The following is a 72,089-nucleotide window of genomic DNA, read 5'->3' as shown; positions in this document are numbered from 1 at the left end:
ATTTTACTTATGAGTTTTCTTCCATTTATTCAATTATTGAGCTTTCTTGTTTTGCAGGTGCAACAAAAGAGTAAAGATTTGGTATCACCTCTTTATACTTTTCTTTGGAGAACTCTAGATCTAATACATTATGTATTTAAGCTTTATCGTTTTTTTCTTCTTTAGATCTCAAATGGAGACATTTTTTCTTTTTTTCTTCTTTAGATGTCGAACTATAGTTTTGATCTTTGAAAAATCTATGACTTGTGAAAAGTTGTTGGTTGTAAGTTTGGACTAATTCAAACTCTCCAAAGTAGACAACCAACTCCCTCGAACTTTAGACTTTCGAGCTTTATGTATCAATATCAATGTAACTTGCTAATAGGTTACTTAGTTAAACAATTTATCATTTTCTTTATTGTGAATTATTTAACTTTTGTTTATTGAAAGCTAAGTTGTATACATACAAGCAATTAAGATTTTATTTTATGCATGTATAAGTAAAAGAGAAATACTATTGATTTGCACGTGCGCAAGCAAATATACATACATACATACATACATACATACATACATATATATATATTCTTAATGACAAAACAATGACTGACATTTAATTTCGGACAATTACTGACAAAAAGTAGGTAAAAACCAACATTGAAGATAATGTTCAATGTCGGTTGAAAATCGATGTCGGTTTAAAACTGACATTAAAGACAACCGACGTTAAAGACCTTTTATAACACGATCTTTGATGTCTAAAGAAAATTTTGCCCTAGAATATCAATCGCATCGATATTATTGAATTAACTTTAAAATTTACATCGCTCTCACTTTTTATTTCTCTCTCTCTAAGAGGTGTGTGTATGTGGATGGTTGTAGTGAAATGACAAAGACGGTTCTCTTGTATGGTTCCTCACTCACGTCTCTTCCTTTGCTACTTTGGATGCATTAAAGTTTTCTATGAAAGTGAAAGCCACTTATCACTCACACATTTTCATTTTCTTTTTTCCTTTTCATGGCCTTGTTTCGATTTTGTACTTCCACAAATTAAATTCTACTTTCCCTTTTGTTACTTGTTAAAGTTGCTTTTAATATCACCTTCATTATTATTTTTAATTATATATCTTAATTCATCTAGTATATTAAATTTTAGTTGATATATGTTGTATTTTCACATGTGTCTATAGATTTGATATCGACACAAAATAATGAATTGAAACTTTCATTATATCTTAAGAAAAGTCAATGAAACATAGAAGAAATAAAAAGAAGAAACAAAATGTCACTAAAATGAGTATAATATAAGTAATAAGTATTTGAACTTATTTAGAAAGTATAAAATATTTATTTGTTAATTTAAATAATTTATTTATTTATTTTCTTTTACTAAAATCTCTTGATAGTCATCGATATTTTTATAAAATTGAAACATGTGTCATTGATTCAGTGGTCAGAAGATCAAATTCACTATGATAAACTCAAAAACTATTAACTTCCTTTATTCTAAATAAAAATCACTTTACTTTTTTTTTTTTCATTTAATTTTTTTTCTAAAAAACATCCCTTAATAGGTTGGTTTTGATGGTTGAGCTATGAAGTGTATGTGTTTAAATATCAAATTTAAATTTAAATTTTATTTTTAAGGTCATCTCACGATTTATTTATTTATTTAATTTAATTTAGGCTTATTTCTTCCTATTTTATACTTTGATTTTTACCTTCTTAGATTAAATACTTAGTCAAATTTTTTTTTAAAAAAAATCTTTAAAATTACATTGTGCAAAACTTAACCTAAATTTTAATTTCTTTTAGTAAATAGATAATAAGACAAATAGAATCATAAAAGTCCTATTTGATAAGTATTTTGTTTGCATATCAACACGTGTATTTGAAGTTGTGAATATGTGTTATGGAAAATTACCTCAAGAATCTAAAATAGTTACTTTTTCAAGTTTTATAAACTAAAATAGACAGATAAAAACTTAGATCTGAAACATAGGACCAAAATTAATTATAAACCTTTGGTTTAAATCCTCAATTTTGTCTCTTATTAAGTTTTATTTATTTTATTTTTATCTTTAAATTTTATATTTTATATTTAGTCTCTGCTAATTCAAACCTCTTAAAACTTTGTACAACAAATTATTCCAGTATTTACAATAATTTTTAATCAATTATTTAACATAATCCCGATATCCTCCTGCATTTTTTACAATCTATCTGTGATGTGATAGAAAATGTTGTCATGACATATAATAAATGTTAATAAATATTTATTATTAAATGTATTTGAAAGTCATGAAACAACCAATGATGTGTTAGATTTTTTTTAAGATTTAAGATTATCATTATAAATATGGCGCATCCGTATTTCGATGAGAAAAAAGAAGGTTTATGTTTCATTCAACCAACTATCTTTTTGAAGCAAATGGTTCACCGTGCTCATTCTATAGATACTGTGTAAAAAAGCCAACTCATGTTAAGATCCAATAAGAAGCCATTGAATCTGCTACATTGAATGTCGGGTTCTTTAATTTGAATCTCCTGTTAGGCGCGCTAGCCCTGTTTTCAAGAAGTGAATAAGATAATAAGAAAGCCAGTCTCTTTCGTTCACTCGATCCATTGCCCGAAGAGGTCCAATCTTCCACTCCACCCCATATAGTATTTTATCTTTTAGGCCAACTATTTTATTGGGGCCAAAAGACAATTCTTAAATTACGTAAGAGATAATTAAAAGATAATTCCCTAATTAAGTTCTAAAGAAAAGTTAAGAGAGAGAAATGCAATCCCTTAGAAGACCATTATCATGGATCAATGTACGTTATTCTAACTAATGTTATTGTAGAAATCATATAATTCAAAGATCTTGAAGTTTATTATTTTATATACAACATTAGGATTTTATTGTATAATCATGAAGTTAAAATTTAATTAAGTTTTTTTTTTCATGTACCATCGATACACTTTCTTTGATGGTTGATTCAAAGACTAAAAAAGAGAGTCAAGAAATGTGCTCAACACCGTTTTTTAGAATCATTAAAACATGTTTTTGTTGTAGACCTACATGTCTCTTGAATGTCATTTGAGAGTGAACACTATCTCCTACAGATCAACAAAAGGTCTTTTAGACATGTAATTTTATTCTCACTCACATGCTTTTAAGAATCAACTTAAGATTGCTCTAGTCGATGTATAACTTTAGAATTCCTATAAATGAACTATTAAAAAGAAATGTGCACTTTATTAGTATATAGATAGTAATGTAACGACAAATCCAATCTTTTCAGCTTTTCTTAACCATAACTATATATCCTCAAAATTCAATCTCGCTCATTACGTGACCTAGATTCTTTCTCAATGCAGACGCCACAATATTTGTACATATTTAATTTCTTTACCGATCATTTAACTCAAGAATTAAGATTATTTTATTTGAAATTCGAATATATCTATTCTACCCCACGTTACTTTCCAAACATTTATATATGAACACAAACATTTACATGATATTTTAGAAAACTAAAACAAAATATTTTAATGAATAAAACCAAAATGAAATTAATTAGAACAAAATTTTAATTCAAGGAAGAATAAAATGAATATAAATCAAAGGGAAAATCAATACTAAACAAAGATGGAAAGAAACTATAAAGAAGTATCACGAGAGCAAAGGGATCACGGGGTGATTATTAATTAATACAATAAATAAAAAAAAAATTAATGACATAAAAAATAGACCAAAAATTCACATAACTCTTATGACATGTTCCAAAGATGCCAAACATAATTTTCAAAGGTTTGTGAAAAGCAATGTCCTTTTCACTATAAAAACCAAAAATGTTTTATTTATTTATTTATTTATTTATTTTTGTCTTTTTTTGGATTTTTTTTTTCTGTTTTAATTAATTTGTTAGCCTCCAAAAATATCATCTCTATACTGTGAACAAACCTTATCACCTTTTTCCCAATATCACACTCTTACACATGTCAAGAAATTTCCTTTTGAGATATTTGATTGGGTTCATTGAACTCAACTTTTTTTAATTTAAATACATTAATTTAATTAATAGTTTTTATAAGTTTTTTTTTTCCATTCATATTTTAAGGTTAATTATTAGCATTTTCGTGGTTACCAAGGGTGTTTTTTTTTAGGTTATTAGTTATTTTAGTTATGTTGGATTCTTTTTAAGCTAAGTTTTTGGGTGAAAATGTAGAAGTTTAAATGTGATTTATTATTATTTTACCTAATATATAATACTATAAATACAAGAGAAAAGAAAGTTGAAACTTTTGAGTAATATTTCTAAGGGTTGTTTTTAAATATAGAAAAATAAATTAAATTATTTACAAAATATAGTAAAATTTTAGAACTATCAATGATAGATGCTAACAGATACGGATAGAAGTCTATCAGTGTCTATCCGCGTTTATCATTGATAGTTATAAAATTTTGCTATATCTTGTAAATATTTTCAACAGTGAAATAATTTTCTCATTTTTAACTAATAATATTTAAGTTGAGATAGATTGATTTAGAATATTAGTAATCAATTTCATAAAAACTAACATAGAACATTTTTATTGATTATAATTATAATAACAATTGTCGATAATTTACCATAAGTAGTAATTGATTATTAATTAGAGATTTTAATACTATCTCAAACGTCGATATCCGATTTATCACTCCATCGTTGAATTAAAAAAAAAAATGTAATTATTGGTTAATAACCCTCTCCCGTTTTTTATTATTATTCACAATTATCTTTTAGCTACTATTTTTATACTATTTTATCTCAATTATGTTAGATCAACAACAATCCCAAACGGTTTTATACAACACATTTGATTTTTATGTCGACAACATGTCATGTAATTAAAAAGTATTATGGGTCTATAAAATAAAATAATGGACTACTTAATATGACGTGGCTTTGGAGGGTTTTTTTTTTTTTTTTTTTTAATTTTAATCACAACGATAGATATTATGAGAGTAATACATTTTTAAAAATAAAGAATAGTGTGAGATCTATACAATAAGTAAAAAAAAAAAAAAAAATATAATGCATTTTATCTTTTAGGAATATTGTTCCAAATTTTCATTTATTCATTTTATAGTACAATTTCTTTAATGATAGGGAAAAGTTAGGTGAGAAAAATTATTCAAAAAAAGATGCTACAATGTTGACTATAAAAGTATTGTAAACTTATAATCAATGGTTAATTTAGAGGAACATGCAAAGTTTTTATTTCATATTTAGTATTTAAATATATATAGCGGAGACCTCGTTGAATAATTTTTCTAAGTAAAAATATGTGGACTCGTGGAGAGTTGCCTAGTGCAAGGAAAGATACTCATGGGATGAAATCTTTCATATAGATATTTTACTAACTTGCACATGTATTCATTTAAAAAGGAATTTTTTTTTTTAAAGTATAATTATGGGATGAGGGATCGGAACTCCGACAATTAGGAAGAAAGGTCATACTAATTACCGTTAAACTAAGTTTTTTTTTTTTTTGAAAAAAAAACAATCCAAATTTTATATAACTTTTAATTTATTGATGTAATAGTTAAAAGAAAAATGATGAATGAGTCAATTTTTCTTAAAATTCTAATTCCATCCAATAACCTAAATGCTAAATAAATTCCATCATATATTAATTAATTTGTTTTTTTTTTTCTCCAAACGTGTGGTTGGAGAATTTTCTCATAGCAAGATATGACCATTTCAGTCGATAATTATAGCCTAAATTTGTTATTAAAAAAAATGCTACTCCAACTCAGCCAACTAAGAGAAATATCTTTTTTTCATTTTTTTTTTTTAGTTGAACTTTAGCACTTTTTTTTTTAATTACTTAAAAATTTATTATAGTGTTAGAACCTAATCTAATGTAGGCTGTTTATTTTAAAAATAAAAAATGGGTTTTAAAGGGAGGTTTATATGGTTGGTAGATGAATAGAATCCTTACTTAATTTGCTAATTAAAATTGAAATCTTACCATTTAAATATTAACATTAAATTAAGTTAAGGTAGCCCATGAAGTTTTGTCTCTTTTGAGAACAAAAACACTTTGAATTTATTCAGGTTTATGGAATCTTTGTAGTGCATGTCTTCAATTATTGATTACTTGAGCACTGCAAACCATATATATTCTATAATATTCTTATATATATAAAGCTATCTAATGCTTGAAACTAACTAGATTGATTGAAATATCTACCAAACAAACAAATAAAATATAATAGAGGTATAATATTCAATTTTATTTTGGTAGCTAAATTTTGAATTATTTTTTGGACATTCCAAAATTTTTACTTTAATATACATACTTATAATTTTAAAATTATATTTAGTAGAAAAACGGTATTCTTACATTTTAGTTCAACAATGGTAGGGTAAATGATCAGGGTAAATGATCGAACTATCGATCTTTTAAATTATAATTAGTATTTCATATCCACTAATACAAATACCTTTCACTATGTTTATTTTGACGATATATATGTACCCTTTTCATTTACTTGATTGATGATATAAGTGGACTTGTATTTAAATTCGGTGCAGTAGAGATTAGGTATATGAAGTTTTAAAATGGCTTCATAATTTTTGTTAAATGATATTAATAAAATATCAAACATTTATACAACATTTTAATATTAAAATAGTTATATGAAAAAAAAAATGAGAAATTTCAAGTTTTAAATAGAATTTACCAAAATGTAAGAAAAAATTTAGCCTTAAAAAATGAACTTAATAAAAGTGCTTATGAGTTCCTCGTCGAAATACATATATAAAGGAAAGAAAAAAAGAAAGGTAGACATAATGGAAGATATATTAAATTACTATATAAGAACCTCCTCAGAGACAACTATTTTCTAAAGTTGGTGAGCTAAAAAAAATAATAATATAAGAAGAAGAATAATAAAGTTATGGAAGTCAAAGTTCGGATAAAATTAAGAAAGTTGCCTTATCTCAAACGAATACAAGAATGATAGAAAAGAGACATAGAAAAAGCACAACTGAGGAGTGGATGAGATGATTGGACTATCTACCCTAAAGACCCTCCTCAACTTCTGAGGTCGAGGGCAACCAAATTTCCTAGGTTGATCATTTGGCCCAAAAGGTTTGCCTTGGCCTCACGGAGGCCAGCCAACCCTCGTCAGTTCCGGCTATGTAAGCTAGATCTAGCTAATCCCATTCGTAAAAGGATCGAGGAACCCTAGATTTAACTCCACTATGTATAGATGTGATAACTTCATATTAGGTAAGTTCATCTTTTTCCTTAAAAACTTGTTTTTACTCTTGGACTGAAAATTAATTTAAGCATCAGAGTATCTGTGGCAAGTATCTCACCGGTGTGTTTATCTAATTGTCTTGTAGGTGACCTCTTCTTCAAAATATAAATTTTCATCGATGGGTACATAAAGGTCATGTGAGTTTTTTTTTTGCTAAGTTTAATACATAGATAATTGCAGTGTTTGGCAACGTTTTACCGTGTTGATCACAGTTTTATCCACTAATTTGCTAGAAATTTATTGAAGATATTTTAATTTCTAACTTTGTATTTCATTTATAAATCTGAAGTATATATAATTGGATGAAATTGAAGTTTTATAGTAAAAATTGACTTAGTTTGTCACTAAGAACCTTTTCTCTCTCACTTTTTTCAATTTTCATAATTTTAATAGTTTTATTTAAGCTATTTTTCAGTTCTAATAATTATGAGATGAACATTATTTTAATTAAAAATAGTTGGAGCCAAAGTACTTCTAAAATAATAGAAACAAACTACTAAACTAGGAGAAGGTATCTAAGTGATTCCTATGATTTTCTTTTAGGTTGAGAAAAATATCATGTCGCTTCTGTATTTTGAATTGTAATTTGTTTTAGTTTCCGTATATTCAAATATTAAATTTAAATTCATATATTTTTAACAATTTATCGTTTATTTCTTTTTTTCTTTAAGTTTCTATTAACATATATTCTCTTTACAAATTGTGGAGATATATTCACATAGTATTTTCTTTTCTTACATGAAAATTATTATTACTATTTAAGCAATTTTGAAAGAAAAAACTTTAAACGATTCGATTTTAAGAATTATTAAAAATAATAAAATTGGATAATTGAAAGTATTTAGACTAAAACATAACTAAATCTAAAGTACAAAGACCAAAATGATTTTTAAACCTTTGTTTTATTAAATAAAATCACTAATATTATGAGCTTTATTCTCAAAAAAATAAGTTCATCTATCAAATATAAGTAAATTTAAATAATTGAGACGTATATTTTAGTTAGATGTTTTAATTATTTACGTAGCTAATTTTTTTTTTTTAAAAAAAAAAAACCCACTTAATATAGGAGATTGTCAAAAAAACACTCCGAAAAACATAACATACGCAATAATACAAAGGGGAGAAGTTGTTGCAAGTTGTGCAATAAATGGTATTTGGAAATTAATAATAATAATAATAATAATAATGTTCCTAAGTTTTGGACCCCAAATGAAAAATGTAGATAAGCTCCCACACCTTCAAAATTGGTGCAGGACAAGACAACCATATCTCTACCTTTGACTCAATCAACATATTTTTTTATTTATTTATTTTGGTCTTTGAAGATGTCTGCCTTGGACCACTTTGGTCACCCAAATTTCTTATTCCAAATGAATATAATTAAGTCTTTAAACCCTAATTGAACCATGTTGATTACGATAGTTGCTTTTAAGGTAGTCGAATTGAATAGAGTAGATAAAATATCTCCTTCATCAAATTTGTCAATGCTTGAAATAGTTGACAGTGCACTTCGTGAGTTATTTTGATCACTTAATTATTGTTAACCTTGAGTACAATTTCTCTTTGTTTTATTGAAATCGAGCAAATAAAGTAAAATAGAGGTTTCAAAAGATTCATGGAGGACTAAGTCAATTTTGCAAAGAAATGTACAAATCAAGAGAATTCAAGAGAGAGTTAGGGCTCAAGATTCAAGGAGATATCATTGAGTGAGGTACCGTTAGTACCATTAAAAAATGTAACCAACCAAGAAATCAAGTGCATTGCAAGGATATCATTAAGACGTTTATACACTATAATTAAAAGGAGGTTCAATATCTAAGATATCTCGATGTCGTTTACGAATTTTCTTTTGTAGCCTCTTGAAGCTTTCAAATAGAAAAATATGACTGCTAAACATTGATGTTGAGCTATTAAATACATTCTATTTGCACACCAAAAGGGAAGAAACTTTTTGGAATTAGACTAGCTAAAGAGCAGAGTTATGAAATTAGAGTGCAATGAAACAACAATGGAGTTAGGTAAAGAAATTTTGGAGGCTCGAGATCGTGGATGTCACGTTGAGATAGAGGATAACTTTTATTTATTTTTCTCTCTTGACTTTTTACAAATTTTCTCATGGGATTATTACGAACACGAGTATCTAAATTTCTAATTATTTAGGATTAATGTAGCCAACAATCATGCTTTAATTTGTTTATTTTATTCCACTTATTTATTTACATGCACTTAATTGTTGTGAAAAATTCACAATGGAACCAAAAAACCAATAAACTACTAAAAATTGAACCAAAAAAACCACTCAACTCATTGAAATGCCTAAGCTCATTCATATAAAAAAGTATATGAACACAACAACAAAATGGAATGAGTAATATTGCTTTTGGTTTTAAAAAGTCTAATCACAAGAATACCAATAGATCGTAATACAAATTTTGGTTTTAAAAAATTGGAAATTCAACTAATGGGTATACCCTTTCAACTTAAATGAGATTGAAGTGAGAGGTTTTTCTTTTTTTTAAAAAAAAGGATTAGAAAAAAAAAAAAAAAAAAAAAAAAAAAAAAAAAAACTCTCACTCCAACTGCAGAAAAAGCTAGAAAAATAACTGAAAAATTAAAAGAAAGTTATAAAACTAAAGATACAAGAATTTACATAAAAAACTCTAAAGTTGGAGAAAAACTGCAACCCACCAAACAGAAATCCACTCGATGAAAATTTGTTACAATCACATAGAATAATTCTCTTTTAGATCCAAATTATAAGAGCACTCTCTCCAAAATTTTAAACTACACACCCATTTTAATCTCACTTTTGACCTAGAAAATATAAAAGAGAATTTAACTAAAGTTAGTATACTCAAATTTAAAGTGTTTTTAACGAGGATAATTTAAAATCAAAAGCATTGGCTCTTTTTATAGTACTTGGAGTTGGGATACATCATTTCTTTAAACTTCTTTGATGTGAGACAACCCCAATTCTAATATTTTGTCAAAAGCATTGGCTCGTTTTCAAAGTTTTTATTGTTTCTTTTAAATATTAAAGATGTTAGTAACTCTCATATTATATAAAAATGTCTCATTGTATCTAAGTTTAGCCCATTTTATTGTTATATAAAAATGTCTCATTGTATCTAAGTTTAGCCCATTTTATTGAACCCAAACATTAATGAAATGAATAACAACTTTTGAGATTAAGTTTGAGTAATTTAAGAGTAAGAGTTGAAATAATTTTGTTGAGTGAGAGAACCAAACACACAAAATGGGCCTTTGTAACTTGGCCTTAATTGTTGTTCATAAAATGGAAGACAAAATTGAATGGAACTTCATATGATTATGCACACAAAGGGAGCATTGCTTGTGGGATAAATGATGGAGAGATACTTTGCACCTTCATATTTTTGTCTATTATACCCCATTCCATTTTGCTTTTGCTCTTTTAAGTTAACAATAATGTGTGAGGTGAGAGATTCGAACTTTTGACCTTTTGGTTCATAGTATATATCTTAACCAATTGAACTATACTTATATTGACTATATACAGTTTATTTCTATTGTTATATGAATGAATTATTTGTATTATATATTACTCGAACGATCTTCTTCACTATGACCGAATATGAGAGAATAGGTACCTTTCTTGGCCAATATAAGCAAAGTTTAACTGGCCTAAAGTATATATTTTCGATTAAGAGGTTTGCGAGGTTTTAATCCTTCTCTAAATATTGATTCAAAAAATATTTTTGGAATAAATTTGAACAATATCATATTCCCCAAACCTCTTTAAATAATAATAATGAGTCCGGTCTAATGACAACAATCTAGCCAAATAATAATTATTATTATTTGAGTATGATAGCACTAATGTACTATTATTTTCTAAATAAATAACACCAAATTTCATCCGGTATCAAAGGACCACTATGTAATACTTCTTTTATTTATTGTTATAGTGAGTGTTTTGCCAAAACAAGCATATTCCAACTGATATATAATATATATTAGCGACCAATAGGTATGTAGTTCGAATCTTCTTATCTCATTGTATTGACAAAAAGAAAAGTAGAGTTTTTATACTCCCTATTTGTTTTTACAAAGGTAATATATTTTAAGAAAATTACAAAAAGAAAAAAAAAATCCCCACAAAATGAGAACCTAGGAAGGGACGATATAGAAAGAAAGACAATGTAAAGCAACAATCATGTAAAAAATTCAAGAAATATATCGAAAACAGAATGAATGTTGATTTTATTTAGTCCAATATTTGCATTGGTGAAAATCAAACCATCGACTTTTGAGATAGTAATTTGTACCTTATAGTTGTAGTTGAATTGGTTTTTTTTCTACTCAACATAAAATCAATGATATTATACCACCCAAAAAAATGTTCTCATAAATTCATTAGGCTATTTCTATCACATGCTCAATTAGGGTTGTATTCTCCTAGACTTGGGTATTATTATGATATTCATTGTCAATATACCAAAGAAAAAACAAACAAACAAACATTTGTGAGTATCACATTCATACCATATGGATAAATTCAAATCTAGGTTTCACTTTTACCTAAAGAGAATTTTCCAAATATAGATCTCTCTAATTGAGTCCTAAATTTATAGATAACACATTGTGTTCCACCATCTTACAAGTTTCTAGAATTGAGAACTATATGCCAATTTTAAATTTATAATGAAAGTTATGTTCTCCATATGCAATAACAGAAGCATAGTTGAGCACAACTTCCATTGCAAGATTTTTCCTTTTTCTTTTTGACACCACTGTTTCATATCAAAGTATGTGTGATTGAATAGTTAGATACACACCTATGTATAACTCTCCTCTCATCATTAAAATAACATCCCAAAAATCATTTATAACCATTTTCTAAAACAAAAAATGAAAGCCTTTGATAACCACTTTTTAAAATTATATTTGTTTCTTCACAATTGATAATTGTACAGTGACTTCAAATTTGGATCCAAAATAGAATGTTTCTTTGTTGTTTCTTGCTCTGCTTCCTTTTTCTCCTGATTAAATGTCAACAATCTTTCCTCGCTCCTCCCTCTTCCTACTATTAAGGAAAAACCCAAATAAACATTGAATATTCATCCAAATTCTAAAATCAAAATCAAATTTTAAGGATTTTTTTTTTAATTGTTTTCAAACAAAGAAACTCAAGGGATAGAATCATGGAAGCATTCAAATGCTCACTGTTTTTTTTTTTTTTTTTTTTTAAAAAAAAAAAAAAAAAAAAAAACTAAACTAAACTAAACTAAACTAAACTGTGAACAAGGCCTTAACTTATCACAATTAGCAACTTAAAGAACTTAAGAATATATCATCCTAAGATTTGAAAGGCCAAAAGAACTTGCCAAAAAAAGAAATATCTACATTTCATTATATCTTCCCAATAACCATTGATAGATTGCAATATGACCATGATGGTAAACTGTGAGTTCTTCATTGTAATTCCCCACCCCCAGCCTCACAAGATAAAAGAAGATCCAGTTACAAGGGTTGCAACACAATCTCAACATCCTGTATAATGCAACCAAATCTCTTATTCGTACCATTTAAATCTCTCTCACAGGTTGTCTCATTAGCCGGTACATCTGCAAACGATATAGGCTAAATCGAAGCTTCGATCCATCTATCTTTCCAAACTTGACTCTATCATCCTTGTATGTTGAAAACAATTTCGAATAGCCTTTCGAAGTGATGTTCACAGAGTTATGAATACAATAAATATATAAACATGAAGGAAGTTGTCTTTATATATGAGAAAAAGAATGCTGAAGAACCAAACTCCAAATGCCATCGTTTCACAGAAATGGTTTCCCATTGCAAAAACATGTTACAGTGAAACGACAAATAAAGCCCGGTCACTTTTATTAGAAGCACTAGAGGGCGTTCCAGATATTTGGTCTAAGAAGAGAAGCCTTGCACAGACTTTAATTAAGAAAGAAAAAAAAATCCCAAAAAAACATGGGTTGAAGAGGCAAAAGAGTAAATCTTACAACATTAAATAATGAAGAAAATCTCACTTTTTAGACAGCAAAGCGCTGCATTGTGCCATGATCTTTGATGCCCTTGTAATGGAATCAGTCATGTAGAAGTTTTCTATGGGACTGCCAAAATCAGCCATGTCCATCTTCTGGGTGCTTTCAGGCTTAATTGAAGCTGAAAATGTAGCTGGCTCTCTCTCATCCACCTGCAAGAGGTTTGGAGCCACAGTACTTATCCGGGACCTTATCGCCCCGAGGGAATCATATGGCAACCGCAGACCAGCTACCTCAGAAAGAGCACGAATGATCTTCCAATCGTCTCGTGCGTCACCAACTGTTGGTACTGCTGGTAATGTTTGTTGGGCACAACCTTCCGTGTTTTCATAGGTTCCTTCCTTCTCGCTAAATGCTGCTGAAGGGAGGATGACATTTGCTCGATAGACACCTCGGTCCCCATGGTGTCCTTGATAAACCACAAAAGCATCCTTTGGGACCTTCTCCAAGTCCACATCATCGGCTCCCATCAAATACAAAAACTTTGCAGACTCAATGCTATTTACCGATTCTGGCACGAGTCCAAGGTCGAGGGCTGCAGCCTGGGAAGCATTCAAAAGCAATACGTTGTAACCATTCCAGTCAGGCCTGACCACATTATTTTGTTTGGCAATGTTTTCAACTACAGAAAAGATTGCATCCTTGTCCTTTCTTTCGAAAAGTCCAGCACCAACAATGATAGCTGGATTTTTGGCCTTTTTGAGGATCGAGCAGAATGGATGGCGACCCTCAACTATGTCAACAAGTGCTTGAGGTCCTGTTCCAAGGTGTTGATGATCATAGTTGAATTCAGTAGGCGGGCCAACATAACCAACTTTAGCTTGAGTTGCTCTTACAGTCTTTCGGATTCTTGCATTCACCATGGCAGCTTCAACTCTTGGCTGGCAATTTAGTTTGAAATAGTGAGGGGGCAAAGGATGACACTTAAACACATAATAACACCAATCCAACGAGATCTCATCTCACTATAATCCACAACCATACTTGATCTATGCGCATTATAAGTCACAGAGAATGAAAACAGATGAATGAAAATTACGAGAATGATGAGAAATATATTAAGAGTAAGTTCAGGAGATCAGAAAGAAGACTAATGTGATTCCCAACACCTTCTTATACTAACAGAATACTGATAGTGACGCGGATTATAAGTTAAATGATCAAAATAAACTAGTAATATTTTCTTTTAATGACAACTGAACTTTCATTTAGAAAAAAAAAATGTAACTAATATAAACTACACTACACATTTAAAGTTCTACAGATAACAGTATTGTACAAGTATATCAAACACAAACTGAATAGAATAAGTCACTAGAAGAAGATGATAAAGATATAGAAGTACCTGAGTGCCAATCAAAAGAAAGACATCTGCTTTCTCAAGACCAGCAATACCAGTATTCATGATATACCCAGAACGCAGGTCCGCATTAGGTTGCGGTCCATTTCCTTCACACCATATATTGTTGGATCCCAACCTATTTAAGAGATCTTTCAGAGCAATCATAGACTCGGCATCAGATAATTTTCCAGCAATTCCAACAATTTCCTCAGGTTTAACCTGATGGGCAGCTTCAGCAACCACAGCAAGGGCATCACGCCAGCTGACAGCCTTAAAGCGTCCATCAGCACCACGGATCATTGGATCATTTAATCTCTGTCTCTTGAGACCATCATAACAAAAGCGAGTCTTGTCTGATATCCATTCTTCATTAATATCCTGCAAATGGTAATTGGGAACTTATGCATCAGTTTGAATTGTTCGTATATTGCAAGTCTACGGGAGAGTAATTGGTGAATTTATGCAAACTTGATTAAGAAACTTGCAAGTCTCCCGAAGAGGTTTAAAAGTCATAAATCAAAGGGCAAAGCAAACCATTCTTTTGTTCCTTTAATATGAATCTCCCAAATTTCCTTGGTTAAATTTTTGATGTAGTATTATGACGAGGTATTTTCAAGATTTATAAATTAGATCTCCTATTTAGAGTAATTGCTGTTCTAAATTAATAATGATTTTTCTTTATGAAAAACCACATTTTCGTAGATCAAAGGAAAGAATACAAGGGAAATAAAAATAAAATTTAATTATTATATAAAAAAAATTGTCACAAGAGAAGCACAGTTACCCTAAAAATAGGCTCCAATCACTCAAAATAGAACTTAAAGAAGAGTAGTTACAAAAACTTTACAAACAGAGACTCAAGGGACGTCTGATACACCTCACTCAAAAGCTTCTCAATCCCTCTGAATGTCCCATTGTTTCACCCCAACCCCAAGGGGGGGAAAAACCATATAATAGCACAAAAACAAGCATGCCACAACAAGTGACCCTTTTCACGTAAGGGGAAGAAGAAATCCTTCACCAAAGAACTGCACACTCTAGTTAAATGCTTTCAAGAAATTATTTCACATTGATCCAGCAAACTCACAAGACCATAGAAGGTGATCTAGAATGTGATCCCTGGCTGCTACCTACAAAGGATACAACATTACCATCAATTTTTTTTTCTTTTGTTGTGGTGGGGTGGTTTACTTCCTCTAAACACGATCTAGGGCACCGACTCTCTCATAGAGCAACTGCACTACAAAATATCTACCTTCTTCAAGAATTTGATCTTCCAAAGTGAGGAAAAGATAGGAGACTTGAAGGAGAAGAGTTCACCCACTTGGTGGATATCCCAAACGACTATCTTTTTGGCAGCCCATTATTGACAGAATCCAAAAGAAATTGGATAGATGGAAAAGGTTTACTCTTTCTAAAGGAAGGAGGATGACTTTATGCACATCCGTTCTGTCAAGCATCCCATTATATTATCTGTCATTGTTTCAATCACTGGGTACAGTGGAGTTTGGTTTCTAAAGCTCAAAATCATGGCGCTTAGAATTTGGTGCTTTGAAGCATGCTTCAAATTTTGCTATATTAGCAAAATGGGGATGGCCTTTTATAAATGAAACTAATTCTCTTTGGAAGCAAGTTAATATCAGCATTCATGGTTTCAGTCATTTTGATTGGCACACAAAAGTAAGGGTAATCAAGTCTCAGGAGCCCATGGATGAGCATTTCTTCATGGAAGGAGGTGGAATCTCGGTTCATTTTTAAAGTTGGAAATGACAAAAGAACTTTTTGGAAGGACCCTGGGCTGAATGGGGTTATTTTGAAGGACACTTGGGCCTCCAAAATGGGTGAGCCACTTGGTGTTTCATGTTTGGGCATAGCCCCTGCTTTTCTTAATGTCCTTTTATTTGCTAAGAAGTTCTTTCCAGCAGACATCACATGAGAAGAAAAAATAAATAAACAACATAGTTGCTAGTCGATCACAAATATGCAAAATCATTCTTCAACTCTAGCAAATGGCCATTTTATAGAGATATACAATTGGCATGGGTAAGTGAGGAAAGTAGGCATGAAAGATACCAAACCTACCTCATTCAACCGAGGCACGATACGCATAACCTCTGGACCACGGCTATCAATTCTAATGTTAGATCCAATGGCATCTGTAACATCAATGCTCTCTGTACCCTTCAATTCCCAATTCCTGGCTTTAAATGCAAAAGGTTTTGAGGTCAATGCCCCAACTGGACAAATATCAATGACATTCCCTGAGAGCTCACTAGTCATTAGCTTTTCGACATAAGTCCCAATTTCCTCACCGCTACCACGACCTAACATGCCAAGATCTTGAACCCCAGCAACCTCTGTAGCAAATCTTACACACCTGCAGGAAGGAAAATGGATGTCTTTTAGATTAATTATTTTAGTCATGGTAGAATGGTTAGACCAATAACAGAAAAAGCAGAACAACTAGAGCAGCGTTAATAAACATTAATGTCCATAATTTTCAGTTTCTTAAAAATTAAGGATTATTTTTGTTTGAAACAAAAGATTTTATAAATGGAAGGGAAAAAGTACATAAACAAGACGAGATATCCCCACCAGCCAAGGAGAATTCAAATAGGATTCCCAATTGGCAAGGATCTGTAGCAATTACAATAACAAAAATCTTTTGAGATCAGACACCAAGTAGAAGCAAAATTCCAAGTTCTCATCAAGGTCCAGAAAAACATCACAAGGAGTCTTTCATTTGTTTATAATGTTACTTATTAATTTATTTCAGTATTTTTGTACCATATCCTCCACAGTAAGGCCACCACATTGTTGATCGAGATAATCCTAGCTCGTTTACTAAGTTATTTTATTTCTAGTATCTTTTCAAATTAAGCTTTTTCTAATAATAGTATCTTAGTATAGTTACTAAAAATAATTTTGAGATCTTATCCAAATTTTGAAAAATAAAATTAATCTTGAAAACCACTTTTTATGTCCTAGTGGTCACGGGGCAGGTAAGAAAGTAAAAAACACTATCAAGGGAATGTGAACTCCATGGAAGCCACCAACATAAGATGTCAAAATCCTATTGGTTTTCTAATATCCAAATGTTTTAAGATCAGGTAGATTGTCCTTCAAGATTAGTCAAGGTGTGTGTAAACTAGTTTGGAGTTGGACAATACTCATGATCATTAAAAAGAGAGAAATATTCTTAGAAGTTTTAGAAGGAAAAAGATGGGGGATAATCAGAGGAAAAACTCTAAAGTTGTAAAGTGTTAATAAAATCTTATTTCTAAGTTAACCATACAAACAATGAGCATGTTAAAACATCTCATGGTGCAACAAGCAATTTACTCGTGGAACACTAGGAAGGACCTATTGGTGATTAGACAACTTGTACCGAAGAAACAACCAAAACCTCAAAGCGGTCTAAGACTCCACAAAATCATACTATTACCTTAAGTCTCACTATCCAGTATCCACTCCCATCATTACATATATTTCTACCTCACTATAAGGACCCATTTTCCGCCTTACAAAATAGTCTTCACCACCAAGTAACTAACTCTGTCCCCCTAACATCTATGCATAGTTGTTCCGTGCCTGCTCTGCTCTTCCTCACATAGGCCTAGCACTCTATTGATATAAGATGGTGCAGGCATCTAGAAGTTCAAAAGGAAAGTTCATTCTTTGGGATGAGAAGAAGGTGAAAGTAGTGAAATTTTTTCGAAGGTAGCTATTCTCTTTCAGTATAAATCAAAATATACCTAAATCTTTTCATATAGCTTGTTTTCCCATCTCGTGTAGCCATTCTCGCCCTTTGCATGCACCTGCATCCCCGTTTTTTAGAAGGCTAATATTGCCAAGAAGGTCCAATTCTTTGTATGGGTGGCTTTGCATGGGAAGGTGAATATTAAAGATCGCATCCAAAGATATTCTTCCTTCTTTTTTGGGACTGCAATGGTGAATTCTTTGTAGGCTGTAAACAGAGAAGCTTGACCAGATCTTGTGGGTTGCTAGTTTGTTCGACTCTTTATGGTAATCATTGTTTGGACTCCTTCGGGTTACGTTTGGCTAGTAATAGACATGTTCTATGATGGAGGAGGTCCTTCAGAATACTCCTTCTCGGGATAAGGGCAGAATCCTTCGGTATGCTCCTTTTTTTCTTTTTCTTTTTTTTTTTTTTTTTTTACTATTTTTGCTGTTTTGAGGAATCTCTAGCTTGAGAAGAATGGTAGGATTTGTAGAGGGGTAGGAATATTGTAGGTGAAAGTTTGGGGATTGTCAGATTTATTACCTCTTTTGGGCGTCAGTTTCTCAAGCCTTTTGTAATTATCAGCTTGGTTTTATTCTAGGATTGGAGTCCCTTTCTGTAGTTAGGGTTTGGACTCCTTTTGTGGAGGCTGACCTTTTTAATTCCCTTGTATATTCTTCCATTGTGCTCTTGATATAAAGAGACTTTGGATAAGAAAGCTACTTATTCCCAATCTAAAGTTTGAACCTAGAAAATTTAACTTTAAAATATTGGGCAATAGCACAGAGCATGTTGATGAAACTATCCTCAATGAAACATTTGACTTTAACGGAATTGGTCTACAGGCAGTAAGTACATAAAACAAATCAGGTCAAAAACATTCTATCATGACATTTTGAACAAGAAAATTCTATCGACTTAAAATGAGTTGAAAAAACAAAAATCTCTCAAAAGCCTTGATGGAAGTTTAAGAAAAATGACCTTACTTGAACAGGATATGTTCTAGAGGTTGTACTACTGTATCCTTTGAGTTCTAAGAAAGTTTTTAAACAAAATTGAAGCTTTAAAATATAGAAGAAATACGGGTATAAACTTCCATCAGAAAAACACAAAATTACTATCTTAACAGAAGCAACAGTCCGTATCAGTTATCACACATGCAATTTTCCAAAATGTTTAGCAAAACCAAGGTACAAAATTTCATAAAGTCTAGGAAGAGAGTTACTCATCCAGTCTTGGGTTTCATTGTAAAGTCCATAATTCCAGCGTCAATTTTCAAGTATCACCTTCTTAAAAGCCACAGACACTTTACATGGTATGACTATTGAAAACGAAGAACTCTTAGACAAATGTTTCAAATCCAAGTTCATGTAAACTAATTCTGTTGAAATAATTCTATTTGAAGTTTCCCAAAAAAAAAAGCTCTAAATCAAATAATTTTCTTCCATAGAATATGTAAGCTACAAAATCTGACCTGGTACACTGAATACATCGTGTCATTACAGTTTTCACAAGGGGACCAAGGTTCTTGTCCACCACTGATCTCTTCACGTCAGTAAACCGCCCACGATCAGACCCAAATGCCATAGACTGATCCTGAAGATCACATTCTCCACCCTGATCACAAATTGGGCAATCCAATGGATGGTTCATCAACAAGAATTCCATCACTCCTTCTCGAGCCTTTTTTGCGAGTGGGGTATCAGTCTTAATTTTCATTCCTAGAAAGCAGATTATTCAAATAAATTATCATCTTATCCACACAAGAAACAAACCATGGAATCTTTCAGATAGATAAGACATAGTGATGCCATTCTGAAATTATTTTCTCACTATCACTCAAGAATACACAGCATAAGCCATATAACCATTCAAACACTAAATTCTTTAAGAATCTCAGTAATGCCTTAAATGGATGAAGCAGAGTATCCTGCACATAAGCAATTAATCATCCACACAATAAATAAAGAAAAAAAACAAAACGAATCAGAAGAAGTGAAGTATGCAATCTTAAAAGCCATATCCAGAAAGCAAATCATTGTTACTGTCTTAATGATCCTGATAGCATAGTGTAGTAGAACAACCTCAAGCACCAGGAAAAAAAAAAAAAAAACACACTGGTAAACGGTAATTGCTCTAATTTCAGCACATAAACAAAAAAAACATATCATATACACAACAGAGAAAATAAATCGCTCATCAATTAACATAATGAAAATCTAAGAAAACCAAAATCAAAGAGTCAATTAACCCATATTCTACATTAGAAATCCAGAACATAGACAAATTGCAAATCAAAATAAGTTATAGAACGAAAAAAAATTACCAGGAAGAGCGGGCATAGCGCAAGAAGCAACAGGCTTGGGGGATTTCTCGACTTCAACAAGGCACATACGGCAATTCCCAGCGATGGAAAGACGACTATGATAACAAAATCTAGGAATGTCAATCCCAGCGATCTCACAAGCCTGAAGAACCGTCATACCCTTGGGGATTTTGACAGGGTACCCATCAACGAAGACCTCGATGGCGTCCTCAGGAGAGGAAAAGTGGACGCGAGCGCCGGCGAGAGGGGTCCGAGGAGGAGGGGGCGGGGCAGGATCGGCCTGAGCCTGGGCGGCGGAAGCATCAGCGTTGTGAAGCTCAGTGGTGGAGACAATGGGTCGAAAATGGAGGAGATTTCTAGGGTTTTGGGAGGTGAGGAGCCTGGAAGAAGGCTTGACAACTCTGGAAGCAAGGGAACCCAACCCCATTGTTGGCAATTGAAGTTGAACTCAGACGAAGGCCGGATTGATCTGCGAAAAAACCCGTTTTTATATGTAAATTTCTGGCGAAGAAGGAGAGGGCGATGAAGGGGATACGATCAAATCAACAGTAAAAGCGAGTGAGTTTTGGGATCTTAGTTAAAGTTCCAAGCTTTACAATTACCCAAGTTGTTTTGGTTTTACAAAGTTTATGGTTGTGTTGGGAAAATTTTAGTACTATATATATATATATGTATAGTTATTCTAGTACTATTCTTGTCTAGGTATTCGTCAATAATATTTGTTTATATAATTAATAAAATGACAAACATCAATTTACACTCTAAATCTTGGATTGGATATTATATCAATTTAAATCGTAAACTAATAATTGTATCAATTTAGACCTTGAATTTTGAGGATTGTATCAATTTAAACCTTAAACTAATAATTGTATCAAATTAAACTTTGAACTTTTATAAGTGTATCTATTCATGTATCAATTTAAACCATGAACTTTTATAATTGTATCAACTTAAGTTTTCCATTATATTTTGTTTAGATATACTTATGAATGTTTTAGGGTTTAGTTGATATATCGATGAAAGTTCAAGATTTAAATTGATACACATATAAAAATCAATGTTTAAATTGATATAATTATTAGTTTGAGGTTTAAATTGATATAAATTTTAAAGTTCAGGTTTAAATTGATACAAACCCCAACATTTAATGTTTAAATTTATACAATGCTTAGTTTAGGATTTGAATGGATACAATTCCCAAAGTTTAGGGATATAAATTGATATTTGCCTTTAATAAAAATTTGTATAATAAACAAATAATTAATAAATATATTGTTGGTTTAATTTAGGCCATGTTTATTACCCTAAAACTTAATCCATCAATGTTACTTTGAAAAGCGGGTCTCGTCTAATTACATTTGTTATTGTTTATCAATGTTCTGTAATTGTAATGAAATGTGGGTTCATAACTAAATTCTAATTAATTAACGCATTCTGATTGGGAAGCTGAAAGTGATCAATCCAATTACGTTTAAAAATGATGGGACCCACTAACTTTATTATTACCGTTATCGTTACAAATATTGTTACTATTACATTAGGAGAATTATGAATTCGTTGCAGTTACTGTTACCGTCACAAATATTGTTGTCAATGGACCCTAACACAATAACAATAATGATAAGAAGACAATGATACCGGACAATGCAAAGTAAACAACCTCAATTGTAATCAAATTACATTTATAAAATGTCTAAGTAAACATGATAAAAAAACAATCAATTACTTTTGTGATTTAGGCTCATAACGATTGATCCATCAATGAAATCTCATTACGATTACACCAATTTTAATTATGAATGGATAAACATGACCTTAATTCATGAACTTTCATAGTTGTGTCAAAGATTTATGAGATTTTAAGGATGTTTAATAGGTCTCTAAACTTTGATGAACGCATATTAAACACCTTATACATAGTTTTGGTGCAAAGGGGATTCTTTATACTCTCCATACCATGCAGACGACTTGGCTCACTCGAGATTGATTACCCTCCCGTTCAAGAGTGCTCTTCAATGTTTTTGTTGTCTTTTTTCCTCGATTGTTTTTACTATTGTACCTCAAATGAAAATTAAAAGATTCATAATAAGTTCTTGAACTTTTAATTTTGTATCTAATAAGTTTTGTATTTTCAAAATGTTTAATAAATCTCTGAATTTTTAATTGTGTTTATTAGATCTTTGATATATTAAAAAATTAAAATAATTGGTTTATTAAATTTAAAGCATAATAAGACTCTAAATTTTCACTTTTTGTTATAGTATGTTTGTAAAATTTTCAAAATGTCGAAAGAGTCTTGACCTATTGAACACAAAATTGAAAGTTGACACTTCTTAAAGTTTATTTATGGATCTATAAGACACAAAATTAAAAGTTCATGAACTTATTAGAAATCTTTTAAAGTTCAAGAATCAAATAAACACAGCCTTAAAAGTTTAAAAACTAAACTTATAATTTAATCTAAATTGTTTTCTTATTTGAGATTCACTTGTTTTAGTTTTACGAAGTGTCTACTATAAAACTTTTCTAAAATTTGTTAAAATATTTATTCTCAACCAAAAGATCACATGTTCGAATCTCACTCTACATGTGTGTTGAATTGTGAAAAGAAAAAAAAAAGTTCATGAAGTAGAGGTCTTTCCTTTCTAGGTTGAAACTGACTCATTGATTCTTTTGACTTTACATAAAGGTTGAGGTTGTTTCAATAACAAAGTCCAAGTGTTGATGACATTCGAGCATTCTATCGTACAGACTTTATTTTTTGGTTTCTCTCTCTACCCACGAAACAATAATTTTGTTGATCACAGTCTTGCTAGGCATACAAGATGAACCAACTTATCAGGTATGACATTCGAGCATTCTATCATAGAGACTTTATTTTTCGGTTTCTTTCTCTGGCCACGAAACAATAATTTTGTTGATCACGGTCTTGCTAGGCATGCAAGGTGAACCAACTTATAAGGTGTTTGGATTGAAGATCACGCTCAAGACATGGATGTCATTGTGTTAAGTGATATGTTACTTATTTAATTTTGTTGCTTCTATTTTACTAAAAAAATATGAAGTATATGGAATATAAATCATAGGGAGTAATTTGTAACAATTTATCATAATGTGTTGGCAAAATCCTAACCATAAATTTAAAGGTACCAACTAGTATATATTGGAGTGATGTCTTAGAATTTGTATCAATCCAAAATAATAATAATAATAATAATAATAATAATAATAATAATAATAATAATAATAATAATAATAATAATAACAATAATAATAATGAAATGATCAATAACACAAGTAACCTCTTGATATCTCTTGAAAAGAACTATTTTTAGGTCTCTAATCCCACTTACTTATAGGGTTTAATGTGTTTAAATGTCTATTTTTGAAGGTTTTCGAACAATTCATGCATATTGGAGTCTTACAGGCCATTCAAGGTTAATGAAAAATAGGATGAATCACCATTCAGAAAATAGATGTTAAACTAAGTAATTTGGCTCGTTCTATAACACAAGATAAAAATGAACATATAAGTAAGAGATAACACACAAAGATTGGTAACCCAGTTCGACGATAACTACCTACGTCTGGGGGGAGGGGGTAGAAAGCTCAGAAAAGATAATCCATTAATATTAAAGAGTCAAGCGACTACAATGTAGTACTTATCTGTAAAGTAACAACATTTACAGTGACATACGAAGAATCTAACTCACAGTTCACCTAGGCTTCTTCTAGACGTGAGACTCCCTCTCAAGACACTTAGGCTTCCCCTACGTATGTTAATATTAGTGTTGAATATTTTGGCTTCTGACAATGTATGTCACCCCTCTCCAACGATGTTATCTTCCCTTTTCTCAATGAACTCCCTTCACTAATGTATCTTAGGTTCACCCTAGGTTAGAGAAATCCTTCTCAAGTAATGAAGTCTTAGACTCCCCCTAAGACCGAGAATATCTTCTCAAGAGCAATGTCTTAGGCTCTCCATAAGACAGAAGTTATCTTTTTGATCTTGTACTCTTCAACAAAGATTTCGTACAATGGATTATAGTGAGCAAAGAAACAATAGAAATAATCAATGTTGCACAGTTCCGCCACCACAAAAGATAGAACCTCACCCAAAAGATAATTAGAAGTGGCAACCCTAAAAGAGCACGACAATCTCCTTTTAAATTATCGGCTGAGAAAGGGAACAATATCACCATTTGGAACTAATGACTCTTAAACAAGGAAAATATCCTAAAGAATAAATCAGCATAATTTTCTAAATAAGGGAAGAAAAATATACTATAGGATTGATGTCACACCGCTTCCTGAGTTCACCTCTTAAACCCGAAAGGAGGCGTGAGGACGACAAATACCACCTTTTTGTGATACCTACTGTCCATCTGAACCTTTTTTGCTCATTAAACTTAAAGCCAAGGAAATAAGCAAAAATTGTTTGACTTATTTTATTACAAACAGTATAATGTTTATATAACTTTCAGACTTAACTACAAATGTTTGCAACAATAACTTAAATCTAGAAGTGTGGTTGTGGTGTGGCAGACATTGACCTTAGCAGCACCCTGGAACTCCTTATCTTTCTCTACCTGGGAAGAAAAAACATGAAAGAAAAGAATGAGCTTCAAGAAGCCCAATGAGTAGTAACAACATAACAAGCCTCTTTCAAGTTATAGCAATAAAAGCATATCATATTACGAGGTTAACATCCAAACCTCAGTCTCGAATAAGTCTGTTCTCAACCTTACCTACACACACGGTAGATAGTTAAAACTAATACTTATTTAATCTCCTGTGTTCCCTATGTGCATATAGATTCCCGCTTATGGACTTAGAAGCTAGGTTCGTCGTCCTCTGACCATCCCATACGAGGTTCCTTTCACAAGCTCAGGAACTAGGCTTCATGGCCTCTTGACCATCCCGTGAGATTCTGCTCCAGGCTTAGGAATTAGGTTTGTTGATCCCCTGACCATCCCGGCCACATATTCTCATTCTCGTTCTGGCTACTCGTTCACAACATAAACATAAATTATAAAAGATATGGTTAAGACCTTAAATGAATACCACTCACCTTGTTTTATTGAAACCTTTCTCTCTTTCCAAGTTCCCTGGTTTCCTCTGGCTTCCTTTTGAATCCTAATTTTTATATTCATTTTGAAGCTCAGATTATACATCATTCCATACCTTATTTCAAGATAATTCCTTCTACAAACTTGTTTAGAAATATATGAACTTACTTACTTTAAAACTTTGCCTTTAAAATCCACTGAAAGAGCAAGATTACACCTTGCTCGACTATCACCGATTTTGTGGAAACCTCTTGGTTTCCTTTGATTTTGACAACTCTTCTCTTAGATTTTCCTTGCGACCACCCTCGCCCAGAAACCACATTCAATTTCTGAGATTTTGGTTCAAGATTCACCTGATTTGCACGAGTAATTTGGGAGAACTCCTTGTTTGAACTTGGTGTTGTCGTCTGCCCATACAGCTTGAGAATGATGATAACAATAATAGTAGTAGTAATAAAAATAATAACAACAAAAAGAATAGTAATAATGATAATAATGATTATCATAGTAGTAGTAATAATAATAATAGTATAATGATAATAATAATGATAGTAATGGTAGTAGTAGTAATAGTAGTAGTAGTAGTAATAATAATAAAAATAATAATATTAAGAGAAAGAAGATGAAGAAGAAGAAGAATATAATAGTAGTAGTAATAATAATAGTGATAGTAATAGTATTATTAATAACAACTGTAATATTATCATATTATTGATAATAGTAAAAATAATAATATGATTTATATTGATAATAATAGCATTAATAACCTTAGCTATAGTGATATTAATAGTATATAACATGATATAATATATAATATATAACATGATAACAGTAGTAGTAAGGAAACTTCATACATTATTAAGTATAAAGAAACTTTATTAACTTAATAATATTGTTGATTTATTTTATCTTTCATGAAGTTTTATAAAAGAAAATGAAAGAAAAAAATCCTTAAACGTTAAATTAAAGAAGAAGATTAACTTGGGGAAAAGAGTTTCCAAAAGAATGAATGGCTCTCCCTATTTAAAGGGAAGAGCCACCAACTTCCTGTTTTGTCTTTTTTCCCCTGTATGATGTTTATCTTTTTATTTTTTTTATTTATTTATTTTTATCTCTCTCACCTACCAACCAACTTTACCCTTTTTTTTTTTTTTATCATTGTTACTATTTTAAACTTTCTTCATATTAAAATCATTTCCATAATCTTTGTTTTGTTCTTTGTTTTTTTAAAGTGTTATTATATTGTCATTATTTTATTTCTTATATTTTTTTTTACTTAGGTATTTGTTTAATTTCCACATTAATATTATGTTTATTATTTAATGTCCTGTAAGATTTATGGACCAAATTTTAAACTTAGTAGCTTAAATTTAGAATTCGTTCACTAACAACTAAACTTTATGTTGAACCTTAAGTAACATTTGACTTTAACTTCCTATAATATTTGTGTACAAACTTGGTTTTTACAGCCCTAAAGGGAGCAATTTATCTACTTACTCCAACATTAGAGAATGAGTGAATTCCATCTTGTGTAGCTGTGTTCCAGCTCCCCAATCAGACGAATCCCCAAACTCGTAGGCTTATTGAGTCGAGATCTAACCACTCTCACTCATACAAACAAAGAATCGCTTTCATAGGCAGGAGTTCACAACTCACTCAGGATTCAAGTCATGTCACCTATGCTCATCCTGGTGAAATGTAAGTCTCTATAATTAACAGTGTTACATAATGAGACTATTCATTTTGTTGTCCAACCTTATACACACTCCTCTGTATAGAATACCCCCGCTCACATGTCTCTACATGAATAATATGAAGGAACTCTTAACCTAGAGAACCAGTGAGCGAAAGTGGATCATTCCAAACTCCATTGAGAAAGAACACATACATTTATAGTCATTTAGAAGAGATTATGCATAAAGAATAAATTACTTCTTAATGAAATACAAGGGATCGAGTATAATACCTTTGAAGAACTCTTTCTTCACGTATTTCCCTCAATCAAACTTGAACAAGTCCACACAGCATGAATGCAACGCTCAACTGGAAGATCCTTGATCACCAACAAGTGAAACTCAATCCTCGATCCTCGAACAGAACAAGACACCACCATAAGGTTATCTTGGTATTCTCGGTGTGAGAATCCAGGAGTTGTAAGCTCTGTATGATTTTGGATAGAGGAATGGAGGAAGTAAACGACCGAGTAGACGATCGAATATGCGATCAAATAATTATGTAGAAGGAGAAGCCTATCGTATAGACTTGATACTCGATCGTGTTGTAACGAGTAATATCGTATAGTAACTAGTCTCTATTAAACTATTTTGTAGTAAAACCTTTTTACTCGATAGTGAATTCTTTGTGAGACGATTCGAATTGAATGGTTTGAAACTATTTTTTCTTTTATCTCATAGATACCATAAACCATGTAGAACCACCCATTTAAGGTAGTTATTTAGAAAGAAATATTAATTATCATATAATTAATAAATTATAAATAAATACAATAACTAACTTATCATATTATATTTAAAACTTATAGTTTTAATATTGCATTATATGCAACATATAAACCATAGTTCTTTTTCTATTTTATGGCATTTAATATAAATCATGTTTATATTAATTCCTCCAATGAAATAATATATCTAATACATTATATCAATTATATCACATATAATTGAATTAAATTAATTATATCATATATAATCAAATTCCCTATTGTTAATTTGAACACTTTAAACTAACCCAAAATCTTATTCTCAACTTGAATCCATTGAGCTATCAAGGGGACCTTATGGACCTGTAGCTTGAAGCTCCAATGGTATATGAATAACTGACTAATCTCTTTAATCACGAAATCCACCATCCGTTAGCTGTCGGACACTCCATTAAAGACCAACAGTTGGACTTTTCGCACTACAGATATATTTTTGTGTCCATTGGATATAACCAATCAACAGTGCGATGACCCTTCACAAAGCACTCATAAGTACAACTGGGCCAATTTACTGTTTTGCCCATGTAGTTATATCTAACTCCTTAAGTACCACTAATTTCTCTAATGAATAATAACTCATAGTCCCACTATGACCGAGTCCTCTCTTCCCAAAAGAGGGTGTGGCCGCTATGTTCAAGACTCAGAATCAGCCTTTAAGGGAGCAATTTATCTACTTACTCTTGCATCGGGGAAGGAGTGAATTATGTCTTGTGTAGTTGAGTTCTCAATTCCTCAATCAAAAAAATCCCCAAAATAGTAGGCTTATTGAGTTGGCAATCTGGCCACTCTCACCCATACAAATCAAAGGATCGCCCTCATAGGCAGAAGTTTCCAGCTCACTCAGGATTCAGGTCATGTCACCTATAGTCATCCTAGTGAAATGTAAGTCTCTATTATCAATAGCGATATATAAAGAGACTAATCATTTCGTGGTCCAGTCTTATACAAACTCTTCGTATAGGATACCCCTGCTCACATGTCTCCACATGAATGATCAGGATCAGATCATTTGTAGCACTTTACAACAATTGTAACATCTACAAAGCGGGTTGTATCCGTAGTGTCACCAGGATAAGGTATCCCTCCTTTATCCATCTACTACAGACCATTTAGGTTATTAATTTAAACAAGATCCACCTGTATGTCTCAACATACTTGTTTAAATTTACATAAAATAACCTTAGATCTTAGTTTATTGGATTGAGTAAATGCTTATAAAATAACATTTATTTTATTAATAACAATATGTTTACAGAGTTTACAAACTGCAAGACTACAAGGAGATTTAGGACACCATTCCCAACATGATAAAGATCAGATCATTTGTAGCACTTTACAACAATTGTAATATTTACAAAGTGGGTCATATACGTAGTGTCACCTGGATAACTATAGACCATTTAGGTTATCACTTAAACATGATTCACACGTATGTCTCTACATACATGTTTAAGCTACAGAAGATTGTTAAAGTTAATGCCTTAAAGTCCCGTGTCCTGTAGTTTGTAAACAGTATGTACGAATGCTTGTGTTGTTAATATATGATATTTACTTCACATCTTGTATTTTGTTCGGTTATTTTTTTATTTGCTTTACCACAAACCAATAAACAGAAATCCCTAGTTATCTGTATGTGACTCAAGCATGTATGTGGTGACATACAAGTGGATCATGTCTTGAATGATAACCAAAATGGTCTGTAGTATATGGATATAGGAAGGAAACCTTATCCTGGTAAAGCTACAGATGTGGCCCATTTTGTGGAATGGTCACAAGTGTTGTGACTTATTACAGATAGTCTGATCCTGATCATTCATGTTGAGGACATGCGAGCGGGAGCGTCCTATACAAAGAGTTTGTATAAGACCTGACCACGAAGTGTTAATATCTCGTTATATAACACCGTTCATGACAGAAACTTCACTTCCCTAGGATAACCATAGGTAACATGTCCTCAATCCTGAGTGAGTTGGGAACTCCTACCATTGAGGGCAGTCCTTTGATTTGTATGGGTGCGAGTGGCCATGTCGCTGATTTAAACCTACTATTTTGGGGATTCATCTGATTTGGGAGCTGGGAACTCAGCTGCACAAGATGGAATTCACTCCTTCCCCGAGGTAGGGGTAAGTAGATAGATGGCTCCCTTAAGGGCTGATTCTAGGACTTGAACGATGTGACACCACACACATTCTCCTGGCCGGAGAGGTGTTCACACATAGTTGGACTATGTTGTATTGTTCATTAGAGAAACCAGTGGTACTTAAGGAGTGAGATGTAACTACAGGGGCAAAATGGTAATTTGGCTCAGCTGTACTTACGAGCATCTATGAAGGGTCATCATACTCATGATTGGTTATATCCGATGGACACAGAAATATATCTGTGGTAAGAAGAGTTCAGTTGTTGTTCTTTAATGGAATCACTGACAATTAACGGATGGTGGATCTCGTGGCTACAAAGTTTAGTCTGCTATTCACGTATCATTGGAGCTTCGAGCCACAAGTCCATTAGGTCCCCTGGGTAGCTTGGATAAAAGTCGAGAACCAGTATTTGAGTTAAATTGAAATGTTCAAATTGACAAGAGGGAGTTCGATTATATATGATATAATTTGACTGGTTAATTATATATGATATAATTGATTAAATGTAAGAGATACATTATTTTGGAGGAAATTAGATATAAATATGATTTATATCAAGTAGAGGAGAAAATACTATAGTAGATATATGATATCAAACTATAAGATATAAATATAATATGATTATATTTATTAATTAATTGATTGATTGATTATATGATAATTAATACTTTTTCCACGTTCGGACGGAGTAGTAGGCAGCGTTGGTTATGGTAACCGATGGGTTAAAAATGAAAAAAATTTTCATTTTGAATCGTGCAATCGATGTTCATTTCGATCGCCGTTCAATCGCCCAAAAGAATTCGTGAAGCGCATGTTGGTGATTCAAAACGATCGCTTGAGAGTCTATGCGATAACGTTCTCCATCTAAATTATCGTATACCTCGCGCTTAAATGATCACACACTGTTACCTAGACGATCGGATAGTTTCTCTAAACGATTGTATAGTGTGTTGATTTAGCTAAATAATCGTATATGTTTTTCCTAAACGATCATTTAGTAAATCCTACATGATCGTGTAGCTCCTCTATGCGATAAGCACTTCTGCTATACGATAGCACTAATTTATCTCCCACTTGCTTATCGCCTGCACGACTCGTTGTTTCTCCGTCCTCTACCAAATTCACCAAAGCCCACCCTTTGGGTTTTCACTCCAAGAATATCCGGGGCTCATTAGTGGTGGTGCCGTCCCTGTTGCGGCGTTCTTGTTCGCGTTGATCGTGCTGTTGCAGTCAACGTTCTCGTCGAGCGTTGGTAGATCACTGGGAGGGTTTCCGCTGCGTAGGAGTTCTGAAATTTGAAGATAGTCTTCAACTGGTAAGGAACTTTGATTCCCTGTTATTTATTTTGTTCTGAGCATGCCGATAATTAGATTTATGTGCATAATTGTATGTGTTGAATGTATATAATTTGTATTTTGGTCACGGTGAGATCGGAGCGATCTGAACACGCTCATAGAACTCTCAGTATGAGATCCTTCAATTGTCAGTTTATTGGTTTGTGGGTTAATGTTACTAAATGTCGAATAAAATATCTCATATATTATTAAATAAATAAAATTGTTTGTACATTACAATTACAAACATAGAAACCACAAGATTTAAGACATCAACCTCAACAATCTCTCACTTATCCTAAAGCTTGTGGGGTGTAAATATAAAAGTCATACTAATATAAAAGTACACACAAAAACAATAAACTAGGGCATAAAACGTGTCCAGGACAAAATCTCCCACTTCTCCTTGACTAAATGTGGCATGTTCCGTAGACTCATACTCTGCAGGTGACCTTCAAATACCTTAGCCTTAAGGGCCTTTGTAAACAGATCAGCAACGTTGTGCTCCGAAATTATCTATGTGACGATCACGTCCCCTCGATGCACAATCTCCCAAATGAGATGATACATCTGTTTTATGTGCTTTCCGCGCTTTTGACTCCAAGGTTCTCGGGATCAATCCGCAGTAGAAGCAGGGATCGGTCCTAAATTTTTTTTTTCAGAATCAAAATTCACAGTACAGAAATTATGCATAAAAAAAAATTACAGCATGCAATCTAATAAAACAAAGAGAAGGGAGAAGGGTTTAGATCATGACTTCTTACCCTTGAAGAGTTGTTCTTCACATAATCCCTCCACGTTCTGTCACGAACAATCACGAACCTAAACACCACCACAAGAGTTTCCTCTGTATTCTCTATAGGGGAAGAGAATCCTTAGAAGTGTGTAGGCTCTGAGATCTTTTGCGAGAGAGTTTGAGAAAGAGGAAGATTTTTCTTGCAGGGAGTCTTCTAGAAGAATCTCAGAGAGATTGCAAAAACCTTCTATAAAGAAGATCAAGACCACACACACACTAGCACGATCTGATGAGAGAAAATTAAAGGGAGGGAGTCGTAACTCCCTCTCTTTAATTTTGAAATCTAAAATTAAAATTAAAATTAAAATAAATCTAATTTAAATAATTATACACACACACAATCTAATTTAAATAATTATACACACACACACACATATGTAGTATCAAATATAATACATAATCTATAGTTTTTAATTCTCTCAATCATTTGTGGTATTTAATATAAATCACATGTATACTAAATATAATTATATGAATCTTATCCATATAATTAGTATTTGAATCAAATTCAGATATTTAATTTCTCTTTCAATAAACTTTATTTTATAATGTATCAAATACATTACATTAATTATATCATATATAATTAATTTAAATTAATTATAACACATATAATTATTTCTCTAAATTAATTTGAAAAATTCAAATTAATCCAAAATTAATTCTCAATAATCTCTGTTAAGCTACAGAGGGGACCTTAGAACTGTAGATTGAAGTTCCAATGATAATTGAATAATTAATTAAACTCCTTTAATTAAAATATTCAACATCCATTCACTATCGGTTACTCCACTAAAGATCGATATCTGCACTCTTCGCACAACAGATATATTTCTATGTTCATTGGATATAACCAGTCAATAGTTCGATGACTCTTCACAAATTGCTTGTAAGTATAACTTAGCCAAAAGTACCGCTTTGCCCCTGTAGCTACATCTAACTCGTTAAGTACCACTGATCCCTCTAATGAACAATAAGTCATAGTCCAACTATAACCAAACCCCTCTTGGGTCAAGAGAAGGTGTGGCGCCATATTATTCAAGCCCTAGAATTAGTCTTTAAGGGAGCAATTTATCTATTTATCTCAACATTAGAAAATGAGTGAATTCTGTCTTGTGTAGCTGTGTTCCCAACTCCCCAATTAAACGAATCCCCAAAATGGCAGGCTTATTAAATTGGTCATCTAGCTACTCTCACCCATACAAATCAAAGGATTGCCTTCAAAAGCAGGAGTTCACAATTCACTAAGGATTTAGGTCATGTCACATATGGTCATCTTGGTGAAATGTAACTCTGTTATTAATAATGTTATATAATGAGACTATTCATTTCATGGTCCAGTCTTATACAAATTCCTTTGTATAGAATACCCTGGCTCATATGTCTCTACATGAATGATCGGGATTATATCATTTGTAGCACTTTACAATAATTGTAACATCTACAAAGCGAGTCATATTCGTAGTGTCACCAGGATAAGGTACCCAGTCTTGTCTATCTATTACAGACCATTTAGGTTATCACTTAAACATTATCCACCTGTATGTCTCTATATACATGTAAGCTATAGAAGATAGCCTTGAATGTCAGTTTATTGGTTTGTGGGTTAATGCTATTAAATGTTAAATAAAACATCTAATATTTTATTAAATAAATAAAATTGTTTGTACATTACAATTACAAACTGCAGGACCCACGAGATTTAGGGCATTAACCCCAACAAAAGAGTTATCTAGTTGACAATTAGAAATTGACTTTTAAATGAAAATAAATAGTTAACAACACTTGTTAACTATTATGCAGTTTTACTTGGAACTAATTCATCTACACAATTTGACCCTATTAAAGGTGAAGGAGCTCGTTTTACAGGAGATCCTTGAGCGGAAGCGGATCGTCCAAATTCCATTTTTATTGAAAACTAAATTTACAGTAAACATACAAGATATGCATTCACAATAAATTACAGCTGCTTGAAACAAGAAAATGATTCAAGAGATAATACCTTCGAAGAACTTTTCTTCATGTAAATCCCTCAAACAGTCACGAACTCAAACTCAACAACTCTTGAAGACCGTCTTTAAGAACTTCTCGAACCAAATAGAGACACTACCACAGTGAAGTTTTGGTATTCTCAGGGTGAGAACCTGGGAGTGGTGGGCTCTAACTATTTTGGTTTGGAGGGTTTGTTTGAGTTTGGAGGAGGAAGAAGATTGAAGCACAGAACGATTCTGTAACTTTCTATCGGATAGCAAATCTTCTATCATGTAGGTTGTTGTATCATGTAGGAAGAAGAAGAAAACCCTTTTCTTTTATTCCTCTTGTCACAAAATTGAATAACCACACACTTAGGTGGTTGGAGAGAAAATAGAATAGTTATTATTCAAAATAATAAAATTATATAAATAAATATGATAACTAACTCATCATATTATATTTATATTAAACTATATGTTATATCAAATATAACACATAACCTATAGTTTTAATATTGTATCACATACAATATAAACTATAGTTTATTTTCTCTATTTTATGGCTTTTAATATAAATCATATCTATATTAAATTTAACAACTATGAATCATATTCATAGAAAATATATTTAAATCCTATTCAAATATTTATTTCCTCCAAATAAACTATAATGTATTAAATACATTATAACAATTATATCATACATATTGAATAAATTTAATTATATTATATATAATTAAATTTCCTCTTATTAATTTGAACAATTCAAGTTAACCCAAAAACTGATTCTCAACTAAATCCTCTTGAGCTACCAAGGAGATCTTATGGACTTGTAGCTTGAAGCTCCAACAGTACGTAAATAATTAATTGAACTCTTTAATTACATTATCCACCATCTGTTAACTGTCAGACATTTCACTAAAGACCGACAACTGCACTCTTCACACTACAGATATATTTTTGTATCCATTGGATATAACCAATCAACAGTATGATGACCCTTCACAAATTGCTCACAAGTACAACTAGGCCAAATTACCGTTTTGCCCCTGTAGTGACCTCTAACTTCTTAAGTATCATTGATTCCTCTAATGAACAATAGATCATAGTACTACTATGACTAAACCCCTCTAGGGCCAGAAGAGAGTGTGATGCCACATTGTTCAAGACCCGGAATCAACCCTTAATGGAGTAATTTTTCTACTTACCCCTGCTTCAGGGAAATAGTGAATTCTATCTTGTGTAGCTGTATTTTCAGCTCCCCAATCAGACAAATCCTCAAAATGGTAGGCTCGTTGAGTTGGCGATCTGGCCACTCTCACCCATACAAATCAAAGGACCGCCCTCATAGGTAGAAGTTCATAACTCACTCGGGATTCAAGTCATGTTACCTATGGTCATCCTGGTGAAATGAAAGTCTCTATCATGAACGGCGTTATATAATGAGATTAAACATTTTGTGGCTCGGTCTTATACAAACTCTTTTGTATAGAATATCCCCGCTCGCATGTCTAATACATGAATGATCAGGATCAAATTATTTGTAGCACTTTAAAACACTTGTAACACCTATAAAGCGGGTCATACTCGTAGTGTCACAAGGATAAGGTACCCAGCCTTATCCATAAACAACAAACCATTTAGGTTATCACTTAAACATGATCCATTTGTATGTCTCCACATACATGTTTAAGTTACAACGATAACCTTGGATGTTAATTTATTGGTTTGTGGTTAGTGCAACTAAAATATCACATATTTTATAGACAATGTGAATAAAATATCATATATTATTAATCACATAAGAGTTCATTCATACATGGTTTACAAACTATAGGACTCTACGAGATTTGGGGCATCAACCCCAACAACAGGTCCGTAACCTTTCATTTTGACTTTTCAAATGAAATTAGTATTTGTCACACAAATGTATCATTTTTTATTTTGGGTTGTTCAAAAGGCCATTTATAAATTCCTCAAGGACTAGTTACATTTAGGTGTATTTTTGAACATTTATTTCGCCAAGAGTTCGTTGTGACACAAGTGTTACAACTTACCCTAATACTAAAATGTCGTAAACTAGTTTTACAACACTTTCATAATCCAAAATCTTTCTCAAACATTTTTTGAAGAAATGATGTTTAAAATTGCAATCTCTATTGCATGTCCTTAGTAAATTTGGCACCAGTGTAATGTTTATTTTTCACAAAGTACTTAACATGTACTAAATTTAACAAGACCATATTTTTCCTGTTTCGACATAGTTTCATCCATATTGTACATAATGTTGGACGTTGAGATCTTATCTCATCTTCATCAATTAGGCATAGTACATTAAATTTCCTATAGTAATCATTATGATCTGATCATAATGTCATAATAGACTTGCCTAAATGACTTTGACTTTAATCTAATTTCTTTTGGTCATTTTATAGAAAATAAGACTTAAATTGCATTATATTAAGATACTTCTACTCATAAACACTCATTAATCATATTAATGATATATTTAGGATGTCAGACTTACTCTTTCAGTCACAAGACTACCTGGGTCAAAAATGCATAAACCTAACAAATTTTTTGGCCTGATAGCCTTATCTAATAAGGTTTAATGACACTTTTGCATGAAAAGCAAGAGTTTTGATAGGTAATAGTAATTTAACTCTAACTTTTAGAGAATTACCTTTAGAAAATAAGACTTAAGTTACATTATATTAAGATACTTCTACTCATAAATACTCATTAATCATATTAATGATATATTTACAATATCAGACTTACTCTTTCAGTCACAAGACTATCTAGGTCAAAAATGCATAAGCCCAACAAATTCTTTGGCCCAATAGCCTTATATAATAAGGTTTAATGACACGTTTGCACGAAAAGCAAGAGTTTTAACAGGTAATAGTAATTTAACTCTAACTCTTAAAGAATTACTCGTAATTGTCATTTAAATGCCGAAGATAAGTATCCTTTTTAGGAGAAAAGAAATTGTCTTTCTATCTGGATTCATTAATCCTTACACTCTTTTAGTTTAGTATTTAGATGTGTTAACTTTTAACATACAAAAAAATGTATTTATTTAAAGCTGAACATATTTTCAAACAACTTTTGCAAACATACCTTATCACTAAAACTATTCATACTCTATGAATTATTTAGTAATAAAGTTTGGAAAAATTGAATTTCTCTAATGGTGATAAAAGTACCATATTCAACATAAATAAATAACATTTTAATGTCTCCTATTAGGTTAATTGATGAGCTTCCCATTGCCAACTAATAGAACAATTCAAATGAATTAAGTATTTGTCAAGAAATATAATTTAAATTGTAATGAAGAAAAAATCTGATAGTGAATCCTTATTCAATTATGAACGTGTGAATCTGTATTCTCCAACAAGAACTTAGTAAATCAAATTTACTTATTCTTATTTTTTCTTGCTTTTTGAGTATTTTCAAAATTCCTCAATGTGTGACGTCCCAAGCTAATATGGAAACATTTTCCTTATTGGCTCTAGTCAGACTCATAGTAATTTTTTTGGACTCAAATAGTACTTAACTTTGGAGGTCATAGAGCTTCCCATGACTCCAAAATATAATATGTTTTTGCCTTGACTTTATCTTACAATCCAGACACATTATATGTTGTCTAGAAGAAAAAGTAAGCTATCATTTCAAAGATAACTCATGAACACTTCATGAATTGGAAACAATTCTTTTGAGAACATTTTCCAAACTGAAGACAAAATTATATTGCCATTATGTGTTGACGGAATTTTTCAAAGTAAATATTCACCAAACCTTTTGACTTATATCAGTAATTAAAAAATTAAAGATCTTGAAAGGAAATGACATAACTATGAATTATATAAAATATATTATTTGACTATATGCAATCTTTTACCGATTCAAACTCAACATAGAAATTATAAAAGAATCCAATAGATTTAATATGAATATCATACATATTAATTCAAAATTTTTGTTGCTATGATACTCCAGTGAGTTAAAATAATCGTCACTGAAGGGTGATCAGTTATCCATTCACTAGAATGAGATATTCTCAACCAATTAATGCTTAAAAAAACTCTTATTCCTATAAAAATTAGGTACCATTAGTTTCTTCAAGAAATCATTAACTTGCTTAACAATTTCTTGTAAGTGTGACCCTCCATTTTAGATTCAAGAGTTCCACCCTAATGAGCCAATTGAAGGGAAAAACCGATTGGGGAAAAAACTAAAGCGACTCTATCTATTTCTGAAGTTTTCCCTGATATTAACCTAATGCACAAACCATTTGAAAGGGGACACTCCCAGGGCGCCTCGAGGCTGTGGAAAAAGATCTCACATTGTAAACCAATAAAGGAAACCATAGGACAAGTTGACACACATCCTTCTCCCACTTACTATAAATACTTTCTTCATTCACCTTGATATTGACCTATGCAAACACCAATCGAAGGGGAACACTCTCAGGGCACCTTGAAGTTGAGCAAGAGTCTCACAGTGTGAACTTTTAGGGAGAGCGTGAGAGAAAAATGACATATCATATTTTTTTTCTCCTATGATGTATTTAAAAAAAAAATGAGGGTTCATTACTTAGGCAAATTAGGCTAAGAAATTTATCTAAGTCTTGTTAAATTTACCCATTATAACTCTTATATTGGATAGTTTAACTATGTATGTTTATCATTTATTAAACACGTTAGTAAATTTTAATCATCTATTTCTTATAAAACATTGACTAATTCACCTTTTAGGTCGGTTCCTAGGTAGGGGTATTCTATCCATCAACTTAAATACTCCAATCTTAAACAGAATGTTCCTAGACAAAGGTACCTAATAGGTAAATGTTTTATAAATTTAATCTTTTATTTTCTCATTTTAATCCTATTAAAAGAAAACAAAAAGATCTATTTTAAATATAATCTTATTAGAAATAAAATTTGAAGATTAATTAAAACAGTTTTAAGCCATTTAAAACAAATTAATTAACCATATCCTAATCACATTAGGCTAGCATGCCATCGATCAATATACATCTTCCAGTATTATTAATTAAATATAACAATTATAAATTAATTAATAAAACCATATCTCATGCATATCACATTCATCAACATACACAATATAACTTTTATATATTAATGTTAATGAATTACTATATAGTAAAAACATGCGTTTAACCATATGTTAAAATATATAATATAACACTTATATTATAATCATCAAACTACATAATATAATCATGTATGTACATACTTTAGGAATTAACCTAAACTTTAAATATAACAATTATATTTTAAAATGATGCATGATCATGCATTTTCATTAATTAATATAACTCTTATATTAATACTACAAAAGTAATAATAAATGTGCTAGCATATAATATAACACTTATATTAATAAAAAAAAATGTATGACATGCTTATTATAATATGCAACCATATAATATAACGTTTATATTAAATAAGATGCATGTGCATGCTTATAAAATCATGCAACCATATAATATAACATTTATATTAAATATCATGCATGAAAATGTTTATCCTAAGGTGGGATTTTAAATTATATGACATACATTATGCAACATATAATTAACATTAATTTAATCAAATATCATACGCACAAATTAAATTAATCAGTAAAAATAGACCGAATTTTGGCATCCTTAAGAATTAATTGATTATGTTAATTTAATTAATCACAATAATAAATTACATAAAAAGAAAATGAAAAACGGCAACTGCTCCATGCCAGGCTTGAACCACAACCTCCTATTTTCTAGGCATGCATCTAACCACCCGAGCGTTACGACGCTAATTAGATTTGAACCTCCTCATGTGTGTGACTGAGTCAGAGAATAGTGATATTGTGGAGAGTGTAGCTACGTTGGGTATTTTTTTTTTTTTTTTGCCACAGCATTACTACATTCCTTGTAGCATTGCTATGCTCAGTTTCAGCATTGTAACGCTGCTTAGGGGTGGAAACGATTCGGTGGTCAAATCGAATTGAACCGATTTTTTAAAATATGAGACTAAACCGAACCGACTTATTGATTCAAACCGAATCGCATATGCGGTTAGGTTCGGTTTCAAATTCAGTTTTGTCATTTAAAAAAAATCCATGTTATATTTTTTTTTTTAATTAAAAAACGGTTCAGTTCGGTTTTAAATTCAGTTTTACTTTTTTTTAATATATAAATAAATAAATATATATTAATTAAAAACGGTTCGGTTCGGTTTCAAATTCGATTTTAGAAAGTGAAACCGAACCGAGCCGAATTAATTCGGTTTCAAAATTTCTTCAAAATGAATCGAACCGCATTTTTCGGTTTCACTGAGTTTTCGGTTCGGTTCGATTTTTAGAAACGGTTCAGTTTTTTTTATTTGGATGACCACCCTTAACGCTACTATCGAGCGTCACAACGCTGGGCTTTCGATAACGCAGTGTAAAGTGCAGCATAGTTACGATGTGCATTAATTCTGCTTAATCTAGCACATAATGCTTGATTATGTTCGTCCTTTGCCTGTTTTTGCTCCGTTTTCTGCCGATCTTCTCATTAACTCTTGCAACTCAATCGATATGGATTTACAGACTTGATAGCATGAATTTAAATACTCAAAAACATTGGGTCCTTATAATTTGATCTCATCAAAATAGTAAATTAAGTGCCAAAAATCGAAATTATCCTTTTTTGCAAACTCATACATCAAATGCACAATAAGTTACCCACCTCTTCTCTGTTTTCAATCCAAAACAAAAATCAAGAGGATGACCTGACTTTGATACCAATTGAAGTAATCGAGTTCCTCAACGGAAGCACGTAAACGCGTGTGCTTTTGAAATTCGTTTTAGAAACTATGAAAAATAAAGAAAACATACAAATACAGGATAAATATAAAACTTATATAAGTATGATGTATAGGGGAAGAGAGGAAGAAGAGAAACATATCCTCGAAGAAAATCTTCGATGCTTTTCTCTCCCTATCATGACCACCTTGTTTCAAAAGTAATTCCCTCAAATTCAACATACAAAAACAACACCATCAGGCTTTCCTTGCTATTCTCTGGAATAAGAATCGAAGGAGTTGTAAGCTCTTCGATTTTGGTAAGGGAAAAATAATTGAGAGTGTGATTTCTTGGGAGAAAAATTCAAGAACTTTTCTTCTTCTTCCATGAATTGACACCAAAAGAAAACTTCTTTCAATTAAAAGTGAGAGGGGAGGGGACTCCCCTCAATCTTATGTTAACTTCTTTGCTAACTGTTGGGGAGTTAATTTCTATATTTAATTTTAAATTAAATCTATTTAGTTAAATTAAATAAAATAAATATTAATTCATCCAATTAATTAATATCAATTGATTAAATATCATATATTTAATTAATGTCACATTTGAATATAATTCAAATGTATTACCTCTCATATACTATAGTTTTAATATGAATCTCATTCACATTAAACATAACCTATAGTTTTAATATGAATCTCATTCACATTAAACTTGACCTATAGTTTTAATATGAATCTCATTCACATTAAACATAACCTATAGTTTTAATATGAATCTCATTCACATTAAACTTGACCTATAGTTTTAATATGAATCTCATTCACATTAAACATAACCTATAGTTTTAATATGAATCTCATTCATATTAGATTTAACCTATAGTTATAATATGAATCTCATTCATATGATTTAATAATTGGATCCTATTCAAATACCTTATTCTCTCATATAACTCATAGTTTTAATATAAATCATATTCATATTAATTTTAACTTATAGTTTTATATGAATCTCACTCATATAAATAATATTTGAATCATATTCAAATATTTATTTATCTCATATATATAATATTAATTATAAATCATATTTATAATTAACTATATATTAAAATATATCTATATGCATTATATTAACTGCATCTTATACAATTAATTCCCTTATTTAATTTGAACAATTCCAATTGATCCAAAATTAATTGATTCTTATTTTTACCTTTGGTGAGCTAGTAGATGAACTTAATAGACCTACAGATGAGAAGCTCCAATGATACGAGATTAATTAATTAAACTCTTTAATTAAATGAATCCACATTCATTAATTGTATGTCACTCCACTAAAGATCCACAACTGTAATCTTTGCATTGTGGATATATTTTCGTGTCCATAGATATAACCAATCAATAGTATATCGACCCTTCACGAATCGCTCATAATAACAACTAGATCAAATTATCGTTTTACCCCTGTATTACATCTAACTCCTTAAATACCATTAATCTCTCTCAAGCCATGAAAGGGTGAGGCCTCATTATTCAAGACCCGAAATCAACTCTAAAAAGAGCAGTTCATCTACTTATTCAAGACTAGAATGAGTGAATTTTATCTTGTGTAGATGTGTTCTCAGCTCCCTACTCGAAAAAATCCATAAAATAGTACGTATATTGAGTCGGTGAATTTGACCAACTCTCACCCATAATGGCCAAAGGATTGCCCTCATAGACAGGAGTGCACAACTCACTCATGATTAAAGTCGAGTCACCTATGGTCATGCTAGTGAAATATAAGTCTTTTCAAGTAACAGTGTTATAAAGAGAGACTAACCATTTCGTGGTCCGGTTTTATATAAACTCTTTGTATAGGATATATCCACTCACATGTCTCCACATGAACGATCAAGATCAGATCATTTGTAACACTTTACAACAATTGTAACAATTACAAAGTGGGTCATATCCATAGTATCACCAAAATAAGGTACCCAGCCTTATCCATATACTATAGAGCATTTAGGTTGTCACTTAAACATGATCCACTTGTATGTCATCTACATACATGTTTAAGATACATAAAATAACCTTGGATCTTTCTTTAATAGATTATTTCATACAAAACAATCAACCGTTATTTCAAATAACATATAACTACGAGCCTTTAAGGCATACATCTCAACAAAGTGTTGGTCAATGAGTAGAAAATGGATTCAAAATGTTGTTTGAAGAAGGAAAGTGCCTCATTTCTTATTCCAATGGGAATGAGTTGCTCAAATAAAGATGCAGCATAAGAATTTTTCGTTGGATCCCCTTGAGAATGAGAAGATAGCTTTCAAGTGTCAAGTGAATGACACTGAGTTATGACACAAGAGGTTGGGGCATTTTTGTCAAAAAGGGTTGGAGCATTTGTAGAACAATGAGATGGTAGTAAGAGTATCAATTCTAAAGGAGTTGAAAACAAACTTCCGAGCTTGTTTAACAGGAAAGCAAACAAGGCTGCCATTCAAGAAGTCACAACAGAAAGCAACTGAGAAGCTGCAACTCATCCAAACTGACTTGTGTGGACCTCAACCAACTCTCTCACTAAATGGTAGTAGGGATTTCATTATCTTTATTGATGATTATACTAGAATGTGTTGGATATATTTCATGAAGTAAAGTATGAAGTAGTTGAAGTGTTTTTGAAGTTTAAGAGGTGGGTTGAGAATCAAAGTGGCTGTAAGATTTAGGTGGTAAAAATTGATGATGGGATTGAACATCGCAAAGGTTCAATTCCTTTTATGAAGAAGCTGAGATAAAGCATCAGCTCAATACTCCATATTCTCAACAACAAAATGGAGTCAATGAGAGGAAGAACAGAAGTATTATGGAGATGACAAGATGCTTATTGCATGGGTAGAACTTACCAAAGGAATTTTGGGCTGAAGTAGCAAACACGGTGGCCTTTCTATTGAATAGACTACCTGTGAGGGTGTTGGAGAAGAAGACACCTTATGAAGCTTGGTTTGATACTAAACCAAAACTAACACATTTGGAGGTGTTTGGTTGTTTGTATTTTTTTTATGTTCCACAAGTGAAGAGAGGAAAATTAAGTGAGAAAGTCAAACCATGAATCTTTGTAGGCTATAGCATGATGTTCAAAGCCTACAAGATCTATCAACCTTACACAGAGAAGATGGTAATTAGCAGAAATGTTCAGTTTTTGGAGGATATGAAGTGGGACTGAACAGTAGGAGTAAAAGTGAAGCAACAAGAAGTTTCTCTGGATCCTGATGAATTAGTTGATGATACACCAGTTAGAGAGACTAGACTATTGAGTGAGATGTATAAAAGAAGTAGTGTAATTGCATTAGAGCCTGCAAGATATGAAAAAGCTAAAAGAGATATGGAGTTGATGGAGGCAATGAAGGAGGAGTTGAGAATGATAGAGAAGAATAATACATAGGACTTGGTGGAGAAGCCTACAGACAGAAAAGTGATTGGAGTCAAATGGGTTTTCAAAACCAAATTGAACCCAAATGGCTCTATAAACAAGGTCAAGGGCAGGTTAATAGCAAAAGGATATGCACAAGTCTAGAGAATTGATTTTTCGGAGACTTTTGCACCAATTGCAAGAAAGGACACAATCAGGTTGCTAATGGTTGTGTCAGTCCAGCATGGATGGAAGGTGTATCAGCTAGATGTGAAGTCGGCATTCCTAAATGGAGTGTTAGAAGAAGATATCTACATTGAGAAACTAGACGGATTTATCATACCAAGACAAGAGTATAAGGTTTATTTGTTGAAGAAGGCTTTTTATGGATTGAAGCAAGCTCTTAGAGCATGCTACAGCAAGATGGATGATCACTTGTTGAACTTGGGTTTTGTGAAGAGTCTGAGTGAATCCACAGACTATGTGAAAAATCAAGTATTGTGATTGTGATTGTATTTCCTATGTAGATGACTTACTGATGACAGGAAGTGATGATGTTCAGATAGAGATATTCAAGCAAGAAATGATGAAGGTGTTTGAGATGACCAATCTAGGTCTGATGCATTACTTTCTAGGTATGGAGATTCAGCAAAGGCAAAATGAAGTGTTCCTATGTCAGAAGAAGTGCGTAGGAGAGGTATTGAAGAGGTTCAATATGGAGGGGTGTAAGAGTGTGAACACTCCTTGATTCATAAGGAGAAGTTGCAAAAGGATGATGAAGAAGAACCTGTCGATGAGAATGTATACAGAATTTTAATTGGATGCCTAATGTATCTCACATCCACTAGGTCTGACATTATGTATACTGTAAGTGTCCTATCTAGCTTTCTTCATTGTCTAAGCAATAATCATATGGTTGCTAGAAAAAAGGATATGAGATATCTGAAAGGCACACTGTCTTTGGGATCAAATTTAGAAAAGTTGAAAATTTTGAGTCAAGGTGTTTCTCATGGTGTTAAAAAAAAACCAAGATATAGTGGCTCGGTCAACTGTAGAAGCTGAGTTCATTGCAGCAACGACAGTAATCAACCAGGCTATTTGGTTGAAGAAATTAATGCATGACTTGCATCTGAAGCAAGAAGAGAGTGTGAAGGTGTTTGTGGATAATTAAGTCACTCTAGTCATTTCATTGAATCCAGTTTTTCATGAAAGAACCAAACATTTTAAGATCAATTATTATGTTCTGAGAGATATGCAGGAGAAAGGAGAAGTGCAGTTGATGCATTGTAGCTTAAAAGAGCAAATAACAGATATCTTTACTAAGTCTTTTTGTGAGTCGTCTTTAAGCTCTTAGGAACAAGTTAGGTGTTTGCAGTGTTTAACTTAGAAGAAGAATGTTAGTAACTTAAAACTGCAAATTAGTTTTGAGTTGGTCTAGTCAATTTCTAGTTTCTAGGAAAAATAGTTGAGATCATTTTTAGTTATAGTCAAGTCTAAGTTCCTATTTTGATGGAGTTAGTAGGATTAGTTGCTAGCATTGTGGAATCTATTTTTAGACTTATTTATGTATTTATATGGAGCATTTTAGAATGAAATGAACATATTTCCCATTTTCTGATTTCTCTCTCAATAGTTAAAACTACAAATTAAAATATAAGGCATATATATTATATAACAATCTTAAATCTATGCTTGTTTGACATACATTAGAAAGAAACCTCGTACATATACATTAAAAGATGAAACACATGAAAACAAAGATTTGTAATAATAATTTGCATTAAATGCAATCTAACGAAATTAAGGATTCTGAATTTTAAGTAAAATAAAAAATATGTAAAATAAAAAGAAATATTTATGACTAATTAAACAAATTGGACAAGAAACAAAATCTCCAAATATAAAGAGAATGTAACTATGAAAAATCTTGAACTAAATGCATGCAAATGAAAATTCATAAATAATAAAAAAATCAAATTATGTAAATAAGAAAAAAAAATAAATACTACGAATTTCTTAAAATTAAAATGAAAATATTAATTTGGTCCAAAATTATAGCTAAAAGTTTTTTTAATGAAATAATTCAAATTTTAAAATATTTATGAAATTTATATCGTAAAAAAGATTATTTGTGTAAAAATCTATTTTGGATAAGAAGTATTTGGGTCCAATCCAAACAAAAGTCGAATCTCTAGAAACATTAAGTATTAGAATATTTTAGAGAAAATAGTTTTAGGAGATGCTTAAAGTGTAGTATAGAATTCTCTAGAATAAGAGTGAAAAAAAAATGTAATTATAAAAGATATTCTAGAGATTAATTTGTGACCATTTGATCATAATGCATTGGTAAATTCTTAACCATAAATTTAGGGGTGTCAATATATAAATAGGAGTGATGTCTTAAAATTTTTATCAAACCAAGAAAAATCAAAAGTGATCAATAACACAAATAACCTCTTTCTTAACTCTATATTTTAAACTACCCAATCTCCAAAAGTTTATTTCCCGTAGACACAAACTTTAAAGGGCTAACAAGAGGAATGACAATTTTTAAAGTTTCATTTGAAGATATAACAAACTGATTTTATGTTTTGAAAAATAGCAAAATGGTTAAATACATAATTAATTAATAATTTGTGAATGTCATCAATACTCCTATCTTCTATAGATTACATTCTTCTTTTAAAAAAAAACAAAAAAAAAGCCCAAATCTGTTAATGCTAACAAAAAAAAGATGTTGTAACTAACTAACCACATCTTAATTAAATGGTAAAAAATAGATAACACACAACAAAGCAAAAGCTGGAAAAAACAAACCCATTGAAAGATAAATAAAAACTTAATATAGAAAATGGATCAAACTTCTTTCAATTGTTTTTCCTAAGTATACTAATTGGAATATACCACGAATAGGTTAGTGACCATTAAACAATACTAGCTACTGTATGACAACAACCTGTGTGAACATAATTACTGTGTATTTATAATCTAGAATTGAAGCTCTATATAAATATTTGAGAAAAAAAATGGTGGATGGATGATACTTAGTTCAAAATCGTAAATAATAAATACAAATTCTCAGTCAAATATAACAAATCCTCAACAAATTCTATGATAATGCAGAAAAATAATTAAAAAAAATTAAATAGGGAAGACAAAATTTTTAGATAAATGATATTTGAAAATAGCATAACATTAAAAGAGGAAGAAGAAGAAAGGATAAATGGAAAATTAGAGTGGAGTGAAATTTCAAAAGAAAGATTTTGATACTAATTAAAAAAAGTAGAAAAAGAAAAGAAAGAAGCAAATAACAAAAGAGCAACAAAAGAAAGAAGCAAACAATGAATTTTTTTAAATTATTAATTAATTAATTATATTGTAATTTTAAGGTTGTCGAATAAAAATTGATGAACAACCAAAGAAAAAGTAGATAATATTTAGTGGAAAGTTGATAGTTTTGTGAAATAAGGGATTGAAATTGTTGAGAATAAAAAGAAAATTATCCATTAATTATTTCTCTTCATCTTCATATTCTGATTTTGAATTCACCATCTCTATTTAGCCTCGTCAAGCCTCCATCGCATTTTGTCCTGCCGATAAACTTGTCTAGAAAGATTTGTTGCTTCATCTAAATCTCTCATAGTCAGGACGATGACTTCAATACTTGATACATATATATATATATATATATATATTGAAGAATGAGAACAACTTCAATCTTAATTTGCATAAATTGATTAAGAAGAGCAATACTTATCACTGTCAAGATTTTCTTTGATTTTTAAAAAAGATTTGGCAAAGAATAATCCAGAGCATGAAAATGTATCATGACTGCACTCCAAGAAAATCACATGCAATGTAGGCATTTTGCCATAATTCAAAAAAATCCTATAATTTGTTACTCCAAATGATAGCATAATTGCTGCTATATTTCTAAATACTTCATCTTTGAAAGTTCAAAAACCTATTGAACACTTTTTGAATTGACCAAATAGGCATTAAGTAAAACTAAACTTGTAATTTAATCAAAATTTAACCTTTGGAAATCTTATTGGGTTGCTTTGAATTACTTTTGATTTGATTTGATACTAACTGTAACGACCTGACCTTTCGAGTACTCAGACAAGGGTCGTTACGACATAATGCACATTTTCATTCAAAATTTTGACCGTCATAAATTTAGTGAAAACATAAAAAATCGTTTCAAATTGAAATGTTAAATCAATAATAGACCAATAATCAAAACATTTAGTTGGGATAAAAAAAAACATTCATAAAGAAAATAAAAATAGTATTAATAATCCAAAACCAATCCAAAAAAAATATGTCAAACTCAGATAAAATAAATAAATAAGACGTCTATCTAAAACAAATGAAACAAACATGAACTATGTGGAAGCGTTTTTCTATTGTCCCATAGGACTCTATCTTGGGTCCCTTCCGTCCCTCGCCAATCCATTCTTGTTGTTGCTTGAAAACATAAAAGAAGAAGAATGGGTATAACAATACTCAGTAAGTGACCTGCTACTGGGCCCTCTAGGTTACCTGTTAGCTAGTTTATCTAGGCACCAATGTATACTCATCATATCAGTCGTAGTGGTCTCGAAGGAGCACGCATCAGTTAAGTATGACCCAAAAGTCCCAATCATTCATAGACATGAACCCGAAGAACATGAATCAATCATAGTGTGTTACCCAAAGGCCCACAAATCAATCATAGACATGAACTCGAAGGAACATGAATCAGTCATGGTGTGTAACCCGAAGGTCCACAAATCAGTCATAGACATGAACTCGAAGGAACATGAATCAGCCATAGTATGTAACCGGAAGGTCCACAAATCAGTCATAGACATAACCTGAAGGAACATGAATCAGTCATAGTGTGTAACTCGAAGGCCCACCAATCAGTCATAAACATGAACCCGAAGGAAAATGAATCAATCATAGACATGAACCTGAAAGAATATGAATCAGCTATAGTGTGTAACCCGAAGGCCCACAAATCAGTCATCGACATGAATCCAAAGGAACTTGAATCAGTCATAGTGTGTAACCCGAAGGTCTATAAATCAGTCATATATGTACACCGGCCCAGATAAGAGAAACTAACAGGAAACCTATAACTTAGCATGCATAAGTTTTCATATAATTCATGTATTATATTTTACAGTCGTTTATCTTATGGATAAAATTTCATATATATCCTTAGTCAAGAGTACAATCATCATAGACAAAACAGTCCATTTCAGTCAGTCAATGCCATTAAGTCATATAGTTCAATCAGTCATACATTATTAGTCCCAACAATCTAGAATAATCAACCAAATTCGTCTTAGCAATCTCAAGAAATAGTCCATGTAATCTTAAGTAACCAGTCCATGTATTTTTAAGTAAACAATTCAAGTAATCTTAAATAAGCAGTCCAAGTGGTAGGGACGACTAGTTCAAAGGCGAACCAGTAGAAGGACACTTACATCAAGTTTTAGTCAATATGAGCTCAAACAACCTTAACTTTTATTTGCTCAAAAGGTCATAACGAAGTCCTAAGTGATAAACCAAAAATTAGGATTTCTAAAATAAGGCCAAAATTCCCAATCACCCAATTTATATCATCCACTAAGCCAAATATTTACCGTTCTAAGGTCCAATTACTTACCCATATTGTCTCGAAATTGATCTCAAATTTGGTGAACAACACCTCAAAATCCTTCGATTCTTGAATCAAACCCTATACCAAAAATCAAAATTAATTCCATCGTTTAGAACATAATTCCAATCACAACTTAACCCGAATGTCTCCAAACAACTTACCCAATACGTGGTTTGATCCCAAAACCACTTTGAAGCTTCAAAATCAACACAATCCAACAACTATATCACCAAAATCAACCTTTAACTTTAATGGACAGCAAATTTAAACCTTTTGATCCAACCTCCAAAAATCACAATTAAAACAAAAGTTAAGCGGACACTTAGTAGGTATCTAAAAATTCTCAACAAAGATCCCAAAAAAAAAAAAAAAAAAAGATACCTAACAATTTTAATCTTTTCGGAAAGCGCCTTGAATGTCTATAAAATCCGATTTTAACATCAAAACAATATGGGTGAGCCAAAACTTAAACCAAAATTTGAAGGGTATTCAAAATCTTCCAAGAAAACCCATAAAACACAAAATAACTTTCCCAAGATATCAATTCCAATGACAATGGCACCAGCGGTAGTAACCATAGATAAGCGACGGTGTTGTTGTCGTATGACACAAATTGTTTAGGCTAGTGATTGGTAGTAGGGGTCTTGCATGAGAAGGTTTGCGAGAGTGAGAAAGAAAGGGGATTTCCAATTTTACGGATTCTACAAACTGGAGCATCAAACAACGATCCAACCGTTCAAAATGAAACTCCATATGTTCCGAATAGACTGACCAAATTTCAGCACGATCCAACGGTTCAAACTCCAGTTATTAACATCTTTGTGAAAGTTGTCACTAAAAAACCGAATTACTTTTTCTTCAATTTTATGCCTATTTTCACTCTCCATTTCAAAAAATCTCAATTCTTTCATTTTTTTTTTCAAATTTTAAAAAGATAAATAAAATATTTTATCACAATATCTCCAAAGATTCTATTAAATTAATAAATAACTTCTCAAATGACCTTAATTTAAGCTTCAAAAACCAAAATTAAATGACATAAAATCCATCAATTTGATAATTAAATTCTTTCAAATATTTAAATCAATTTAAAACCACATAAAATTAATTATCTCCTTCATTGATTTAAGTTGACTCCAAAATCTAAAATCGATACAAAATTCAATATTTTCAAAATAATTAGTTTGTATATTTAATCAATTAAATTCAATTTAACCAATAAAAACTTTTCAATTATTTCAATTTAATCTCAATTTTAAAAAATGAAAGAAAAATTAAAATTAGTAGATAAGTACCGATGTTAGATTAACACACACCAGGTAATAGTTGATCAATCAACTTCAAATTTGATCTCAATTGATGCAATCAGTTTGACACCATAGCGCTAAAGAAACACCTCCATTCAATTGTATTGCATTGCAGCTAACCCACCTTCATCAGACATAAGGTGATGGATTGCTGAGATTATGCCACAAAGCTAATATTTTGAACATTCTCTTTTAACTTGCCAAATGTATAAATATTGTTCATACAAAATGATGCAACTTGAATGTAGTCTGTAATGGAACTCTCATACACTCAAAAAGTAAACACTAAATAAACATATCATAATATAGTTATTAATCGAAATTTATAAATGCCTATGTATAGAGATGCTAGCCTCTAAAAAGTATAGAGGAAGACTCCATTTAAAACATATTACACAGACTTAGAAGCCATAGTAATATAAGAGCTTCAGATGAGAACTAATTTGTGTGCTGCATTATTAATAATCTTCACCTCTGGAAATCACTTCTTTGCAGGTTGGCCTCAGTAAAATGGTATGCTCAAACTGAGAAACATAGCTGCCCTTGGAATCACACAATGGAGGATAGGCCTGAGAAAAGTGGAGGATTATTTACAAAACAACAAATGCTGTGGATATATTGCTTAATCGTAGTTTAGTAAGTTTAGTACCAAAAGGTATTTTAGTACTTGAATTTTCATATTTATTTATTTTACTCCTTCAATTTTCAAATATTCTAGTAGGTAAGGTTTTCATAGAAAAAAGAAACTACTATATCCTTACTTTTACTTTCCTATTGATCATTTAAAAATCATATCTATTTACAACTAAGTGCGCCTAAACTATAAAATGCAGAAATTAATACAAATAAATCTGTAACACAATCACTAAACTATAGAATGTGAGATTACAATAAAAGACAGATGGACTGGTAAAACTAAGTTATTTCGTCATTTTACAAGGGACCAAACATCAAAAGACTTCGTCTGATCTCTAAAAAAACTATTATTTCTTCCCCCAACTATCCACGACATTGGGCAGATCCCTGCTGTCCATAAAAAACTCCCTTTTTCCTGAAAGGGAAGAGGGAGGAGGAACTCCTTAATCAAAGAACTAAAAGATTTATGATTGGCTGTCTTAAGGCTATTATTTCTTCCCCCAACTATCCACAACATTGGGCACATCCCTGCTGTCCATAAAAAACTCCCCTTTTCCTAAAAGGGAAGAGGGAGGAGGAACTCCTTAATCAAAGAACTAAAAGATTTATGATTGGCCGTCTTAAGGCTGAACACACCGAAGTGGTCGCAAACCGACCGAGTCATAGCTCCAAAATAAAGTAATTGAGTCATAGCACCCCAAACACAGCCATCAGAATCATATCAAAGTCACCAGTGTGATATTGAATATTCTGAATGAGACAAAAGGACATTATAAAGGCAAGGGGATATGTAAAGTCACGAGTTAATTTACTAATAGTGACGTTGTGCACACTAATAAGATTGAAACTTTCCTCATTATGAAAAGGGAAACAAGACAACTCCAAGCTGATTTATACTAATGCATCTCTTAATATTAGATCAAAGATATCAAGCAACTAGGTAGAAGAGGAGCACCTGAACAATGCCAGTATCACACAAATTCTTTAATGCCATAAGATACTTAGTCTCCCCGAGGCGATCCAAATATCGTCGACAGAATGCCAACGTTGAGAAGTAATTATTAATGGTCGCCAACAGTTGCTTGGCTCTTGGCAACCTCAGTGGAACATGGCCCACATCAAAGTTCTTCATGTAATGACTACATTCAAGATCTTCTCTAACATATCCTTTCCCTGGATAAAATAAAGATGATCCGCAGTATCAACGAGGGCAACCTGTAACATATAATAATTGCTTCCAAGCTTGCATAAATTCATACCAGTTGATCCAAAAGTTTCAATTGCAAAGAATTCGCCCTCTTCCATTTTGGTTTGCTCCCCTCCTTTCACAATAGGAACAGATTTACCGGCATGGATCTGGTAACGACCAATGCTATGTCCATTCAAATTTCGAATGCTTTTGACTGGAAAGGAAAATAAGTCATTCATTAAAAAGTATTCTACAAGGACAAGAAAAACATTATGCATTTGCAAAGTGAAAAGAAACAAAAACAGGCTTAAGATGATATGCAATTATTAAATACATTATTTCATCAGGGAAAAATCTGCAATTAACAAAATGAATAGATCCTCGACTGAGATCATCCATATCTTAGCATTCTACTTTTCCCAATAAGGATTTCTCATTCTGTAAAGAAACAGTAATATATTTATTTTTACATTCTTTTAAATAATACGATACTGAAATGCACAGGTCCACTAGATTAAGCAAGCTCTAACAGTGTAGGAGTGGCTTCATACGATCAAAAGCAAAATGTTCAAAGCTGCCGAGTAAGAGGATGGGATAAATTTTGTAATAGCCAACATTCAACACTCTCGGCATAGCCCATCTTCAGGTTTTTTAGATTTGATTTCCCAATTCATTACCAGTTATCAGTTATCAGTTATCACAGTGGTTTAGTTTTTGGCCTTCACTATCAATGTTCTGTCAAATATTTTTTCATGAAGAAAGTTGTCTTTCTAGAGAGGATTGTGATAGACCTAAGCCAAAATCATTTTTTATTTATCAACAGCAAAGGGAGAATTTGAGAGCTCCCTTACCTCTGCCCTAAATCTCATAAGAGATTATCAATCAACAATGATTCAATGCCTCCCCCATGGCCTTACAAATACTCTTCTCCTCCCTTGTGGACCCCTCTCTCTCTCTCTCTCTCTCATAACTAACAATATTCCTAGGGCCCACTTCCTATTTTAATTATACCTATCCTTCTCAATATTCAGCCTCTCCTTGATATGCTTTCGTCGTTCATAAACTTTCGTCACTCGGGGCCTTTGGGGTCTATCAGATTGATATAATGAAAAGGTTAAAAAAGTGGAGATGACCGAGTTGATATGATGAAAAGTCTAATGCATTTGAATTTTCTTTTAGAAATGAAGAAATGAATGTAAACCCTTCCTCCTTGGAACTGCAAATTTCTTGACAAAGAATCAAACTTACAGATGACAAATGAGAAGCAGGAATTGATGGATTGTTCTATGTCTGCAACGGAAAAACAAGACCATTTTTTCTTTGGCAGACATCCTGTTCTCTCAAAGGCAATTCTACCGTAAAAAACTATCTCCTAAGACATTGTTTGGAAGATTTTCCTTAGTAATTAGAAACCCATGCTATAAAAACGTCAGAAAGTCATGCCTTTACATATAATTAAGATGCTTCAGGAACGGGTAACAACATCGTTTAAAATATCATAAAGTAGAGATGAATTGAGAACTCTGAGTTATAGCCTAATTAAAAAGACAGATGAATGACATTCTGATTTGATGACAACTGAAACACTCATACCTTGATACACCTTTCCATTAATTTCAACCTCATAAGACTCCATAACCTCCTGGATTGCAGCACCAACATCACAAAGTCGTACGTCGATTCCAGACTCCTAAAGAAATAAGAGAGTTTATTTGTAGAGGATTCAAGCAACCACCAAATTCAATTGGAATATAAATAAATAAAAGTCTAGTGCTTTTGTGATGCAATCTTTAAGAGAATAAACGTATCATAGAAAACATAGAACAAATATATTCTATCAAACATTTTCATAGTTGGAGTGTAGTCATTGATATTAACTTGATAGATAGGCCTCTGTGCTTTTTCAAAATTTGTTTTAACTAAAAATATTTTCAAAGCAATACGGATTTTTGTACTTAAGTAAAAAGAAAAACAAACAATACTTTCATTAAGATTATTGTAGCTAGCAAGAGAGAGAGAGAAGCCACCATGACACACCAAAGAAGTCTAAATATTTAACGGCTACTCTCCCTCAGTTTGTTGCCTTCATCTGCGAAATGAAGAGCCACTCTCAACCATCTCTTCCTTCATTGTGCAATTGCTGCAAAGAGTTGGCCGGTCCTGTTCAAAATGTTCAGTGTTGCCTTATGTCTGCCTAAAAGGATTAATTATTGGCTTTTGGAAGTGTTATATGGCTGGTTTTTGAAAAGAAAAGGGAAGATTTTATGGCATTGCAACTTGAGCCCTTTTGTGAAACCTTTGGACCGAGAAATCTATGGACCTTTGAACATAACCTTTCTTCTTTTGGTTCTTTTTATCATAATGTGCACAATAGTGCTTCTTGGTGGTGCATAAAACGCTCGAAATTATTTTGTAGTTATAGCATATTCATGATGATGACAATTGAAAGGTATCTTCCTATAGTAGTGCTTTGAGAAGGGGTTTCCTCAACCCCTTTTCTTAGGTTGTTCTTTTGGCTTTTGTGTGAACATAAATCTCTCAGTTTCTTATTAAAAAAATAAATAAAATAAAAAGCTTTACCAAAGCCTACATTCAGAGTAAGGTGATGTTTTTCATATTTTATTTATATCACTCTGTGTATTATAAAGCTAGCACTTTATTTATTTTCCATTTTTCTATACAAATGCAGTATCATTTTGAAGATATTCACCTCGTCAATAAGACAACATTTACACGTCATTTTCCCCATTTGGAAAGCAATAAAGAACATAACTGCTATGGAGTTGCATTTACTATAAAAGGGAAGAAAATACTAAAATACCAATTGTATCTACTATGAATAATTAGGTGACAATCTTGTACACAAAAATAGCTCATCTAAATATCCACAACTATTCCATAGAAAATATACTTCATCAAGGCTGAGTAATCAAAATATTATAGTGACCACCGGCAGACCTAAAAACCACTATTACCTTAATGCCAGTGTTAGTTGCTTCACGTGAGGCTTCGAGTAGTGGATCAAACATAGGATTGAATGCAACTGTAAATGCACAATCAACTATGCATCCTGCAATCACCAATAAACCAATTTCAATGACTCCTGGAATATGATATTATCCACAAGACACAATAACAAGTGCACAGCAAAGTCCCTGAAACCACAAAAAATTTACCATCAATATGTGTCCCAAAATCCAATTTCATTACATCATCATACTGAAGCACAGTCTTATCTCCGGTGTTAGGGGTCCAATGAGCAGCAACCCTAAAAGAAAAGAATCCTAAACCATCAATAAATAATTGAAAAAAGATATATATATTTGATTCCACGTCTTTAATATTACCAGTTCAAAGAACATCCTGTAGGAAATGCTATGCCTGCTTGCAAGCCATTCTCCGATATTAGCTTTCTAACCGTGTTTTCTAATGTCTCACACAGGTCAGTCATTAACATCCCTGGCTTCACTATGCTTCTTATGTATTTTCTTACCTAATAGCAATAAGAGGGGCAAAAAAGGTTAGGTAATTGTAAACCATGGCAGATCCTCCCAGCGTAAACATTAATATGATCAAGTTACATTACCTGACGATGAACTTCAGCTGCTCGTCGAACAGAATTGTAGATTGGCTTTTCAAGACGCTCCAACTCCCTCTTCTCCTCAGATGTAGTCCTCCACAGGTTACTGATGTAGATAACAAAGAAAATAGAGCCAGATATCAAAAATTTTGATAAAGAACCCTCATAGCTAGCTTCAAGTTGTCAGACACTTCAAGGTTTTGATGAATAGCGTATAGCCCTTTTTAACTTCTGTACCATGGCATAATGGAGAAGCTTTAGAGTTCTCCATTATCCTCTTAATGAATGGTTGGGCAACCAAACCCCTCTTGTTTTGTAAGTCAATTTCTTACTTTTAGACTCAACAAAGTACACAAGGGCAATTGTTTGTTGGGTACGAATCCAAGCTCTCATCAAGAAAAATATACAAAAACAAGGCCACAAAAGGAACTTCAATCCAAAAGAATACAACCAAGCAGATAATTACAAAAATCTTATTAACAGACACCCATAAAGATGCAGTAAATCTCACCACCTCACAAACCTCCTCCAAAGATCCCTCCATCTTTCTTTTAGTACAACGGATCTTTCTTTTAGTACAACAATTATAGAGTAGAGGACTGGTCCTTTGACCTTTAGGGACGAAAGTCATGCCAATACCACTGAACCAAGTTCACTTTTGTTACCCCTCCATCTTTCTAAAATTCCTACTCTCTCAAGTCCCACAAGATAGAAAAATAACAGGCATATCACAAAAAAATTCTCCCTTCACCCTGCAATGGAGAGTTCATCACGATCTCCTCAATCAAAGAGCGACTATCCTAATTACGCACTATAACAATTTTAAACAAATTAAAGCACCGGCTCCGAAGGGTGACTAACTAGCAGCTCCACCAAAGATGATCTACATGCTCCTACTTTGTGGAAAGGACACCATTGCGGATGCAAAACATGTCACTGGATGCAATTGTGGGTGCTCATTGTCACAATCGCTCTTTCGAAAGCTTCTCGTAGCGATTGTGCGGCACTTGTTCCCGCTCACGAACAAGTCAGCCAACTCGAATACGGATTGCCGGTGGCACACCGAGTGCCTCTCGCAACCTCCACCCCCGTTTTAGGGAAAACGGTTTTAGAAAACGGGTTTGGAGAAAAGGTTTTCGTAAGAAGTTTTTGTGAGTGTGAATAAAGAAAGATTGTAGTAGACTAGAAAGCAATAAGCAACAACAGCAGCTTTATAGAGTACTACTCCGGGTATGAGGAAGTGATGGTTAGTCTTATCCCCATATAGTGCATTCTGAACAAAAAGCCAACTGGCGCCCTTGCATATGCAAAAGGGCGAGTGGTCACTTACAAAGAAAATGTAAAGAAAGCAAGCTAACTAAGCTAATACAATACAAGATATGAAAGTATGCTAGAAGGGGGTTGGATTGGGCATGCGGCCATGGGCAACAGGCCCTGGACAAGCATGACCGTGACATTCTCCCCCACTTAATTGGTTGACGTCCCCGTCAACTGACCTTGTTCAAAATCTGCGATGGCTGGAGCTGCATTCTTCAAATCTTCGGCCCGCTCCCAACTGATCTCTTCGTCGGGGAGATCCTTCCATTTCACTAAGAACTCCGTCAGTTCTCGTCTGGGTCTTCCAATACGGCGCGTACATTTGTCCAGGATTTGTGCAACTTCTTTCTCAGTAGAACTCTTCATCGTGACCGGTGGGCGCCTTAGCATGTTTCGCTATTCATCCTCGGGATCGGGATGATAGGGCTAGGGCTTCAGGATACTCACATGGATGACAGGATGAATCTTCATCCATGAGGGTAACTGAACCTTATATGAGGTTCTCCCGACCTTCTCAGTTACCTCCACTGGACCTTCATATTTCCTTACTAGACGTTGGTCTCTCTGGCCTCGGAAACGAAACTGTTCCGGTCGTAGCTTGATCAGGACCTTGTCCCCGACTTGAAACTCGAGGGCCCTCCGCTTCTTATCAGCCCACTTCTTCATCCTTCTTGATGCTCTTTCTAGGTAGGCGCGAGCTATCTCAGAGGTTTTGCTCCACTCTTTAGTGAAGTTATGTGCCTGAGGACTTTTGCCTGCATAAGGGTGGTCCACCAAGTGTGGCATGAGTGGCTGTCTACCGCACACCACTTCGAAGGGCGTTTTTCCGGTTGCGGAACTCTGCTGGCTATTGAAGCTGAACTGAGCCACATCTAGCAACTGGACCCAGTTCTTCTGCCTAGCGTCGATAAAGTGACGCAGATATTCCTCGAGCATACTGTTGAAGCGTTCCGTTTGGCCGTCAGTTTGGGGATGATAGCTAGAGGAGATATTCAGTGTTGACCCCAATATTTTGAACAGTTCTGTCCAGAATGTCCCAGTGAATCTTCCGTCCCGATCGCTAACAATGCTCGCGGGGACGCCCCATAATTTCACGATGTGTTTGAAGAACAGCTGGGCAGTCATCACGGCTGTACACATTTTCGGCATTGGGACGAAAGTGGCATATTTTGAGAACCGGTCGATGATAACAAGGATCGATTCAAACTCTCCCACCTTGGGCAAATGGGTGATGAAGTCGAGAGACACGCTCTCCCATGGTCTAGAGGGCACAAGTAGGGGTTCCAGCAGACCCGCTAATTTCGCCATTTCGACCTTATCTTGTTGGCAGACAAGGCAAGTCTTGGTAAATTGCATGACATCGTCTCGAAGGCTTGGCCAATAGTAGCCTTGTTTCAGAAGGGCATAAGTCCTCTGCCAACCATTATGTCCTGCCCACGGTGTGTCGTGACACTCTTTCATCAGCGACCTTCGTAACACCCCGGATCTGGGGATGTAGAGGCGATTGCCCTTGGTGTATAGTAGATCATCTTCCACCCAGAACTGGCGTGTCTTCCCCTCTCTGGCCAACTGTAGGATGGCCTGCACCGCTGTGTCATTTGTCAAGTGAGTTTTGGCAGTTTCCCGTACTGTTGCACTCAACGTACTTGCTTGTAGGCGGGCGAACATGCACAGGGCCACATGTTCGCTCTTTCGGCTAAGAGCATCAGCCGCTTGGTTACTTTTCCCCGATCTATGTTCGAATTGGAAGTCGAACTCCGCTAGACATTCCTGCCACCGTGTCTGTTTCGACGACAACTTCGGTTGGTTGAAGAAGTGACAAATGGAGTTGTTGTCGGTCTTGACCACGAACTTGGCCCCCAAGAGATACTGTCTCCAAGCCCTCAAACAGTGAACTACTGCTAACATCTCTTTCTCGGAGGCGGCATACCTCCGTTCGGCATCATTTAGTTTCCTACTCTCATACGCGATGGGGTATCCGTCTTGGAGGACACCGCCCAACGCAAAGTCAGAAGCATCAGTCTCTACTTCAAATGGCTTGGTCACGTCAGCAATTCCGAGGACCGGCCCCTCAATCATCACTTTCTTCAAGCCCTCAAAGGCGGCTTGACATTCAGTTGACATTCAGGAGTCCAGCTCCATTGGCTATCCTTCTTCAACAGTTCGGTTAATGGCCCTGTTCTTCTTGAGAATCCTTCTACGAACCGCCTATAGTAGTTGGCTAGTCTGAGGAAGGATCGTAGTTCGGTCATGGATGATGGTACCCTCCAATTTCTAATCACGGCCACCTTGCCCTCTTCCATACCAATCCAACCACACTCAATCACGTGACCGAGGAAATTTATGCGCTCTTGGGCAAAGGAGCACTTCTCTCTCTTTACATACAACTGATTTTTCCTCAGCTTTTCGAAGACTAGTTGGAGGTGACGTCGATGGTCCTCCAGCGAGGCACTATAGACCACAATGTCATCAAGATATACTACGACGAATTTGTCGAGGTATTCGTGAAACATTTGGTTCATTAAGGTACAGAAAGTTGCTAGAGCATTGGTGAGGCCAAAGGGCATCACGAGGAATTCAAAAGCCCCATATCTCGTGACACAGGTCGTCTTAGGTTCGTCTCCTTAGCAATTCGGACCTGATAATATCCAAATCGTAGGTCCAGCTTCGAGAAATACTTAGCACCGTGAAGCTGATCAAATAAGTCAGAAATGATAGGAAGGGGATATTTGTTTCGGACTGTGAGCTTATTCAAGGCCCGATAGTCGATGCACAACCGGAGGCTCCCATCCTTCTTCTTCTGGAACAGTACTGGGGCTCCGTAAGGGGCCTTCGTCGATCTGATAAATCCTGCATCTAACAACTCGTCTAACTGTTTTCGAAGTTCGGCCAATTCTGGCAGGGCCATCCAATATGCATTCTTGGCAGGCGGCTTTGCCCCTGGTAACAACTCAATCTCATGGTCAATCCCCCTTCGTGGGGGTAAGGACTTGGGCAAGCTTTTCGGCATTTCATCCCGATACTCTTCCAAGACAAATAGAACGTCTTAGGGGATCTTCTCTTCAGTGGACTCAACTGATTCTATCGGGATGGCCATGAACGTGGGTTCGTCGTGGGCCAGGCCTCTCTTCAATTGGAGGGCTGAGATCATTCTCACCCCATTTGGCTGCTTGATACTGGCTTGGATCACAGTGGGTGTAGATCCGGTAATGACTAAACATTTGGCGAGGGGCATTGGTATGACTTTATGTTCAAGTAGGAATTCCATCCCCAATACCACGTCGAAATCATCCATCTTGACAATCACGAAGTCAACGAAGCCTTCCAGTCTCCTAACATCACCGGAGTTCTCTTCGCTATCCCCGTAATCGGTAGGGCTGCAGAATTCATAGCTTTCATCTTCCCTGCATCTCTTTCCCAAGTCAAGTTCAGGCGGCGAGCTTCCGTTTCAACCATGAAGTTATGGGTAGCCCCAGAGTCAACCATAGTGTTTTTGGCCGATCTTTGGTTGACCCAAGCGTCCACATACATGAGTCCTTTCTCTAGTGGCTCCTTCGCCTTTCCCATTTTCTTCTGGAGCGCAGACAAGAATTTCAATGCCCCCATCCTGGGATTCTCAATTTTCGCAGCTGGCTCGGTTACCGTCTCCTCCAGTTCAGTCTTGTCTTCGGAGGTAGAGGCTAACATGGCTTGAAAAGCATTGAATGCGGTTCAATTTGGACATTCGCCCGCCTTGTGTGGCCCTCTACATATGAAACAAGACAGGGGGCGATTGTAATTGTTATGCTGTTGCGACGGCCCCCGCCAGTTGTTTCCTAATCTCGGTTGGGATGATTTACGGTCCCCCCCTGTGTTCTTGTCTCCTCCCCCAGGTCTGGGAGGACTGGAACGGCTGTTTTTGTTTCCCCCATTTGAGGAAGTTGACTGCTTCCTCACATCTTGTGAGTCAGTGCTAAGATCGTATAGCCGTTCAGCTGCTGCATAGGCAGAGGGGAGATCCTGTACTCTCTGTTCATATAGTTTTGATTTCGCCCACGGTTTCAGCCCTTCAACAAAGCAAAAGACCTTGTCTTTTTCAGACATATCCCGTATGTCCAACATGAGTCCTGCAAACTGCCTTACGTAGTCCCTGATGTTACCTGTTTGCTTCAGCTCTCGGAGTTTTCGTCGAGCCAAGATCTCGACATTTTCAAGGAAGAACTGCGAGCGAAGTTCTTGTTTCAATCTATCCCAAGTATCAATAGTGCATCGTCCTTCCTGTATGTCTGTAAACCGTGATCTCCACCACAGTTTTGCATCTTCAGCTAGATGCATCGTTGCTAGTGTGACTTTCGACTCTTCAGTCACTGTGTTCGTCGCCTTGAAGTATTGCTCAAGGTCGAAGATAAAATTTTCCAGGGCTTTCGCTTCTCGCACCCCACAGAAGGGTTTCGGTTCTGGGACTTTTATTCTGCTTACTGCCATTACTCCCCCAGATGGGGCTTGGTTCCCTACCGCTCGGATGGTGAGATTCACCCTAGCACTCACATCCGCTATCTCGGCTCTGACACGCTCCTCTATGTGGGCAACAGAGCCCGATGAGCTATCGCCTCGTTCAAAGCTGCCGGACCTTGCTGTTTTGGTCTCGAGGGTCTCTACCCTCATCATCAATTCTCTAACGGGTAATCCGTCTAGGCGGCCTACTACCGCATCAATTCCATCGGCTTTCTCAGCAACTTCTTGTAGCCGAGTCTCTAGGAAACGGACATTATCCGGTACCTCTCTCAGGTAGAGCATTTGCTCTTCCATCTCTACCAATCTGTCCACATGGGACTTGTTCAGGTTCTTCGTCGCCGACATGATCACTGACCTTCCCTCTGTAAGCCGACTTGGCTCTGATACCAACTGTCACAATTGCTCTTTCGAAAGCTTCTCGTAGCGATTGTGCGGCACTTGTTCCCGCTCACGAACAAGTCAGCCAACTCGAATACGGACTGCCGGTGGCACACCAAGTGCCTCTAGCAACCTCCACCCCCGTTTTAGGGAAAACGGTTTTAGAAAACGGGTTTGGAGAAAAGGTTTTCGTAAGAAGTTTTTGTGAGTATGAATAAAGAAAGAAAGATTGTAGTAGACTAGAAAGCAATAAGCAACAACAACAGCTTTATAGAGTACTACTCCGGGTATGAGGAAGTGATGGTTAGTCTTATCCCCATATAGTGCATTCTGAACAAAAAGCCAACTGGCGCCCTTGCATATGCAAAAGGGCGAGTGATCACTTACAAAGAAAATGTAAAGAAAGCAAGCTAACTAAGCTAATACAATACAAGATATGAAAGTATGCTAGAAGGGGGTTGGATTGGGCATGCGGCCATGGGCAACAGGCCCTGGACAAGCATGACCGTGACACTCATCCTCCCATGTAAGACTAGCCAACCAAAGAGTTTTTGCTCACTAGGGGATTTTAATCTCCAAAGAAAAGAAAAAAACTGAAACCTCCTGACTGCGAGAAAGGGAATAATGGATAAGAAAGAACGAGCGATAAGAAAAACCCTCCAAAGAATTAGACTTCCAAAACCGAAAATCCTTCTACTTAAACCCACCCTCTTATTAGAATTATATAAAGAAGCCCTAGCACCTCCAAAGACTCACGATCAGTGAGAGGATGACGTAAGCCATAAGAAAGTAAGGGGGAAGGCTTGTGTAACCTCTTCTCAGAAAAATGATAGATGTGCGGTAATAACTCACAGACAAATTTAGTCCCCACCAACCAATCTCCAAAACATAAGTATAGACCCATCCCAGGTCCCCAACTGAGCAATTTACAAACTAGGGGGAAAAAGGCCCAACCAATAGCAGTCCAGAGATTTATTCTAGAGCCTCTCAACCATCACTAGGAGTCCACTCAAAAGGTGCAGGTATACGTAATATTCTTATGCCACAAACCGATTGATTCTCTAGAGAATTTCCACAAACATTTTTCCCACAAGGTCTCGTATCATAATCTCAAGCTACTAATGCCTAAACTTCCTACCTATCCAGCTCTTAAACAACCTCCCACCTTACTCTAATCAAGTGAGATTGATCCCCCACCCTCCTCAATTCCTTTCCATAAGAAAAGCTTCATCGAACTCCCTACATTTTCACACATGATAGAATTCTAAACAAAGGGAGGAAATAGATAGGGACCCCACTCAACAGAGACCGAATCTAGGTAAGTCTCACTCCCTCAAGCTCAAAGAAAAAGTCCTTTTCCAAAAGAAAGCCTTTTCTATATTTTTTTCCACCAATGGATTCCAAAACAACAACATTCAGATTACCACCAAGGGCATCCCCAAATATGAACAAGGGAGCTGGCTAACCTCAGCCCACCGAAGAAGCCCAAGGGCAAACTTATTTAAAAGAGCTATAAATTGTCATAAATATGCACCATAAAGGCATACTTATTGTCTCATAACCAATTTTCATTTAATTACATAATAAATGTAAAATATACTTGACAAACAAGCACATACAAGAAGCCTTTTTTTCTTTTTTCGGTACCCTGCTATATTTTCCATTCAATTTGAAAGATGACTTACAAGTTACAAGTGTATCTATACCTGTTCAATACGTCGCTCTTGATTTTTCAATCCAATCCAAAACAATATATATTTTGATCAATAGTACTTGACAAGAAAATTATTAGCATTTAGAATTAATATCAAGTTTAATACTCACTCATCCTTGTACTGTTGAATTTCACCCTCTGGAAAATCCCCTGATGGGAAAAGATCAACAATGGGAATAGTTGGTGGATCCGTCTGTTGAGGCACCTCTTTCTTTTTCCTATTCATGAAAGAAAAATATCAAACCATAAGATAGCCTTGCAATCCCCCGTCAATTCCAAGACCTAGGGGAATCCGCACACATAGAAGAAGCAGTTGATCTAAACATATTGATTCTCACTTGCTTTTATTTTTCTTCTTCTTTTTCTTTGTCCCTTCTGCAAAATGAGGGAGAAATATCAGCCTGGTACAAGCACCAGTAAAACCACCAACAAAATGGAAGCAGAAGTCTCAACTATCCAACCTGATATGATTTATATCAAATATAATAATCATTCTACAGGGTATGAAGTTAAATTTAGGCACAATGAGAAAGTTGCTAACTACAAAAAAATATTACAAGCAGCAGCAAAGAAGAGTACAAGTAAAATTCAGCTCTTTCTTCTTACAATCGAACCAATTTTCATTAAGATAAATGGAAGTACATAAGAAAACCACCAAAATATATAATACGTAATAAATAAATAAGTCAACCAAAAGAAGTTACAAAAAGCAGTCCAGCATTTGGTGATCAATAAAAGAGGATCACTACAAAATAGCAATTACTAAAATTCCAATCATTCAACCCATCACAATACCCAAAATAAGTTATCTTGCTCCATTCCAACCAAATATTCCACAACATAGAGAGAGGGGAAAAGGCAAACAGACATACAAGTATACAACCCACACCGGGCTAACCCCAAAAGAGAGAATTAATGATATAAAGTCTATCATCATCACAAAATAAAATATCAGAAGCATGCAAGAAGTAACACCACAGACCTTGGTACCCATTAGCAAAAGGACAAAGCTAGAAAGGTGATTTATATATTCCGAAGCACAGTTGGAAAGGATTACACCTAGGACAAAAGAAAACTCTGACAGAGTAATGTTCATGGTGTTTATTTTCCCTACAATCAACAAGAGGAAAATAACCAAATTTTCCTGGAAATTTTCAGCTTCCAAAGTTTAGAAGAAAAGAATGGAGACAAGAATGGCAAGATAGAGACTGATAAATTAAACTGGATTAAGACCTACAAAGTGAAAGCACCAAAGGATCAATAAATCATAAATGACCACGCATAATTAAAAGTTCAAACTAAGTAAGCTTAATTTTCAAATTATTAACCGAAAATGCCTATACAGAAATAAAACTCCAAAGAGGACAAATGGACAATCAACTAAATGATTGAAGGATATTGGAGAGATTTTGTAAAAGGATTAAGGAGAAAAAAACATCCTGCTGTTGTATGTCTGTTTTAACAAATTTACACAAAAAAAAAAAATTAAATAAACTTATGTCACCAGGTATTTTGCATGTAATGTAACATTACATAATCAGTGAAAGAACATGATCTTTTTCCTAAGGAACTACACCAACACATATTCTAAGTTTAATCAAGAAAAACAGATGCAACTGCGTAATTTCAATATTCTTCTTAAAACCCCATTTGCATACACAGGTAATTGAAACTAATCTGAAGCTAACCTATCCAAAAGATTAATCTTTCTTTGAAAAACTTCTGTTATAACTATTTGGAAGGATAAGAAAACTTGTCCCATGATTATTTATTCATTCAACCATCAGAATCAAACAAGAACCTCAAATTGCAAACAGAACATTCACCTTTCACATCATCTTCATCCTTTTGTGACTTCGGAGCAAGTTCGACAGAATCCTGTTCATTCCCATTACTGGGTTCAGAAGCCCCATCTTCAGGGACAGGAACGTCAGTGTGATTATCGTCAGCCATAGTTGGAAAAAGGTTCGTGGCGGCGATTGCTATCATCCGGGGGAATAATAATATCAACAAAACAGAAAAAAGAAAGGGTAAAGAGGAATGTATATCAAAAGAAACAGAGAAAAACGTGTAGGAGGAGCAACTTACGGATTTATTCGTCTTTATCTGAACGAAGAAGAAGAGGGAAGTTATGAATGAAGAACCCTATGACCGAGTTGTAAATAGTGCGCCGAGCAAGAGAGGACTTAAAAATTGGTGGGTTCTCTTTTGTGGAAATTGGGTTCTTCGCAATATTTGCCCCTTTTTTTTAATAATGAGACTTAAACTGGTCGACCCCTTTGCAGCGAGAGAGATCGGTAAGAAATTAGGAACTGGGAAGTTTTTTTTTTAATTTAATTTTATTTTTTACCATTCGAATAAAGGAATTCAAACTACTAACTTCTTCGTGCATAAATATCCCCCAGTGTGATATTCTTTCTTTTTTTTTTTTCCCTTCTTTTCTTCTTTTTCTTATTTCAATTTTTGGAGTTTTAACATCTTGTGAGATCAAAGATTCTCTAGGTTTGACTTCTCTTCTAACCTTGCCTAGAAGCAAAATATATGAAACGGATGAGTTGAACATTTAACTTCAAGATCGGTTGTACAAGTTTGATGTTTTTCTAAACAAGTACAAGTTTTATATTAATGCTAGGTTCATTTTAACTTTTAAACAATTCTCTTTTTTTATTTCAAGGATTTTTTAGTACAATAGAAGGAAACGATAAAAAATTATACATCGAGCGAATCAAACTGAAGAGTAGAATTCACCCATAGATGGTGTTCTTCAAGCCAAATTGTTGAGAATCCAAATCTCCGTCCATGGCAACTAACTTGTGAGCGACAAAATTACTCCTGCGATTAGCTCAATGGAATCCAAATAGAATCTCTGTGATGGAGATCTCAAATAGCGTCCACAAAAGCTTAAAACTCATCACATACCTGGCTTTCCCAACCAAAAGATTCAACTGCATGAGAGAGTCAGTTTTCCCAAAGCGAGGAAGGACCAATGTCTAAAGCACTAGAAAGACTATTAAATATGGCAATAGTCTTAGTGAGCACGGTAGAACCTGTCAAAGAGATAACTTTTCATAGTAAGCATAACATAATCATTTGAGTCGCGAACCATGGCTTCGATTCCCACCTCACCCTTTAGGAAAGTAGCATCGGAATTCACCCTAAGCGATCCATTAGGAGGGGTTGACCATCGTAAGTTCTCCTCACTAATTGACTGATGATTAGACAATTGAGTTAGGGCCTATCCAACTTGACGATTGAAGGATTTCACCATGTTCACCAGCCACTGGATAGAATGGAAACTAATAGGTTACACCTATGTCAGATGGTAGACAGAATGAGCGAGAAGATTCTGACATCCAACAAGTTCAAAATCTCGTTGGCCTTACAAAAAAGAGTAGCAACATCAGGACAGTGCATGTCAAAAAGATAAAGACTAGAAGGTCAGAGAGACCAAATTTGTTTGAGACCAAATTTGTTTACTTCCCTTATAATACATAAGGCATGGATACTAGATTCAGAAGCACATCGACATAAAGGGCAATCCTCACAGGTAAAGATAGAGCGGCTAACCAACACATTACAGGTTAGGAGTGAGTTAAGGCAGGCATGCCAAAAATTTTTTTTTTTTTCTTTTGAGGAATAGAAAAGGCCTACATTGATCTCCAAAAATTTTCCACGTCAAGACTTGAGGAGGAAGAAGTCTCCACAGTCAAAGCCTAAGCCAACTTGTACCCACTTTTGACAGAATAAATTCCTTCTTATCATAATGCCAAAAGTGTTGGGGTTGATGCCCGAAATCTCGTGGGTTCTGTAGTTTGTAATTGTAATGTACAAACATTTTATTTATTTAATAAAATATGAGATGTTTTATTCGACTTTTAGTAGTATTAACCTACAAACCAATAAACTAACATCCAAGGTTATCTTCTGTAACTTAAACATGTATATGGAGACATATAAGTGGATCATGTTTAAGTGATAACCTACTGTAGTAAATGGATAAGGTTGGGTACCTTATTCTGGTGACACTACGAATACGACTCGTTTTGTAGATTTTGCAATTGTTGTAAAATGCTACAAATGATCTGATCCTGATCATTTATGTGGAGACATGTGAACGGGAGTATTCTATACAAAAGGGTTTGTATAAGACCGGACCACGAAATAACTAGTCTCATTATACAACACTGTTCATAATAGAGACTTACATTTCACCAAGATAACCATAAGTGACATGACTTGAATCTTGAGTGAGTTGTGAACTCTTGCATATGAAGGTGGTCCTTTGATTTGTATAGGTGAAAGTGGTCAGATCGCCGATTCAATAAGCCTATCATTTTGGGGATTCGTCTGATTGGGGAGCTAGGAACACAGCTATACAAGCTTTCCCTAACGTCTGGGTAAGTGGATAAATTGCTCCCTTAAGGACTAATTCCAAGGCTTGAATAATGTGGTGCCACACTCTCTCTTGGCCCGAGAGGGGTTTGGTCGTAGTTGGACTATGACTTATTGTTCATTAGAGAGATCAATGGTTCTTAAGGAGTTAGATGTAACTATAGGGATAAAACGGTAATTTTAACCAAGATGTACTTAGGAACAATTTATGAAGGGTCATGGCATTGTAAATTAGTTATATCCAATGGACACAAAAATATATCTGTAGTGCGAAAAGTGCGGCTATTGGTCTTCAGTGGAGTAACCGACAGTTAATGGATGTTGAATATTTTAATTAAAGAAGTTTAATTAATTATTCAAGTATCATTGGAGTTTCAATCTACAGGTCCTAAGGTTCTCTCTATAGCTCAACTAGAATTACTGAAAATTAATTTTAGATTAATTTGAAATGTTCAAATTAAATGAGGGAATTAATTCTATGTGATATAATTAATTTAACTTAATTGTATATGATATAATTAATATATGTATTTGATACATTATAATATAAAGTTTAATTGAGAGAAAATAAATATTTAAATATGATTCAAATATTAATTATATGAATGAGATTCACATAATTAAATTTAGTATAAATGTGATTTATATTGGATATCATACACGTATGAGAGAAATAAAACTATAGGTTATATTGTGTCTGATATATATATATTAATTAATTTAATTTAATTTATTAATTTAATTTTAAATTTCAAAATTAAATGGAGGGAGTTACAACTCTCTCCCCTCAATTTTCTCTCATCAAAACGTGGGAATGGGGGTTACCAGGGAGGTTCTTCTTCTCCAGAGTTTTTATGCAGGAAGTGGTAGATCTCTGTTTTTTCTCTCCCACCGGATACACAAAAAAAAAAAAATCATTCTCATCTCAAAAAAACATTTTTCTTCCCTCTTCCAAAATTTCAGAGCCCATATACTCCTGAGAAATTTTCATCCCAAGAGAATACGGAGGTCTCACTTGTGGTGGTGCTTATTTTGGATCATGATCAAAGAGGAGAAAATTTGTGAAGAAATTGGTTTCTTTAAGGGTATGTATTTCTCCCAACACTTTCTCTTTTTTTTTTTTTAAGAAAAAAAGATGCATGTTGTAATATTTCTTTTTTGATGCATATTGTACGCTCTGTAATTTCATTGTTTTGTAAAAATAAAAATTGGGCCGATCCTCGCTTCCGCTACGGAACTTCACAACTTCTTAAAAAAGAAGCTATCCAAGCGGGATGAAGAACAAAGAGGAATACTCTTGATAATCTTACTATCTTCCAGACAAAAAAAGCTCATTAATCAAAGAGGAATGCCTTATGGTATTGTAAAGGAAGTAAACAAATTTGGTCACTCTAGCCTCCTAGTCTTAATCCTTTTTACATATGCTATCCCGATGTTGCTACTAATAAGATTTTGAACTTGTTGGATATCATAATCTTCTCGTTCATTGTATCTACCATCTGACATAGGTGCAACCTGTTGGGTATTATTAATTAATCAATATATTTTTCATAATATAACCTAAAGGAAAATTTCTGACAAAAAAGCTCATTAATAAAAGTTTGATTCTATTGCTCATCACGGTTAAGACTTACCACTGATGTAATAGATAGAGGTCGTGGTAAAAAGAGAAGTTTGAAAGTAGTTTCTTTAGGGATCCATCGATCATAATAGATATCGATTGATTGGCCATCCTCGATCCTCTATGGACCACCTTTAAGACAAGCTCACGACCCATAAAATACTTTGCCACGTGTAGGAAGGTCGATAACCCAGATCAACATAAAGAAAAAAGGTATTCGGAAAGTACTTAGCCTTTAGTGTTCGAGTCATAAGAGAATATTCTCTATCTAGAAGGCGTCAGGTGTGATTAAGAGATAAAAGCTAAATATTTGCATAGAAAGAAGTAAAATTATGAAGGGAATTAAAAGGAAAACTTGAAAATTTAAACTTTTTTAATCTTAGACAAAACAATGGACAATTACTACCTTCTTTAATATAATCATTTTCTCTACCTTTAATGAAATCGATGTTCTTTAAAAATGTTTTTTCTTTATTTATTAGTTTTCAATTTTGTATCATGGTTTTGTTGAGATGTTTACCCTAAAGCCTTGTAGTTAATAAGTTATTTGAATATGGTTAATTGTCTTATATATGCAATTATCAATTAAGGAAAGCTCCAAGGTTATTTTATGTAACTTGAATAGTATGTGGTAGACATACAGATGGATCATGTTCAAGTAATAACCTAAATGATCTGTAGTATATGGATAAGATTGGGTGTCTTATCCTGGTGACACTACGGATACGACCCACTTTATAAATGTTACAAGAGTTGTAAGTATTACAAACGTTCTTATCCAAATCGTTGGATACATGTAAATGAGTTATCCTATACAAAGAGTTTGTATAAGATCAGATCATAAAATGATTAATCTCTTTTTATAACACCGTTGACTGAAAAGATTAACAATTGACAAAATGATTAATCTCTTATTAAATTTTGAGTGAGTTATGAACTTCTATCTATGAGGACAATTCTTTGATTTGTATGGGTGAAAGTGGCCTAAATCGTCGACTAAATATGCTTACCATTTTGGGGATTTGTCCAAGTAGG

The 72,089-nt window shown here is 33.5% G+C and overlaps 2 protein-coding genes across 3 annotated transcripts; both read right to left on the bottom strand.

Annotated features, from left to right (window-relative positions):
• Nucleotides 1–13,099: 13,099 nt before the first annotated feature.
• EMB1467 (NADH-ubiquinone dehydrogenase) lies at nucleotides 13,100–21,475 on the bottom strand. Its single transcript, XM_039037162.2, has 5 exons — nucleotides 20,749–21,475; nucleotides 19,897–20,143; nucleotides 16,763–17,057; nucleotides 14,684–15,058; nucleotides 13,100–14,219 (listed from the first exon to the last, which is right to left on the bottom strand). Exons 1-5 carry the CDS (start codon nucleotides 21,173–21,175, stop codon nucleotides 13,320–13,322), a joined length of 2,244 nt encoding a protein of 747 aa, XP_038893090.1. The 5' UTR covers nucleotides 21,176–21,475; the 3' UTR covers nucleotides 13,100–13,319.
• Nucleotides 21,476–51,907: 30,432 nt separating this feature from the next.
• Nucleotides 51,908–67,406, bottom strand: LOC120068890 (methionine aminopeptidase 2B). 2 transcript variants are annotated; one of them, XM_039020543.2, is made up of 12 exons: nucleotides 67,130–67,406; nucleotides 66,868–67,023; nucleotides 65,380–65,416; nucleotides 65,152–65,259; nucleotides 57,145–57,244; nucleotides 56,906–57,051; nucleotides 56,735–56,826; nucleotides 56,534–56,628; nucleotides 55,152–55,248; nucleotides 53,629–53,772; nucleotides 53,325–53,542; nucleotides 51,908–52,302 (listed from the first exon to the last, which is right to left on the bottom strand). In XM_039020543.2, exons 2-12 carry the CDS (start codon nucleotides 66,992–66,994, stop codon nucleotides 52,192–52,194), a joined length of 1,275 nt encoding a protein of 424 aa, XP_038876471.1. In that variant the 5' UTR covers nucleotides 66,995–67,023; nucleotides 67,130–67,406; the 3' UTR covers nucleotides 51,908–52,191. The 2 variants fall into 2 exon arrangements, with proteins under 2 accessions (XP_038876471.1, XP_038876468.1); XM_039020540.2 differs by lacking the exon at nucleotides 67,130–67,406 and having other exon boundaries at nucleotides 66,868–67,045.
• Between the last annotated feature and the right edge of the window lie 4,683 nt (nucleotides 67,407–72,089).

Source organism: Benincasa hispida, chromosome 1 (genome assembly GCF_027475165.1).
Source record: "Benincasa hispida cultivar pf3 chromosome 1, pf3_genome.v1.1, whole genome shotgun sequence".
Taxonomy (NCBI): Eukaryota; Viridiplantae; Streptophyta; class Magnoliopsida; order Cucurbitales; family Cucurbitaceae; genus Benincasa; species Benincasa hispida.
Note: the sequence above shows the minus strand (reverse complement) of the source record. Positions and strands in the feature narration are given on the sequence as shown.

What these genes read in the sequence shown, in the direction of transcription:
- LOC120068890 (XM_039020540.2), bottom strand. Translation starts at nt 67,030, where the DNA reads ATGATAGCAATCGCCGCCACGAACCTTTTTCCAACTATGGCTGACGAT. An exon ending in ACAGGATGTTCTTTGAACTG is followed by an intron (nt 56,827 to 56,905) that starts GTAATATTAAAG and finishes CTTTTCTTTTAG; the next exon opens with GGTTGCTGCTCATTGGACCC. An exon ending in TTTTGGGACACATATTGATG is followed by an intron (nt 56,629 to 56,734) that starts GTAAATTTTTTG and finishes TGGTGATTGCAG; the next exon opens with GATGCATAGTTGATTGTGCA.
- EMB1467 (XM_039037162.2), bottom strand. Translation starts at nt 21,175, where the DNA reads ATGGGGTTGGGTTCCCTTGCTTCCAGAGTTGTCAAGCCTTCTTCCAGG. An exon ending in CGATGTATTCAGTGTACCAG is followed by an intron (nt 17,058 to 19,896) that starts GTCAGATTTTGT and finishes TCCTTCCTGCAG; the next exon opens with GTGTGTAAGATTTGCTACAG. An exon ending in TCGTGCCTCGGTTGAATGAG is followed by an intron (nt 15,059 to 16,762) that starts GTAGGTTTGGTA and finishes TACCATTTGCAG; the next exon opens with GATATTAATGAAGAATGGAT.